The sequence below is a fragment of the Lolium perenne genome, chromosome 6 (genome assembly GCF_019359855.2).
Source record: "Lolium perenne isolate Kyuss_39 chromosome 6, Kyuss_2.0, whole genome shotgun sequence".
Taxonomy (NCBI): domain Eukaryota; kingdom Viridiplantae; phylum Streptophyta; class Magnoliopsida; order Poales; family Poaceae; genus Lolium; species Lolium perenne.
In genome coordinates this window covers 104,392,171-104,464,259 of record NC_067249.2, presented here as the reverse complement: position 1 = coordinate 104,464,259, position 72,089 = coordinate 104,392,171, and the positions used below count along the sequence as shown (strand labels likewise).

The following is a 72,089-nucleotide window of genomic DNA, read 5'->3' as shown; positions in this document are numbered from 1 at the left end:
GAGGTTTATACCTTGAGGAAGTAAGAAGTGGACTATAACTTGAGAAAGTGAGTAATATTTACTCAAAAGTACGGAAGCTCAAGTAAGCTAAGTATAATGAAGTTAGACGAAGAAAATACCATAGACCAAATACAACTCAAGAAAGCCAAAGACCGAAGGAAATTGACCATACCAGAACCACAGACTAATAGAATGATTCCTTTCATGGAACCTAAAGAAACCAAAATAGATATAGGTATCAACAATAAGCCATGATTGGATGGACTAAATGAGTCTAATCCATTCTTAGGGAAATAAACCATCACGAACATTCCCACAGTAAGTACCTTACTAAGTACCATTATTGCAGTTTTGGTAGTAATGAAAAACAAAGACCTATTCACCAATTAGGAGTGTGTTACTAAATTAGTCTTCAGTTAAGACTAGCAACACTAGAAGAAGTCCCAATCATTGAATCTTCAATAGGAATTGAAACAAGATTATGATATGGAAAGAAATCATGGAATTGCACTAAGGAGCCCTGGTTCAGAGACAGATATCAATGGATTCCAGGAAGAATCTGGACAAGGGGTATATACAATTATATCCAGTAAGATCACCACGGAGTTCGGGGAAATTTGTAGTCTGCACAAGTCAGATCCACACTCCAAAACGTGAGAGAGATCAAACTTCGAGGACGAAGTTTAGTTTAAGGGGTAGAGACTGTAATATCCCAGGTATTGGGGTTACAAAAATAGAGGAAACAAATGTGTGCATTGCATTCATGCATAGAAAATCCGGGGAATTTTCGCGCTTTAAAGTAAAACAGTCACAGTAACTGAAGTTTCACTTGACCTTGGTGGAATTGAAGTAGCTCATCAAGTCAAGCGCTATAAACCTCAATGTGACTTTGTTTAAAACCTTGTTTTGGGTAGAGATGATTTGATCTAAGGGGTTAGATCAAATGGAATTAATAATCAACACAACAACATTTTACACAATGATCAATTACTTGATCTTATAACAGATCATAATATGGTAATCATTGCCATAACATAAGAACATCTGCTCAATTACAAACCAAGTAACAATAAAATGGAGAAACCATTCTTGACTAATCTTTTCCATGCCTTAAACTAATCCTTGACCTTACCATGAACCTCATGGTATTCATTTTACTTCATTCTTAGAAACATGACATGGAGATCAACTCTAGAAATATATATTCTTCTCTATTCCAAATTATTAAGCATCAAACCCAGAGAGGTGAGAGTTCTATATTATTTATTAGAGAAGCAATAACAAACCTGGAGCAAAACCTTGGATATACATCCAAGTCTTCAAATCATCATCTTTAAGAGGAACACTAGGATATTATTCAAGACAATTCCTAGAGAGAGAACCTAATTATGTTTAACATAGACATTGATGATCACATCAATCTCTATAGAGCCTAACCTCAGGTTAGTATTAAAGTCCTTCCCAAATGAATGAGACCATTCATACTAATCCAAGCTTTACCTATTTAAGAATAAAGGACAACCTTTGAACTAAAGTATTAGGAGATTAACCATTTCATCTTGGAGTGGTGAGACAACCTAACATCACATGGAATAATACCATATCCATGAACTGATAAAGTAAGGAGGGGATTAATTCAACCCAGATAGCCAAGTGGAGTTTTAGACTAAATACCTATTGAGATCTTGTGAGTACACCATAAACCCTAGAATAACTATTCCTATGAAAGAGAGCTCAAGCTTTGGTGCTACACTCAAGTTAGTTGAGGCAACACTTGAAATTTGAGGGAGAGAACTATCCATATACCTAGATGAGTATATCAACATTTCTTAAGTAAAACCCTAAGTAATTATCTCAGACATTTTCCTGGGATATAAACTAATGAGGCAACCATAGACGTCCCATCCTAGAAAGTAAAATAGAAGTGCTATATCTTAATTGATCAAGACAATGCTTCATCATGGAAGTGAGAATTCCATTTAATGAGAGATCCTTTGGAAGCCAAACTTTGATCATTATAAATTGAGTGATGACCATAAACCCTAAGAACTTGAGGTAGAAATATTAAGAGCAAGTTGATCATGTCTAATCCATGATCATGCTCTTGAGGTATGTGAGGATAAGTAAGTCCTAATAGGATAAGTACATATTATCCAACACATAAAATCATAGGGGAACTACTAGAAAACCTAAACCATTTCCCATATGAAAATTAGGGAGACAACTGAATAGTAACAAACCTTTGTCTAGTCCAGCCCTAAATCAATCTAAATGATCTTGGATTGAAATAACCTATGAGTGGTGAGGAAAACCAAACTCTAGTCAACCTAACATGGTATCAACATCCACATAGAAGCTATGCCTATAGCTTAACCTTAACCTATGAATCATTTAGTGATCATAAGTAAATCCATGCTTATGTTTCCAATTGTAGAACATAAGAAAAACCTAGTGCTAAACCATATACTTAACCCATGTGTGGTGATCAACCACTTATCCCCATAAACCAAGAACTTAATAAATAAGTGTTCCCATAAAATCATAAATAAGAGATAAAATTCTCAAAGAAGAGATCAAATCCTTAGAAATACTTAGGTACATGAAATCATGTCAGAAGATCATTTCCTGGAATTATAAAATTTAGGACACATGAAATCACACTCTTGAAATCCTATTTCAAAATAGGAGATTAAGCACTAAGATCACAATCCATTAATTAATTCTTGTTAGATAAAGCGAAGCAAACATTTCATCTACTATTAACAAGTATTTCAAGTATTATCAATACTTGGAATTCAAAAGAAAGAGGATGGAAATTATAAATTATCAACATACCTATTTGAAATATTGTGTATTTTGAAACTATCATTATATTAAAAATCAAATAGTATGTCTCACGTAGAATTATTATCTAAGTGGTATTTGTCAGGTTAAAGAACTACAAATATCTGCAAACAGAATTAAATTCAAATCTGAATTCAAAATAGAAAATTAAAACAGAAAAAAATAAGAACAGAAAATGGAAAATAAGAAAAGAGGAGGGAGCCTACCTAGCTTACCTGAACGGCCACTGAGCCCAGTAGCAGCCCACCAACAAGGCCTAGCCCACCACCAGAACCAACCCGACCCAAATAACGTTTTGATGTAAATAAAAAGAAAGGAGAAGAAGCGAAGCCATTTCTTCTTCTTCCCTGGGAACAACACGGCGGAGGAGCACCTCGGCCACGTCCCGCGCCACCGCTTCGAACCATGTCGAGCTCGCGCGTCCACCTTGGAGTGCTCTGCAAGATCAAAGCATCCATCCTTATCCTCGTAGCGCCAAGATTCACGCTGGATCGAGCTCGCCATCATCAACACATCTGTGCCATCGTCGACGCCGTGACCGAGCTGTCGAGCTCGCCTCGTCCTATAAATAGGACGGAGTGGAGCACCGAGACGCCCCTAATCTTTGCCGTCATCTCTATCTCACTCTCGTTCTCTCTATCTCTCAATCTCTTCCGAACACCGCCACCACCTCTGTCGGAAGAAACTCCGGCTAGCTTCCGGTGTGAAGCACCCCGCCGTCCGTGAAGTACATGAGGAGGAGCGCGATGCCGCGGTGAGTGTCTAGGAGAAAGGAATCGAGAAGGAGAAAGCTCTATCGCCGCAATCAAGCCAATCCAGTCCGCCGGCCATCGCCGGAATTCGCAACCTCATCACCATCTCCGACTACCCCAAGCTTCACCGAGCTCACCAACCGCCTCAGGTCGATCTTGCGCATCTCAGGCACGTTTTTATGCGTCTTAGGATCAACCGTAGCGCAATCCCGCTACTCGGCCGGATTGAGCCGCCGCAGTTGAGCTCTCCGGAGCCATCTCCAGTGACCGGCGGGAAGCAACGCTACCACCATCGGTCTCAGAACGTTGTGGGGATTCGAAATCAAGTACTAGTTCGTCCGGGGAGGCCTTAAATCGGCGGCGCGGTCGTTTTCTGGCCGCCAGCGTCAAGCCGCCGGCGAGAGCGACGTGGCCAGTGGGTTCCCCACGAGGTCTTTGACCAGTCTTTGTCTATGTGGCCGCTGACATGGATTCGGGCCCATCTGTCATTGTCTGTGGTTAGAATTGAACCGGTACAAGTCGTATTCCTGTTTAAATTTCAAATTTCATTAATATCTGAAACTTTGCAAATTTATAGGAAATTCATCATAACTCAGAAAATTATAAATAAGATATCAAAATTCTTAGAAAAGAAAACTCTATCCAATAAAAATATAATATGAAATTTTTATTTTTAATAAAAATTTAATTGTTTTATACTTAATAATTAAGTCTTTTCTTTTAAATCTAAATTCAATTAAAATTCAATAATTAGTAAAACCTTCTAAAATAAATAAAAACCAGAAAGTAAATAAGGAAAACATTAAAATTAATTTTCCTTTACTATTAATTTATTAATCCTTATCAGGAGGATTTAAAACCCTAATTAATAATTACCCTAATTAGTAAATTATTTAAAAATAGTAAAAAGCCAAATTGAATATTATTTTATTTTGAAGTTATTAATAACTTCAACTTTATTCATGAAGTTATTAACTTGTGAACTAAATAGTAATGATGCAACACTAATTCCATATGGTAGAAAACTAGGAACTCATCATTTCATGTGTAATCCTAAAACCCTAATGCCATTTAGACCCTAGTTCCATTAGTACATGTGAACCCTAAATTGTCCTAAACCTAAAACCTTAGGTTAGAACATGTGATCATGGTACCTTCTTCCAAATCATAGCACCATAGTAGCAACTAAATACTTGTCTTGCACACATAAAATGTCGAAGACCTATTACTATTATATGGGTATCCCATGTGTTCATCTTCATCAGACCTAGATAATCAAGTAGGGTTAACCAAGTATAAACCCTAGATCCTATTACCAAAAACAATCCTCCTTAATTATCCATCCTTAACATCACACCATGGTGATGAACCCTAATAGTAACCATACCTATTATTTTGCACTACATATCCTTGTTCCACTAAACCCTACTAGTGTTGGATACTTATGAACCATCTTATTTAGGAACCAACTATTTTACTTAGGGAAATAAATAGCAAACCATATACACCCTCAATCCTAATTGTAATACTCCTTATTACTTAAGAAGTATGTTCTTCAAAAGTTATTCTTTTGAAGTAAATAGGGAGTAGCCATCAAACCTGCTTCATAGGATTTATAAACCCTAGCCAACCATTACCAATAAGATATACCACCTTGATAGCAACTATTGGTAATTAAGATATTTAGGCTTAATTCAACCATACAAGCCTAGTAGCTGATGAATCCAACGAGGTTGTGATCCATCTACTACTTACTCCAGAAAACAATTAGAACCATAGAAAATCATAGAACTCCACAACCCTAATTATCATACTTGTTCTTTATCAAAGAACATGTTCTTCAAAAGTTATTCTTTTGAAGTATATGATAGTTAATCACTAACCATGCCATATAGTGTTAAAACCAACCACTATTCATTACATGTTAGGAATATACCAAACGTTATTGTTATGTGCTATTAGTGTTATTATTATGATTTATTACAGCACCTGTTTATGATAACAAGCAACCAAATGTTAATAAGAACCTTGTTGGTTAATCACTCTAAAAGTGCAACACACCCTAAACCAATCATTACAACTCACTGATCCTAAATCATCGGGGTTAGGTGTAACACCCCAAATTTCAATAAAAAGAAAGTTAGAGAATTCCAGAAAACAAAATTTCAAACCAACAAAAACTTTTCTGTTTGCATATAGTACCATGCATAGGACTTGTGCATTTGAGTGATATGCCATGATGATTGTTATTACTTGTATTTGATATGCTCTAAAACCCTAGTGTGATCATATGAAGATCACCAACCAAATAAATCAAAAAGGAAGAAAATCCATAAAATGCAAAACCCTAAAAACCCTCACATATGCCCTATGGCATTTTTATAAATTTTGACCCTAGACCAATTTGGTCTTCACCATTAGTTGAATAATGTTATTAAACACTTATTACAACTTTTGGAATCAAAGTTTCACAATTCAAATGAATTTCAAACACAAATCCCACTCACATATGATAATGGTCAAAATTGACAATTATAGTCTGATCACCACTTTGAGCCCTTGCCATTCATTTTTCCCAAACCAATTCTTGCTAACTCTTTGCACCATTTCAAAGTCAACATCAAGGTGAACAACTTTGGTGAAGATCACCATGCCAAATTCATCTTTGATCATGAGCAATGCTCATCCAAAGTCTTAACTTTTTAACATATGGAACATTCTCCACTTAGCCATTTTGGCAAATTTTTGAATTCTAAAAATTCCACCACCACCTCAATTCACCTCTGGTCATTTACAACTAATATCAACACTCACATTTCAAATAGATGCACCATTCACCCAGATTTTTAAGTCCGAATGCCTATTATGTCATACATCGCAATCCCAGGAATATTGTTGTTGCGAGGCATAATAGTTAAGTATCACAGTCATCATTCATTACAAACCATAAGTCTTACAAATTGGAATCACATGATCCATATTACACGAATAGTTGATCTATTGATCAACGGACAAACACAAGTTCATAGTTCAACATAGCGGAAGCGTAAGATACAAGGACTCTCTAGTCCACAGGCCAACGCTTGATGTCGGAAGGCGCTTAGTTGTCGTAGGCATCCTGCTGGTCATCTCCTTGGTCATCTTTATACTCTGGCCATTTGAATAGTCAGGGACAAAGCCGTGAGTACGTTGAGTACTCGCAAACTAATACTAATGTAAGTACTAGACATTCTAGTATGGTTTGCTAAGCTCTAGTTTATTTGCATAAAGCTAGTTTTAGTTCACAAAGTTTGAGAAAAGCTTAATCAAGTGCTAACTAACTCAAGTGGGAACATTAGTGTCATTCCCACCATTCAAGTGGTGATTTCAATTCAATTCACCACAAGTCATTTCACCATCACCCTTTTCAACATCATTTTCAAAGATATGACATCGGAAACTGTATGGCCCTTCCAACCGTCCGTAACCGTGGACGCGGCTATTCGAATAGGTTTACACTCTGCAGAGGTTGCACACTTGTGCCACAACATTTGATTTCATCCGTCGGGATTTCCCCGAATCATCGTAACACAGTACGCGGATCATCAACCATAACCTTTCACTTACGAATCCTAGTAGGAGCACCTCTCCCCATGAGCTTGGCCTCCCAGTGAAGACCAACTGTCAACCTGGGAACTGCACAGGGCTTGGGCCGGACATTCACCTCATTTCGCATCATATCATATCATTTCGTTTGTGGTAGAGGCAGCTTTCGGCATAACCCCGATGACGCTTGTTTAGAGGGAACCCATACTAAGACGCATAAACTTCCAGTTAAGCCCTACCCATAATCAGGTATTGTGGGGGTACTTAATAATTGGAAAGGTATCGCATTCAAACCAACATCATTGTTTATCAAAAATCACCATCTTCTCTTGGTCATATTCACCTTCAAAAATCATTCAATGGAATGCATCTTCATTCCAAGGTTTCAAAAATCCTTCAAATTCACATTGTTCCCATCTAGAGTAGTCAAGTTTTAATTCATTAGCACTAGCTCTAATTCATGAGGGGTGCTAACTTGCTTTGCTTGGAGAAGACTAACTCACTACTTTAGTAATCAACTTGTACTTTGACCAAAGTTAACTATAAAAGTAACTCATTTAGAAAACAAGTAAAAAATTTGTAAAGTAAAAACTGGGGATGGGTTCATATAAGAAAAGATAAGGAACATGGTGCCTTGCCCCAAGGGGGCTTTTCACTTTGCAAGAATATTAGCTTGCATTGGTAATAGCTTGCCTTGGTAGTTCTCAAACTGTTCCTCCTCCTCCTCTTGGTAGCAACCTTCTTCTTCGGCGTACTCTTCGGTGCTACCGTCTAAATTTGAATACGAGTATAATTACTCACTAATTCAATGGCTATTCCATACATCACATATAACACACAAACTACTCTATGCACACAAATAAATTAACTAGGGTGCATGGGTTGTGGGGTTTAAATAGAATTCACTCCTTTGTATTTAATATGTAAATGATAGTTTCCATAGGTTCTTGAGAAATAATTTCCTCTCATTGAAATCTTCTTAAGATTTAATTTCTCAAACAATCATGGATGAACTCATATTGACCTAAGTCAAATGTTCATCCTCATCATTTGGGAAAATGATTTAAATGAGGTGGATCACCTCATACTATTTAGATAACCCTACATTTGATTTAAATCTCAAGTAATTCATATAAGATGGTTTGGGACCAGGGGTCCAAACATCCCATGAATCCATGTGAGACAAGTTTAAGTGAAGTATAAGACTTCACATAATTTGTTTTAATAGTTTTGGACAATATCAACTAGTTAAACTAGCCATAATATCCATTCATTAAACCATGGCATGATCATTCAAAGTGACCACACCATTTTATTGCATAAACAATTAGTGTAAGTCAAATGTGAGCTATTAGAGTTGGAATTAACTTAATATCTATTTTGGTTGATTTTTAAGAATTATTTGAATAGGGAAAAGTCCATGTCTTGTTATTTTCATCACATTAATTCTACAAAGAATCTGGCCATGAGGCCAGTGGCATTGGCTAGATAATTTCAGTAGCTTTCCAACCATATAAAGTTCACTAAATTTGTTTTAGCCAATTTGAAACTATTCAATTGCAAAGTTTGGGCAGTATTGAAAAAGTTTGGAAATGTTTAAAAAGGATTTGAATTAAACAGGCCGGCGGGAAAAGCTAACGGGCCAGAAGATTTAAAAACGGCCCAAGGCCAGCCCACCACGCATCTGTGCCCGCGTGGGCTGCCTGACCAGGGGGTCCCGCATGTCAGCGTGTTTTAAACGCCGAAGCGGTACGAGCGACGTGGCGCGTTGGATTAGAAGACGATCCAACGGCGCACAGTCGTCGTCTTCTCCGACGAGAAGCAGAGGGTCTGGCGGCGAGGGTAGGGGGTCGGAGAGCTTACGGCGGCTCCAGCGAGGGATGGCAGTGTGCGCGAGGTAGATGTGGACGACGGCGAAGCAGCTGGTAGTAGTGGCGGAGCTCGAGGTGGCCTGGATCAATGGCGATTGCTCCAGGGCTTCCGTGGCTCCGATCTTGCAATTGGCCTTGCTCCGGCGACGATCGAGGTGGCTAACGGTGCGAGGCGAAGTGGTGAAGGGTGGGGAGTGAGGTGGTGTGCTCAGTTGCTTCCAGGGAACTCTCTATTTATAGGATTGAGCAAGGGTTGCGGGGCAGGGTGGTGGTCGACATGCTCGCGGCGTCTCCGGCGAGCGGTCGAGCTAGGCGAGGGCGTGGCAACGTTCTCCTTGTCCAGGCGAAGCGAATGGTGGCGATAGCTTGGTCGGGTGGCTCCTGGATTGGTCACATTGCTTCCACGACGGCCGCGGCGTTTACGGGAACAGGTCGTCGTCTCCGGCGCCGGCGGTCACGGGTCTAGGTTCCGAGCGTGTCTGGCGCGGCTGAGGTGTCACGGCGGTGCTCAACCTGTCGAGGGAGGGACCAGGGCGTGCTCGAGGTTGTGGCGCGGCGCGTGTCCAGGGCGCGTCCGTGGCGCGCCACGCGCGACATGAGCGGCATACTGGCCGCCATGGGCGCGAGCTGGTCTGGCTAGTGTCGAGCTCCTCCTCGACCGTGGCTTGTGCTAGGTGATCCAGTAGAGTGAGGTGGAGAGCAATGGCATGGTGGCCAGGGTTGGGAAGCAAGGGGAAGAGAGGGGGTGCGGCATGGATGGCATGGGCCGGCATGGTGTCTGCATGCATGCTATGCCTCTCCTCCTAGGGTTTCTATGCTGGTGTTAGTGAGAGAGGGAACCAAGGGACCAAATGGTGTAGGTTGGGGTAGGTTAGTTAGAGTAGAATCACTATTTGCAATAGTGTGCAAATAGTGCCATATTTGGAAAATGTGAAAAATGTCTAAATTTGAATTAATTCAAATGGTGCATCTATTTGAAATGTGAGTGTTGATATTAGTTGTAAATGACCAGAGGTGAATTGAGGTGGTGGTCGAATTTTTAGAATTCAAAAATTTGCCAAAATGGCTAAGTGGAGAATGTTCCATATGTTAAAAAGTTAAGACTTTGGATGAGCATTGCTCATGATCAAAGATGAATTTGGCATGGTGATCTTCACCAAAGTTGTTCACCTTGATGTTGACTTTGAAATGGTGCAAAGAGTTAGCAAGAATTGGTTTGGGAAAAATGAATGGCAAGGGCTCAAAGTGGTGATCAGACTATAATTGTCAATTTTGACCATTATCATATGTGAGTGGGATTTGTGTTTGAAATTCATTTGAATTGTGAAACTTTGATTCCAAAAGTTGTAATAAGTGTTTAATAACATTATTCAACTAATGGTGAAGACCAAATTGGTCTAGGGTCAAAATTTATAAAAATGCCATAGGGCATATGTGAGGGTTTTTAGGGTTTTGCATTTTATGGATTTTCTTCCTTTTTGATTTATTTGGTTGGTGATCTTCATATGATCACACTAGGGTTTTAGAGCATATCAAATACAAGTAATAACAATCATCATGGCATATCACTCAAATGCACAAGTCCTATGCATGGTACTATATGCAAACAGAAAAGTTTTTGTTGGTTTGAAATTTTGTTTTCTGGAATTCTCTAACTTTCTTTTTATTGAAATTTGGGGTGTTACATTAGGTCACGCTTAGAGCGATTGCATCTCATAATTATGCATTATTGCATCATTGCCAATCTTTTAAACATCGTCCTTACCGGACGATGATGCTATTTCAGAATTTGGAGTTATTGCGTATCGAAGACCTTGCCTGCATAATCTTGCAGTCAAGAAAGGCAAGTTCATCACTTGCTCATGTCATTTGAATATCTTTATCAAATTACTTGCAAAGTACTATGATTATCACTATTGCATAAAAACCAAAACCACTACTTTCATAACTATGAATATGACTATGTGGTGGGCAATGGAACCATGGATTGTGTTGATATGGTGGAGGTTCCATTGCAAGGGTTTATATCCATCTAGGATTAAACAAAAAATGTCACCAGTGATTCTTGTGCCATAATACCCGTGTTAACCATAAGATCCGGAGTGGGACGGAGTAGTCAAAAGTGTTTCCACCTCTCGTTCATCAACGGATGCGCTTTACCGTAGACACTTGTATCTGTCAGGGCAAGCGGTAGGCTGGGGAAGCCTTAAGTCCCCACGGCATAGTCTGTAGACACTTGTCGCTCGAAGAGCAAGCGGTTGGCTGGGGAAGCCTTAAGTCCCCACGGTATTGCGGTCTATGATGGGTTGCAGCTACCAGCGAAGGAGTTTGGTTCGATCCCAGACTGTCGTCGTGGTCGGGGTCCACCCGTGAGTGGGAATAATGGGACCGGCGAGGACCCAGGGTCGGGGCATGCAACAAAGGGTGGGTGTTCGAGGTAGCGGAGGAACATGATTGGCTAGACCTTATACCGGGCCTCACACCATAGGAAGTGTGGACGGGAAGATCACCCGGTTGGCACCAAGGTTAAGATCTCTTATGGGTAAAGCAACACACCTCTGTAGAGTGTAAAGAACCGTGACCTGTCACTCCCTGTTCTGGGATATGGAACTGCGAACGCGGCCGGAAAGGAGCTCCATGAAGTTCTAGTAAACCAGTGAAGGCTGACGGACATAGTTCTTCTGAATAAAAGCAACCTTTCGAAGAAATGGTTATGAAAACCTGCATTGGTATTAGACTTTTTGGTCTAATGCCGTAGCTAGTGCATTAAACACCTCTTTCCTATAATGAACTTGTTGAGTATGCTCGTACTCATCCCACTCTTAAATCCCCTGCTTAGATATGGAGGCATCAAAGGAGGATCTACAGTGCAACTCGAAGGCCGAGGAGTCAACAACTACTTCAAGAGACAGGACCCTGTCAGAGGAGTCAGATACCACATCCAACAAGGAGAAAACCTAGTTTAGCCATAGAATGGAACTAGCTTCCTAAACCTAGCTCCTACTTAGCTAGAATCTATTCATAGCCTCTATAGCTAGTCAAATACTCTACAAATAGAGTTCGTGATAGGATTAGACTACGAATCGTTCTTCTGGAATTTATTTGCAGATTTACCTCATTGTAAAGTAGGAGGCTGTGATGATCTTATGTAACAGAGTCAAAGTTGTAATTCTATAGACATGCCTTGGACCCGCATATGTTTCTGTTGTACCACTCTGAGCGATATAATATTAGTGGAACGGTGTTTCATTGGTGTTATATCAGACTTGCATACTACACCATGCAGTGGTATGCCGGGTCACCACAGAGACTGAAGGAGATATGCCCTAGAGGCAATAATAAAGTGGTTATTATATATATTTATGTTTATGATAAATGTTTATATACCATGCTATAATTGTATTAACCGAAACATTGATACATGTGTGATATGTAAACAACAGAGAGTCCCTAGTATGCCTCTTAACTAGCTTGTTGATTAATAGATGATTAGTTTCATAATCATGAACATTGGATGTTATTAATAACAAGGTTATATCATTATATGAATCATGTAATGGACACACCCAATTAAGCGTAGCATAAGATCACGTCATTAAGTTATTTGCTATAAGCTTTCGATACATAGTTACCTAGTCCTTATGACCATGAGATCATGTAAATCACTTATACCAGAAAGGTACTTTGATTACATCAAACGCCACTTCGTAAATGGGTGGTTATAAAGGTGGGATTAAGTATCCGGAAAGTATGAGTTGAGGCATATGGATCAACAGTGGGATTTGTCCATCCCAATGACGGGTAGATATACTCTGGGCCCTCTCGGTGGAATGTCGTCTAATGTCTTGCAAGCATATGAATAAGTTCATAAGAGACCACATACCACGGTACGAGTAAAGAGTACTTGTCAGGAGACGAGGTTGAACAAGGTATGAAGTGATACCGATGATCAAACCTCGGACAAGTAAAATATCGCGTGACAAAGGGAATTGGTATCGTATGTGAATGGTTCATTCGATCACTAAAGTCATTGTTGAATATGTGGGAGCCATTATGGATCTCCAGATCCCGCTATTGGTTATTGGTCGGAGTGAGTACTCAACCATGTCCGCATAGTTCGCGAACCGTATGGTGACACACTTAAAGTTGGATGTTGAAATGGTAGAACTCGAATATGGAATGGAGTTCGAATATTTGTTCGGAGTCCCGGATGAGATCCCGGACATCACGAGGAGTTCCAGAATGGTCCGGAGAATAAGATTCATATATAGGAAGTCATTTTATAAGATTTAAAATGATCCGAAAGGTTCTATGGAAGGTTCTAGAAGGTTCTAGAAAAGTCCGGAAGAAACCACTAAGGAAGGCGGAGTCCCGGAGGGACTCCACCTCCCATGGCCGGCCAACCCTAGGAGGGTGGAGTCCACCTTGGTCTCCACCAAGGGGGCCGGCCACCCCCCCACATGGAAAGGGGGAATCCCACCCCAAGTGGGATTCCCACCTTGGGTAGGTTTCCCTATCACATGGAAGGTTTTGGGTTCGGGTCTTATTCGAAGACTTGTAGTCCAACACTTGGGGGTTCCACCTATATAATGAGGGGCCAAGGGGAGGGGGCCGGCCACCCCAAGACTACAGCCTGGCCGCACCCCCTAGTGGCCGGCCACCCCCTCCCAAACCCTAGCCGCCCCCTCTCTCCTCCAACACTCCCGCACGCTTAGCGAAGCTCCGCCGGGATTCTCCACCGCCACCGACACCACGCCGTCGTGCTGCCGGATTCAAGAGGAGCTACTACTTCCGCTGCCCGCTGGAACGGGGAGGTGGACGTCGTCTTCATCAACAACCGAACGTGTGACCGAGTACGGAGGTGCTGCCCGTTCGTGGCGCCGTGATCAAGATCTTCTACGCGCTTTTGCAAGCGGCAAGTGAACGTCTACCGCAGCAACAAGAGCCTCATCTTGTAGGCTTTGGAATCTCTTCAAGGGTGAGACTCGATAATCCCCTCGTTGCTACCGTCTTCTAGATTGCATCTTGGCTTGGATTGCGTGTTCGCGGTAGAAAATTTTTTGTTTTCTATGCAACGTTTCCCTACAGGGAGTAGGTGTTTGGACATGTTGTCGTCAGCGACTTCAACATTCATATGCAGATATTGTTGCCAGCTTGATGCCCCAGGGCAGGATGCCGCTCCCCGTCGATATGGCGCGGGTGATACACGCTAACTGGGTGGCGTGCGATCGCTGGAGGGATGTGCACCTGCCTGATGGCAGCTGGCGGCTCAGCTACCACTGGGTGCATGTCCCGTCGGTGCCTCGTCGCAAAGCGGAGAGGACATCCGAGATCTGGCGCAAGCAGCTTTATCTACCGACGGACCTCCGCGACGATCCAGCCTTCGTCGTGGGCTCAAATCAATGGCACACCTGGCGCCATACCGAGGAGGATCCGAGGAGAAAGGAGGCCTTCATCGCTGACTGAGACTTCCCATTCGCGCACCCGCCACCGCCTCTTCGTCGAACACGGCACCCGCCGGCGCCTCCACAAGACGACGACGAGGATGAGGACGACGACAACGACGCGTTGGTCTACCACAACGAGGAGGCCAAGGACGACAACGACGACTTCATCGCATACATCTTCCACAACTGCCAGGCGGCCATGGCAGAGGGCCGGAAGTTCAACTTCCCGCCGACCATGACCGGCGAGGAGATCGAGAGGCTCGGCGTCCTCGTCTTGCAGGTGGATCGACCGGTGCAGCCACCGCTGCCCCGGTACGCCACCAACATCGTGCCGCCTGGCCTCACGAAAGAAGAGGCCCTACAACAAGCGCTGCGGAACTCGGCCCCGCTGCCACCGTTGCCTCCACCTCCGTCGTTCAACCCGTGGGCTCCTCCCCTTCCACCTCCACCATCGGCGGCACCGGCGTATGTTCCGCCAGTTGCCAACTGGCGTGGCAGATACCGGACTTCGTCGTGCTTGACGACGACAACGAGGAGTAGGCTAGGGCTTTTAGTTTTTATATTTTATATTTTCTTATTATCACTATGTAAATTATGTTTAATGTTGAAATAATGCGAACCCAAAAAAAAATTGCGTCCTACCCCTGGGGCAGCCCGGCATAAACAAACGTGCGGCCAATTTCGACTATTTCAGCGGACATAAACAGACGCGGCTGGATATTTTAGACGTTCGAATTTTGCATCACCCGTTGGAGCTCACCGCATCTGCATTCCCACGAGAAGGCTCAGCTAGTTGTATAGAACCTTGCAGGCACACCGGGCTCCCGGTAATTCCAGTGAGGCCACCGGCCACGAAAAAATCTCGCCGGAGCACTTCCGCTTCCGGGCGGCAGCGCCGTAGCCATGTGCCCCTAGAGTTCCCGAGATCCCGACCTTTCCCAGACGCCTCTGGTGGGAGATCATCAGATCAGCGGGGGGCGCCGCGGGATCCGGACGTCGGGAGCACGGATCGGCGCTTAATTATGCGCGGCAGCAGGCAAGCCTTTTTTAGTACCATACCGCTTGAGGGAAAGAAAACGCAGCAGCTTAAATACCGATTCACGGACGTTCCTGTCACCATGTGGCATGCATGGTGAGCAACTAAAAATTGATATATAATCAAGCATTGATGATTCGCATGCATGTCCACAGAGTTAACTAGATCTCTGCGTAGAGTTAACTTGATCTCTACACGTGACATGCTGCTTCAACACTCCGACATGGAGTGCTTGCTATTTTTATCGTTCGATCCTCATTTAAATTTGGACGTGGCTAGCCAGCATCCGGTGCTGGTTAGTCCGGCCCAGCATCCGAGTGCTGGTTGGTCCGGCCCAGCACTCGAGTGCTGTTTGGTCCGGGCCAGCATCCGATTTCTTTCCCTCTTCTCACCAGTCGTTTAACACAAAGCCAGACAAAACAGGAAGGACAGACAGGACAGCTAGTCAAAAAAGATGTCAAAAAGGGAAGGAGGACCAATGCTATATCTGTGCCAGCCTCCAATGGTTGTACAGACAAAAACCACCATACAAACCGACCAGATCTCCTTCTTTTGCTGTCCAAGAACTCATCTCTTGCTCCTCCTGCCTTTCTCCTTCTTCCTCCTCCAGATCTCCTTCTTCCTCCTCCAGATATCCTACAGAGAACTACCATGGATCCAAAATAGCTCAGTGCAACTACACAACAGCTAAAAACACCTTCTTTCCCCCACCCAGCAGAAGGTAATCCCTATTCTCCTTGACTATTTTTTCAGCAGCATGAACTTGGTTGGTCTGAACCATCCAGATCTGTACCAACCCCTCTCCTCTTCCCCCCTTCCCCCAGATCTGTGTGGTTTCTCTTCTGTACAAAAAGGCCTAACTTTTCATCAGGATGAACAGCTACAGATACATGCTTAACAGAAAATCAACATACAGATTTGGTTTATTTTTTGTACAGATCTGTGTTTTTCTCTTCTGTACAAAAAGGCCTAACTTTTCCATCAGCACATATGTGTCTTGCAACAGAAAATCAACATACAAAAACTTTGTTCCTTTTTCCTGCCCTACAAAATCTGTGTGGTTCTGTTCTATACAGTAAGATCTATGCTTTCATGAAATTCTGTAGAAAATATGGCTTGGAGAACAAAATCAACATAGTTGGTTTCTGTTCTACCCAACAAACTATGGTTTTTTCATGAGCACTTGCAGGTGAAACCTAGTTTTCTTTTTCCATTATATGTCTAGGCTGATTTCAAACTACAAATGCAACATTCCGGGATAATTTGAACCCCAAACTAGGTTTGAATTTAAAAATAGATGAACTGTGGCACAAGTAATGTGAGAGAGAAAAGCATACCTGTGGCACAGATATAACCATAGTTTTCATTTGCATAGTAACATCATAGTAAAAGAACAAAAAAAGAAGACATCATAGTAGATAGTACGGTTTGCAGGAAAAAGAACGACAAAAGGTTTGGAAAAACACCAGATCTTTGGTCAGGGAAAATATAAAACTGCAAACTAGTAGTGGCGATTCGGAACCAACAGTCCACATAAAAGCAACTATATGTGTTCTTGTTTTATACGAAACATAAAAGGCGTAGCGATTCAGCCGCAGAATGCTTTCCCTTTTCTGGCATTGATATGCTGATGCCTCTTTTGTACTACTTGAGCATTTTGATTAAAACCTGCATAGTTACAAAATGAATTTGTCAGTTTAGAAATTAAACAAATTAAAAAGGCAACTTAAACGATGAAATCAGTATATTTTAGGTAGTTCCTGGTTTTTGTATATAAGCTGCTTTCTTATATGAAAACATGATTAGGGCCAACCTAATATGAGAAAACCAAACATGCTAGGTTTGAAATAGTTGTTCATTTAGTTGACTTGGTACAAACTTATTATGGATCAGTGCAACAATAACAAAAAAGTAACGAGCTTTTTCATGTTAACAGATGTCAGGATTCGATCTGAATGCAAGTCCAACAGTGGTTGATGACATTGACATGGATCCTCCTTTTTGCACTCAAGCTCCACCAGCGGAGATGGTTGAAGAATCTCCAGACCCGATAGGCAGCGAGCAGGAAGTTGGTGGTGGTTCAAATGACCACAGCGGTAGAGGCCCGCATAACAATACAGATTCATGCAATGTTGGGAACAACAGCATCCCGACTACTACAATGCCTACAGAATCTACCACTTATCCAGAGTTTGAAGATGGTGAAGATGACATAGCTGGCATGCATGAAGTACTTTCCACCCCAACAGAACCATTCATTGGTACGTGGTTTGATACTGTCGAAGCAGCAAGAGTACATTATAATGCTTATGCAGCGAAATTGGGTTTCTCAGTTAAGTCTCACACATCCCAAAGGAACAGACATACAGGCACACTGGAAAAGCAGCAGTTTGTATGCAACAAATTCCGCAAACCTAAAACAGATGAAGAGTTGCAGAGAGAAAGGATGAACATTATTTAAGAAGTGAGCCCAGTTCAGATGGATGAAGAAAATTTAGAAGGACATGATGAAGATGACGAAGCTAGAGCATCAAAAAGAAGTTCTAGTAGATTAGCGGTTAAGCGCAAGAGAGAAACTATCAAGCAGACAAGTTGTCGTGCTAGAATATTTGTGAAGCTAATAAACAACAAGTGGGAGGTGACCTATTTTATTGCAGAGCATAACCACGCCATGGTTGACAAGCCATCCCTCACAAAATACTTGAGATCACACAGGGGTATTCCACCAGATGAGAGAGAGTTCCTAAGATGTCTACACAATTGCAATTTGCAAACAGGTTTGACCATAAACCAAACCATTTTTCTTTCCCATTGTTTTTTCATGTTTCTAAAAGTGGTCAGCATTTTGGAAGAATTATTTTGCAGTAGTAGAAATGCACCTTAAGTGTTCCAACAAAACTTAACCAGTAGACAGAACAAGTTATGGGTTGTTTTTCCTATACAACTTAAGCTTGTTCTTGAAAGCAAAGTTAGGGTAAAATGCAACTCAAACATGCTCAAGATGGATTAACTTAGTCGTGGAGTGGAAGTCAACAAAGTTTGTATTTCACATTAAGTTGTATAATGATTTCCATTTAGTTGTTTGACCAGCATGGCTAAGTTGGTTGCTTAATGCATATTAGTTGCTTCTCTGTTAACATCATCATTAAGTTGGTTTTCAAAAACATGGTTAAGTTGGTTACTGAAACCAGTAGATAAAAACAAGTTATGTGTTGTTTTCTTAGGCAACTTAAGCTTGTTCATGAAGCAACTAGGAGCCAACTTAGTTTTTTTCTGGCCTAAATTGTGTTCCTTAGCCAACCAACTTGGATTAGCAAACACACTTAAGTTGCACTACCGAATAAACAAACTTGGATTAACAAAAAATTGGGTTTGGTTTATATGAGTTTTGCTAGTTAAAGCATGCTGATGGAGCAAAAAAGGTAGGTATGGTAGATAAAAAATGTAGCAAGTAAGCCTGCACTGGGATACTACCTTGGATAAAATATGAGTTTGCAAAAACATACCTTACTAGTGGTTGCAAAATGTCTGCCTTCCATTTTATGAATCTATTTTTGAAAAAAGTGACCTGAAAAAATAAGAGTGTAGAATTAGTTGCATGGCAGATGTAGAAATAGTATGTATTGCCTAAAACACAAAAGTAGATTTTCTATTGCTATTAAGAAAGGTTTGTTACATGTATCATAGGTTAACTGACATTTTGCTTTATTTTTCATTTGCAAAAAAAAATGGCAGGGCGCATGATGGAGATTATGTCTGAATTTTATGGTGAAGATGTTTTTGTCCCATATGGCCCTAAAACGATATCAAACTTGAGGTCAGAATTCAGAAGTGAGAACAAGGAATATGACATAAGTGAGACACTTGACTATTTCAAGGACTTGAAGCAGAAAGACCCAGATTTCTTCTATGATTTCTCGTTGGAGGATGAGAGCAGAGTTGAACACATATTCTGGGTCGACAGTGTTGCGAGGAAAGCTTATGAAGAATCCTATCATGATTGCGTGTCTTTTGACACAACCTTCTTGACAAATCGCTTCAGCATGCCTTTTGCCCCCTTCGTCGGCATAAACAGACATGGACAGTCATTCATGCTGGGTTGTGGTTTGATTCGAGATGAGAAACAAGAAAGTTTTGAGTGGCTTTTCCGCACTTTCCTTAAAGCAATGCATGGCAGGCAACCGTCGAACATAATCACAGATCAGGACTGGGCTATGAGGTCTGCGATACAAGCTATTTTCCCAGAAACCTGGCATCGAAACTATCGCTGGCATATAATGAAGAAAGCTAATGAGAAACTTGGTTCTTTCTTAGGAAGGCGTCCAGGTTTGGCTGAAGAATTCAACTCATGTGTTGATGAGAGTTGGACTGTAGAAGAGTTTGAAGCCCTTTGGCAAGAAATGGTTCTGAAGTGGGAATTGGCAGGAAATGAAACATTTGCTTGGTTAAAGAAAAATGCCCACACATGGGTTCCATGTTACTTCAAAGATCGCTTCTTCCCCTTCTTGCAGTCAACTCAGAGAAGTGAGGGCTTCAACGCTGTGCTGAAGCGGTATATTCATCCTCACAACTCAATTAAGCATTTTGTGAAGCAATATGAGAAAATTCAGCGGAAAATTTTAAGATTTGAGGGGAACAATGACTACAGGACAGAACAGCTTGAGGTAGTGCCACAAACAACTTTCCCGATTGAGAAGCATGCGCTTTCAGTTTATACAAGGGATATCTACCACAGATTCAAAGTTGAGTTTGAACTCATTGGTAGGTACAATGTGCAGGTTCTTGCACCAAACATGTACTACTTGGTTCCTAACAGTGAGAGGTGCTACCCATACGGGGAAATAAGCTACATGGTAAATGCAAGTGGTGAAAATAGCTACAACTGTGACTGCTGCAAGTTTCAGCGCGACGGTTTGCTTTGCTGTCACGTCTTAAAGGTGTTCACACACATAGGCATTGATAGGATACCAGAGAGGTACATCACAAGGAGGTGGACTCAACTTGCAGTTGAAAGTGTCACAATGCCTACTGGTCCTGCGTTGGATGAGTTGATGCCGGAACAGTCGCGACAGAAGTTGCGTTATGCAAATTTATGTACATCATTTGTACAGGTTGCTAAACTGGGCAGTGAAACTGAACAAGCAGAAGCTATTGCTCGCAGACACATTAGGGAGATGAAGGCTGAGTTTGTGCAATTGAAGAAAGTACGGAGGAAAAGGGCTAAAAGAAATACATCTACAAATGCAGCACATCCAACAGTACCTACTTCTGCGCATCAGCATACAACAGATCCTAATGCCCCGCAACATACACCTAGAGCTAATGCACATCAGCATACAGCTAGTCGTAATGCCCCGCAACCTACACCTAGACCTAATGCACATCAGCAAACAACATATCGTAGTGGACCGCAACCTACATCAAGTTCTAATGCTCAGCAGGATACATCGGTTCTTCATGCCCAGCAGCAAGCAGCAGCTCCCAATGTGAAGCACGCAGGACCTTCGGCTCCTACTGCTCGTAAAGCAAGTTCTAATGTGCAGCAGGAGACATTGGTTCCTCCTGTCCATCAGCAACTAGCAGCTTCTAATGCGAAGCGTGCAGCACCTTCAACTCCCACTACTCGTCAAGCAAGAAATGCATCGTCTTTGCCAAAAACTAGTACCAGTAAACGAGCAAAAGCTACTGGTAGGAACTGGTTTGACACTTCAGCTCCTACAGGACAGCAGACACAACCAACGGGAACCAGCCAGCAAATCCCTGTGGAACAAACTTATGCATCGCCTCAAGGTGTCCATGTGGGTCCTTCCCCGAGTACAAAGTTCTCAGGTAAACAGACATAACATACGTCCTCTTTGCCGCAATCTGCTGCCCCCTTGCACCTCAACATCAAGGTAGTGCGAACAAGCAAGCGTCAGTGCAAGGGACATCTTCGGAACAACCATCTGGTGGTGTGGTTGCGCCCAGAGATGAACCTTTCGTTATTCTCAATCCTCCCAGATCTAGTACTAAAGGGCACAAGAAAAGTCTAATACCATCAGGTATTGAGTTGCAGCCAAAAAAAATGAGTTTGTGCGGTGTTGTGGTCAGCCTGGTCATAACACTACGACGTGTACTGCTGCGTTGGGCAATAAGGGCAGACAACCATGAAAGCCATGGAAGGCATGAAAAGCCAGGGAAAGAAGATCTAGAGAAATGAAGTCATGATGTGTAGTCATCAATATATTGTAATTTTCTTTTTATTTTATATCAGTATGAACATAATTTTGTTGCTGCAGCAAATTACATGGATGTCTGGGGGGAAACGGAAAAAGCTGTACTAGATGCAGTGCTAGATTTAATCCAGCAACTATACCTCATTTCTTCTTCATTATAATTGCTTTCCATTTCACAGTATTCTTGACAGATGTAACCCATGTATGTGTCATCTTCTTCCTTATGATTGGGATATGAGAGGCTGAGTAGTTTGGTAACTTCCTGCCATTCCAGTGTTCTGCATTGCAAGGTGCAGATGCCACACTCTGTGCTGCAGTGGGTGTAAGAACCAAGTTAGGCTTGAATGGGGAAACAACTTGGACAATTGGGGTAATCAACTAAACATGAATGGAGGAAACAACTTGCACATGTTTGAAAAACCAAGTTAGTTTGAATGGATAAACAAATTACCCAAAAAACTATACATGTGTTAAAAAAGCAAGTTATTTTGAGTGTAGAAACAAAATTAGATTGAATGTAGGAACAAAGTTAGTACATTTGTAGGAAACAAAAAAAGTCAGTACATCTGTACAACTTACTACATATTTGAAATAAACAAGGTCAAGTACACATAAATTTTTCTTCTAAACTCACTTGGTCCCTTGCTTTGGTGGCTTTATGTCTTCGGGACCTTCAAACCTACTGAGCTTAACTGGCGAATTTGCATAATACTGGTCCCACAATGTGTGAAGCGCTGAAATAATGTCCTCGACATTTTGAGCTAATTTTTTATCAGACAAAGATCTAATGGAATCGAGCACCTCAAATCTCCTATCTCTAATATTGATGACGAATAACCAATACTGGTTCACTGGTTCATCTGCCTCAGGTGCCAAGTCTTCAATTACTGGCAACATCACCTACATTTTATTTTATAGAGAAAATAAAATTAGTGATCTTATCTATATTTGAAAACCACAAATTTAATGTAAATTAAAAGGTGCAAAACTTAATGATGGTGCTGAAAAAATAGCTCAAGTAGAATAATAATAGACAATTAAGGCATGTTTTCAGTAACAAACTTAAGTTGTCTTCAGTAACCAATTTAACCATGTTTTCAAACCAACTTGACCATGTTTGAAAACCAACTAACATGCATTAAGTAACCAACTTATACCAACTTAAATGGGAAATACAAACTTTGTTGATTTCCACTACCCGACTTAGATGTGTTGAACGCCGTAACTTAATGCAAATCAGTGTGCAAACTAAAAAGGGATGATAGTGCTGGAATTTTTTAAAAAAAAAAATTTAAGTGTGGAAAAATAGAAAAGCATTAAGTTTGATTAAAAAAATCAACCAACTAAACTATGTTAATACAACTTGAGCATGTTTGCTAATCCAAGTTTGTTGATTCAGTGATTCAACTTGAACATGTTTGCTATTCAAGTTTGTTGTTTCAGTAATGCAACTTAGGCATGTCTGCTAATCCAAGTTGGTTGTCTAAGGAACACAAGTTATGCCAGAAAAACTCGCAGTGATCTTATCTATGTTTTATAGAGAAAATAAAATTAGTGATCTTATCTATATTTGAAAACCACAAATTTAATGTAAAATTACAAGGTGCAAAACTTAATGATGGTGCTGAAAAAATAGCTCAAGTAGTAGAATAATAGACAATTAAGGCATGTTTTCAGTAACCAACTTAAGTTGTTTTCAGTAACCAATTTAACCATGTTTTCAAACCAACTTGGCCATGTTTGAAAACCAACTAAAATGCATTAAAGTGCCCAACTTACACCAACTTAAATGGGAAAGTTGGTTAACTTAGAGAACCAGCTTTATAAAAAAAGAAGTATAATCACTTACAGAATCTTTCCTGTCCAGGTGGGAAGTAGCCTTGTTGAAGTGTTTTTTCAACTCCTTCTCATTCCTTTTCAAATCTTTGAGTAGATGCTGCATATAGTGAAAAAAGCATGTAATTATGAAAATACACATGACGCGGGGAGGAAAGGCCATAAAAAAATATGGTACAACAGGTATAGTAGACTAAAAAGGAAAAATAATGGATTCATACCGTAACCCTCAAAGGCATAACAATCTTCTTCACATTCTTGTCTTTTCTCAACATGATGGACTCGATTCCAAGTTCCATTACAGTATTGCTCACTACACCACAAGGCATCATTGAGTTGGCAAGCTCTTTCAGTGATACGAAAAACCTTTCATAGTTGACAATTATTGGAGAATTGTCAATTTCCTTGCCCCTCGTAGATCTCCGCCCATGGGCAATCACTGCATTGTACAACTCTTTAACCTCTGCTGAGCATGTGAACAGGCTTTTATCTTCATACGTGATGTATGGTGATAACTGACAAATAGCCTGCCTAATTAGTCTGCGTCGCTTCTCTTCTGGCCTCTCAGCTGCTGTTGTGCTTCCCTCTACTTGAGAACTGGATGCAATGTTGTTTACTGTACCCACAGGAGTCTTGAACCCACTGCTAGTAAGGACAATGATGTTGTCAGTAGTTCGTTGCTCCTCACTGTACTTCTTCTCCTTTTCAACCTTATCAACAACTTCACAAGCTTCTTTCCAGGCTTCTTCATCCCACTCATCTACTTCGCTGCCAAAACGTTCTGCATCCAAGTCAACTGGTGTTATAACACATGAGGATGGAGGGTTTGAGTCAAATTTTGCAGGGCTATCAAAACCAAGATCAAAACTCGGAGCATCTGGTGCTCTGGCCAACATAGCACGTTTCCTTGTGACCTCATCCAGATTTTGAATCTTTGGTTCAGGAGGTGGACAGCTTTCACGTGTAGGACATGTAGCTTCTCTGTTTGCTGGAATCCCCTGCGGAAGTGGTGCATGTTTCTATGGTGCTTCAATTACTTTAGTTGTCAACACTCGAGAATGAGGCATGACTTGCGGGATTTGCTGATGTTCAGTTCCTCTTGTAGATGCGGGCTGAAGATGTTTTGCTTGTGGCACTGCACAAAAAAGAGAATGGGGGAAAAAATTAGAACCAACTAAGGCATGGTGCTAGCGACTAAGACATGGTGGTAGCAACTTTGTTGGTTTCAGTAACAAACTTAACAATAATTTTTGAAAAACCAACTAAATGATGATGCTGAAGAATAGCTTTGCTAGCAATTGAAGACAACTAAGGCATGCTACTAGAGAAAGTAACTAATATGATTTTAGTAACCAATTTAGCCATGCTGGTTGGATGATAATAAATGGAAATCATTATACAAAGTTAAATGAGAATACAACTTTGGTGACTTCCACTACCCAACTTAGCTATATTGAACGCCGTAACTTAATGCAAATCAGTGTTCAACTAAAAAAGGATGATAATGCTTGAATTGTCTTAAATAAAATTAAGTGAAAAAATAAAAAGCATTAAGTTTGATTAATGAAACCAACTAGATGTCCAACAAAGCACCCTATAAAAAACAACTATGCAACTTATTTTTGCAACTTATTTTTGCTTTGGGAAAACCCAAAAACCAAGGCAGTACATTTTAAAAAGGAAAAAATCGAACCATGGGTGAGTTATGTGTTGAGGCAAGTGAAGCATTGTTGTGTTGCAAAGAAAAAAATAGGAAAAAGTATGCTAGTAGAGTTATGTGTTACTGATAAAACTTACTTGGCGGCACTGCACAGTGAGGCGCGACTTGGGGATTTTGGTGATGTCTGATAACAACTAAAGATGCAGGTTGCTGCTGATTTGGTTTTGGTGGGATTACAGTAGGAATTTTAAGCTTGGCAGCGCCACGTGCTTCAACATTTGCCTGAACCCTGTAATTAGGACCTACAGTGACATGGTTGTTTTGCATTGGCAAATTGGTTGTTCCTTCTGGGATATTTGAGCTCACTTTTGCTAATGCTGGTTCGGTTTGTAATGTGACTGGGATTGTCGACTTCGCAGTATCATTATCTGATAACCTGCTTCTCTTTTGGTTCTGAAATGGACGTTCACGATGTACCACCTGCTTTTGTTTGAAGCTCTTTTGTTTCTGGTCTTCACCTTGTATACTCAATCTATGCATATTAAAACACTCTGCAGTGAGCTTCTGTATTGCCTCGTCACTGCCAAAGGTAGTAAGTGGTTGGTCGCTTTCCAGAGATGAGTGCTTATGCTTCTGTATCACACTCATGAACACTGCCTTTGCATGCAAACGGGAATCATTGTCGACAATTACAGGGGGTTCTATGTAAGGAAGGTCAATTCCACTTCTTATCTCTGAGCCAACCAACTCTCGTAGTTCAGACAATGGACTCCAATCTGAATCATTTGGTGCATCATCTTTGTCATGCTCCTGATCTGTGTGCAACTGTACTAACTGTTCTTCCACAGCCTTCCTTCTTGTTCTCTGAATCAAACCCTGAACTAACACATCATCGGAACTTGTTTCATTGCCAGAAGAAGTCTTCCTGAGATTGCTAGATGGTCCATCGTTTGATTTCTGAGGAGTTAGCAAAGCAGATCTTCTTGGAAGCGGTTGCAAGTTGTCAGCTTGGTGTTTAGCTTGTTCATCTTCCCCTGTTCCTCTAGTTTTCTGTTTGTCATTTCTCTCATTTGCATCATCTTCGACACCCCTGTTGTTATCATCTACATTGTCGCAAGGCCTCTTCCTGAGGTTGCTAGATGGACCATCATGGGATTTCTTAGGTGTTAGCCTAGCAGATCTTCTTGGAGGCGGTTGAAAGTTGGATGCTGGGTCTTCGTGTTGTTCATCTTCCCTAGTACCTCCAGTCATATGGTTGTCATTTCTGCCATCTGGGTCATCTTCATCTCCTATGTTGTCATCGTCTTCATCTTCCCTGGTGTCATCATCTTCATCGTCTTCGCCATCACTATCTTCTTCAGATTCATGTTCTCCATTATTATCATCATCACCTTCGTCATCACCATCAACCTCATCATGAACAACTGCATCTTTCCGTTGCCTCTTCCTTCTACCTTCCTGTTCGTCATCCATTAAATTCGCAAACGATTTGACAAAGGTGCCAAGTCTGTTTGATATGTCTGTGCACAGCTCCCCCACAATTACAGCGATTTTTCGTTTCTTCTGCATATATAAGGCAACTTAGTAAAAATGCACATGGACAAATTTGGTTTACTATGTAACCAGAATAGTACACAACTTAGGTGCAGTGGTAAAACAATTTATACGAGTTTGAAAAACTATATTTTAGACCATGAATGCAACTTAATGATAGCTCATTTACAAACTTAACAAATGTGTGTATGCAACTTAACAAACAGTTGGTATGCAACTTAAACATAGCTGATTTACAAAACTTAACCAGTGTGTGTATGCAGCTTAACAACAGTTGGTATGCAACTTAATATAATTGTATATACCAATTTAATGATAGCTCATGAATGCAACTTAATGATAGCTCATTTACAAACTTAACAAATGTGTGTATGCAGCTTAACAAACAGTTGGTATGCAACTTAAACATAGCTGATTTACAAAACTTAACCAGTGTGTGTATGCAGCTTAACAACAGTTGGTATGCAACTTAATATAATTGTATATACCAATTTATTATGTGCAAAGATACAACTAAGCTTATATGTGGAACCACCAATACCGCCGACAAAAAAAAATGATGCAACTTAAGGGACATGGTAGGCAACTTCACAAACCAAATGATGCGCTACTTCACAAAAATAAAATCTGGTAGCCAAAGTGAGTACTAACGGTAGGTAACTTGGACATCAGAACATGCAAGTTCACTCGAGGCCATTCAATTATGTTCTGGTTAGGCACAATGCATGCAACTTAAAATATATTGGGTATGCAACTTTGTATACCTCGCTTGAGAATTTCCGTGGCAACTTTGAAGATACAAAATCTTCCGTCCTTGTCATTCCAATGAAAAGAGAATCTCTTAAAGTTGCACCAACTGTTTCTTTCAACTTTTCATGCAAACACGCAATGAAAAAAAAGACAAAAAATCCGTGTTAGTCAAAAAAACAGTATATGACAAGTTCACTGGTTCACTGGTTGAAAACACTTACTCTCAACTTTCCAAACTCGCCATTGCCTTTAGATTCCTTGTGCATAACATTTTGTATGAGCCTATCGTTCCATGCTGCAGCCCGAATGGGGCACTCTTCATCAGTTGCGACAGGCTCATCAACAACCAATGAATCAAGGTAAAGGATCTGCAAAAACAGAGGAAAACATGATTTGGTTCAGGAAAAAGGGAGAATAGTTCGTATCGTGAAAACAATATAGCATGGATCACAAAAAAATGATTTGGTTTTTCAAGTTTACCACTAGGTGATGTAGGCAACAACACACGGATTTCTTCTTCACTCCCATCTTCTTTGCTTCAGCAATGATTTGATCAATTGCAAACTGCGCAAAGTTTAACCGGCGGAACTGATTGAGGTCAAATAAACTAGTGTAACATCTGGGACTTATAGTTGGACTCGTTGTAGGGCTAATGAAGCAGCTAATTACTCCAGCAAAATATGCACGGAGGAACTTCATATCTACTACTCCCCCCATGTCTGAAATCATCTTGCACCAATCAACAAAATCTGGTGCTGAGCCACTTTCTATTCCATACTCTTCGTTCATGAACTTAATTGGATCAGTTTCCATTTCATAACAAACAGGCATTCCTTCATTCCGGATCCCAAAAATCCTGGTGTAGCTGTCAGCAGTCACTGGAATGCTCCCCCTACCAGGAATGGCAAGCTCGCTTCTTATGGGATCGAAGCATGAAAGCACCCACATACTCAGGTCAACGGGCATTTCTTTAGCAACAACCTTTAACATTCCTCCCCAGCCCCATTCTTCAATGAGATCCTTTTGAGCTCGCACAAGAATCTTGTTAAGTTTAAACAAACTTGCAGGGGAAGCACGATTCCTTCCAAGCTGAACATAAAAAAAGGAAATTTTAGTTGAACCAAAAAAACCATTGAATTAGGGACCAAAAAATATATGTACAGATTAAACGGAAACCTCCATATAAAAAAAACAAAACAAACCTTAAAGCGCCGGGCAGCTGCAGCCTTCGGTGCTGCATTTCTGGTTGGATTGACAATAGAGTTCCTGGCTTCGAAAGCAATTGGTGGAGCAGCTGCTGCTACTGCTGCTGAGCTACTTGTTTCTCGGACAACTCCAGAAACTTGTGGTAACCGCAATCAGGACCGCCTATCATTATCCTTATTCATAATTTCAGATTTTTTTGACACTGTCGAACAAAGAAATTGCATTAAACAACTAAACCTATGCAACTATAATCAAACTATACAACAAAAACAGCATCCAACTTAAATGTGGAGCTACACACAAATCAAAAACTAAAAACTGAGAAGTCTTGAGTTGTGATGTTAAGTTGCATAGACTAATTGTTAACTTGCATATCAACTATTGTTAAGTTGTATATTCATTAGAATTAAGCTCATCCATTGTCAAAACAATTGAAAAATAGGTGTAACAGACATAATTGCCTATTTTTGGGCGGCATAGATGATTTCTCCACATCAACTATCCAAGTAGTAGTATTTTAGCTAGCACATTTATGGTGAGGACGCGCATTGTGAATTGTCAATAACTTGGTACCATTATTTTCTAGTATCGTTTCTGACTTATTTTCGATAAAAACAACTTAATTAAATCGTTAGACAACTTAATTAAACAACTTAATGGTGCTCAGAAACTTAGTGGTGCCATAGGATGTGCAGTTGTTGCCGATAGCATGCCTGGAACAAATAGGAACAAGTGTGCCAGCAATGATCAATACAAAATGTCATTCCAAAATGCAAAATGCAATTCGATAGTAAGCAATGATCAATGCAGTTGTTGGTGGAGCAAGGCAATTAGTTGGATTAATTAAGCAAACTTATTGGTGCTCAGAAACCAACTTAAGCCAGATAATTTTGCCGATATTGTACTAGCAGTTAATTAGCAAATAAAAGGAGCGAAAGGCAAAAGAGATACAATAAGCTGGACTAAGAACATTTGATTTAACGGCAAGGAACATCGATTAGGACGAACAGAGTTTTGGCGTCGTCGCATAAGAGAACGGTCACGAGATGATGACAAAAACCGCTCTCTGCGGCTCGAGTACGTGCTCGATGAGTAGCCCACGAAGCGGAAGAACCGCGCGAGTTTTGGGTCGAAAAAAACAACGGTAGCAAGAGGAAACGATGAACATGGCGTCATCGTGGAACAAAATGGTCATGGAACGCTGATACGCCGCGCTCTGCTCGATGCGTAGGTCGGAAGCGAAGAAGCGGAAGAACTGCATGAGTTTTGGGTCAAAATCAGCAACGACAGCAAGATGAATAGATGTTCAGAAACCAACTTAAGCCAGATTTAAGTAACCAAAATTAGCCATGTTCAGAAGCCAACTTAAGCCAGATTTAAAAGCCAACTTAGTTACATTCGCAAAACTAACTAAACTATAAGATGAACACATAATATAACCCTACAAATTATAGGTTGAAAAAGCCAACATAGTTAGATTCAGTAAAACAACTTAAACGTGTTCATGACCCACCTAAGCTAGAAGATGAAGAAAAATGTAAAATCTAGCGGGTGATGTAGACGAGTTCAGGATTAATGGAGGAAAATTCATTACCTGGATCTTTGGATTCAATGTTCAGTCATGTTGTTAGCCACGACTCGATCATTAGACTAAAATGTGAAAAGACGAAATACAATACGAGATAAGTTCGAGCTGTTTTAGTATACAAATTAAGCTGCATTTGGTGTAGGCTTTAGCAAACATGCCACTCTCGTACAGAGAGTGCAGCTCTACAGATATGCTGTGCAAATCAAAGTAGTACCCGCCCCCAGCTTCGACAGAGTAGACAGCAATAAACAACCTATAAAAACCAGGGACTACCACACATATATATCTGGTAGCAGTTACTAGGATTTTTGCAGCACTGCATCAAACACTATTAGCACATAAACAGTAATTCGAGCAACAAAAATAGAACCCCAACTATGTAACCAAATTACTACAACCAGCACATAAAATCACACACAGCAGCTTCCCAGGAAAAATCCCCACGAAAAATAGTTCATACTTGGCTCGAATTGCTCCACAACAACATACATAACGAACTAATTTGCAGGGGATTTGACAAACAGAAACTAAATTGGATGAACAGCAAGCAAAATTTGCAGGGATTTTCGCTAGAAACTACCTCAAATCGCCGAAAACTTGGTGACCGCGCACCCCGCCGACGACCGCACCTAGATCCCCGCCTCGTTGATCACCACCGCCGCGCTCACCGCCGCGGATCTCGACGCCCGGCTACCGGAGTGGCCACGCTTCGCGTCGACAAGTGGAACGGCTAGACCTCCCCCGCCGAAATCGGCGTCAAACCCCGACGGGAAAGCCTCACTCCCCGACGCAGAGCTTGCCGCACTAACGTGTGGCTCACACTGCGCCAACGAGCAAAACCTTCCCTACGGCGAGAAATTCCTCCTCGTAGCGTCCGAGATCGCCGGCCCCCGCCAGCTGCGAGATCGCCGCGCTCCGCCACCGGAAATCGCAGCCAGCAGAAACCCTAGCGCGAGAGGAATCGTGGGATCGCGACGGAGAGAAGAGGACGGAAGCGAAATGGGAGGCGAACTCTTCGGCGAGGAGACGGTGTCTCCGAATCGACAAGGAAGACGACAAAAAAATTTGGGGAACGGTACGGGTCCAGGTGGGAAACGGTCCGGATCCAGGTGCTTTTCGGTAGCCATACCCGCGTGCAATCCGTCCGTCCAGCGCGAATCCAACGGTTCAGAAACGAGTGCTCAGTTTGACAGTGAGCATCCAAGCACTTTTTAGCAATTTGGTTTAAATTTTTTGCAACAGACAACGAAGATATTTTAGGCAAGTGCTAGCGAGCAGACACATCGCTTCCCCCACCGTTAGATTGAATCTCTCCCGGTCGTCCGATATAACAGAACTTGCTCGCCACCGACTCCCCAACATCTAGTAGCAAAAAGCTTTGCATCAAAACAGGCTTGTGAACCATTTCCCTCCGCAGCTACCAGAATCGTCATGTGGTCTTGCAATTGCAAGTTGTTCATGACCCATACTTTTTAATACGACGAAACAACATTGAATTTGGTATGATTACTCCAACGACGGCGGAAAGTGTCATTTGCTCCAGAGCACCAGTGCTCTTGCCGTTAAAAAACATTTAAAATCATGGTTTAAAAGTTTCAAAAAAATATGAAAATAATTCGGCACATATTTAGTGTTGTATCCCACAAGCATGTAAAATCGTGACTCTAAATTTGTTGTATTATGGGCTACACAAAAATGACAAATCTGATAAAATTTTGAGATTTCAAACATACTTCTACAAATCTACATTTTTGTTATTTTTGTACAGCTCAGGATACAAAATATTTGAAAGTGATATTTTACACGTTTGTGGGATAATTTATGAGCTACATCCGAATGTTTTTTTCAATTTTTTTTGAAACTCACAAATATGATTTTGAATTTTTTAAACTAACCAGGAGCAGTGGAGCTCGGGAGCAAGAAATCTTCGGCTTCTATATTTTCTTTGGCTTAACCATGGGAGATTTTGGCTCATTCACCGCCGGCCTACTGGGCTACCGCTACTAGTGACATAGTTTTAAACAAGGAAGCTTGTGTGGGAGCAACAGATTCCTACCCGAACCCTTATAATAACCTTTTTATTACTTTAGCGTCGAAAATCGTCCGTACCCTATAAGATTGTAAGATGCACCATAGTCACAACAACCTCCACCCTCTCCGTTGTGGTTTATACCCAGGTTTCGCGAACAAACCGACGCTCGCCCCTTTTCCCCTCGGAAACCTTGGCGCTCTGAAATTTCTTCTCGCGTGCCATCAATTTTGGCTGCCACCTGCGACTGCGCGTCGCCGGAAGGTCATTCACCGCATGCCACACCAATTCCGCTATTGTTGTGCTAGAGCGGTAGCCGCTACCCCTTCCAGTGATTTGTTGGAAGGTAGCCCAAATCAACCGTATCTTCCTCGCCGATTGTCGGTTCTCCGCGGACTCAAGTTGTGAATTTATTACGATTTTATTTTTCTCGGCAATATGTTCATTGTTCTTGTCCTCATATCGATTTTGACCTTGGATTTATGCGCTAATTTGTAGATGAGTTCATTACTGAGCCCAAGCGCGCAGATTTTTCTCGATGACTCGACTCAAAATGGAGGAGTTGATCATCAATGATGGTGTCGAGCAACTGATAGTAGGGATAGAAGGAATACAAAGCGGCGAGGATCGACAGCCGGGCATATGTGCATCCCACGCTCGGCCATCGGCTGCTCATGCGTGATTATTTTACTGAGGTATCAATCTACCCGCCTCATCTATTTCATCGGTGATATCAAATGCTTAGAGATTTTGGTTTGAAGACTATGGAAACTTGCGAGACCAATTGCCGCTTTTACTCGTTGGAGGAACGTTGTCGGCTGATAGGATTTAGCCTGTATGAGGCGATATCAAATAAATGCTTAGAGATTTTTGTTTGAAGACTGTGAAAACTTGTGAGGCCAATTGCCGCTTTTACTCGTTGGAAAAACGCTGTCGGCTGATAGGATTTAGCCTGCATGAAAAGACGGCAACTATGTGAATGGCGGACTACACCGATAAGTACCTTTGCATTTGCAAAAAGATACTCGAAAATGAGAATCTCCATCTCATATGGCGCCCGGACCATATCGCAGCCATCCGTTCACGTGTGGAGATTCCCGCTGAGGTCCCACAAACTGAGCTCGTTGACTGCCTTTTCCAGCTAATACATCTGGCTCAAGTCTCGACGCTCGTATGCATACCTGACAAATAGCCAGGTGACGTTCAGGCCCCCCCATCCCAAAGGACAGCCGCCCGGCTGGCTACTCGTCCTCCCCTAGCATCCTCGTCCTCGCCTATCTTCCTCTCCTAGCTTCCTCGTCATGTGCAGCCCGACCTCCCCATCCAGTTCCATTTTGAATCTTAACTGCTTCCTTATCCTTCTCCTTCCTCAAGATCTGCCCCGTCTGCTCACGATATCCGTCACCGATCCACTCCCTTTCAGATCTGATGGGAGAAATGATGGTGGATAGAGGCCCGGATAGTTTCATCGGCATGCTTCTCAGGTAAATAACCAATCTTGCCCATGCCCTACGCCCTCACCGATGTGGTCTTGCCTTTATTCAGATTTCTTCATCTCGATGCAGCATGTCAGTACCAATCCAAGAATCGACTTGGAACTGGGATCCCACCGCTATCCCCTCTTCAGATGAAGACGGAAGCCCAAGCAGTACTCTTTCTAGATCTAGCTCAGATACAATAGCCACGGAAGAGGATTCACTTCGTGGCAGTTTTCCTAAAGATGCAGATTACAACACCGAATTCAGCTGCGAGCTTGGGCGTAAAGGGACATGTGTGGGACCAGATTCGCAAGGTGCCGGGTTTCAGCGAAACATCACCCCTGAGTCACCAACGTAGGCTCACAGCGTTCTGCCTCCGTTGCCTCGTCTGTGGAAGAAGAGGTTAGATCCACATGGAGCTTCTCATTGTTGGTACTTTGTACAATATACTTTTCACATTCGGAATTGTCCATGATATTCACCATCATTTAGATGTAAGTAGAAATGCTTCGAATTAGCTCTTACCAAAATTTATATGGCCGCGACGGTCTAATATGGCTACTGAATTTGTGGATTGTCCATATCATTAGTATTAATGTTTTTTTTTGTTTTATGCCATGGCGTCATGTTTTTTTGTTTTAGGCACGGTTCTGCGCCGAATTGAAACCATGGATATCACTTAAGCTGTAAAAGTGTTCTCTTGAAGTCTTTATTATGTTGGAGAAAAAATATAACACTCCTAGGATGCCAAAGTTAATCTCCTTATGACTGAACTATAAAATAGCATAATAAACCTATGCTTCTTTTTGCATTACGCGCTGATTAACTAATTGGTGTGGAGAAATGCATATTTTCTGCAATTAATATTCATTCCATTTCTTGTAGCATTCTAAGTCTCTAACGACTTATATTAGCCAATTGCGGCTCCAGTTTCACCATTTGTACTGGACCTATATCAACTCAATGGGAAGCTATATCAGCTCAATGTGAAGCTATATCAGGTCGAGAACTAGTCTATGACCAACATCACCTATTGTATATTTGAAGAAAGGGAATAAACTAAATAATCCACGCATGGTTGTAATGATGTTATATGAAGCATTTTGTTTGGGCTCCTGACTTGCGTCAAACTGATCTACGGATACCCAACCAACATTAGATATTCCTTTCAATCGCTAGAATGGATACATGCAGAATTTGTGTATCTGGTTCAGGAGGTTGTTGTGGACATATGAAAGTATTAATTTTAAAACTTGCAAGTCTGACTGTCAATCGGTGACAGTCAAAAACGAGGCCAGTAGTTTGTTCTTCAAGAGACTCTATTAGTCAAAAGTTGTTTCTACGCATTTTATTTTTTGTCATATCTAATTTGGCACCTATTTTACACGTCAATGCCGATTATGTCACTCCAGTTTACACCTTTGCTCTTACACATATTAAGTGCATGTTTATGGAGCTGCACGGAGAGATGCTACTGAGTTTAGGTCATATCCATCCTGAATAATTGATTATTGTTCAGGTTCCGACGGGGAGAAATACCAGATTCTAGGGAAGCAAGCTCAGAAAGGAAAAGCACACTAGAGCTTGCTATGAATAGGCAGAAGGGCAGAAGTTCTGATGCTATAATAGCACCAGAGATTGTGATGGAGTTCGATTCATTACAGGAGGCATATGACTTTTACAATATTTACTCATGGGAGATTGGTTTCGGCATAAGATACGGGCAGTCAAAGAAGAATGTTGCAAAGAGCAAAACTGTGCAGGAAATAACTTGCGGCTGTGAGGTAATTCAATCAAAGTCTAACTTTCAGTCAATACAACAAAATAAATTCTATCTTTTTTAAAGTGTGTTTTACTGGCATGTGAGAAAATGAGTCTGACAAGTTCAATTATCTCTACCGGGGGAAGCCTAAGCATGTGAACACAAAATCAGCATGTTGCGGCTGTCTAGCCATGATCCGTCTGCACCGAACTACTGATAATGGATGGTACATTCATGAGTTCAGAAAAGATCACAATCATGGTTTGGCAATGAACCGTGGGGAAAAGATGCAATGGCCCTCTCATAAAAACATTGACCCGCGCATAAAGGCCCTTGTTAAGAACCTCAGGGACAATAATATCGGCCTAACTAAGGCGTTCATTGTAATTGGGAGCTTTTTTGGAGCAATGGAGAATGTCCCGTTCAACAAGCGGTCTCTAAGGACGCTTTGTGCAAACATCAGCAGGGACCATTCAGAGGACGATGTGAAGAAAACATTTGACTTATTTTCAGAATTGAAGATGAAAGACCCAAACTTTCGTGATAGCTGCTTAGCAGACAAGGATGGGAATATTAGAGCACTCATGTGGACAAATGGAAAGAGTCGTATGCAGTACAAACAGTTTGGTGACGCTATAACTTTCGACACAACTTACCGAACAAACCTGTATGACATGCCGTTTGGTCTCTTTGTCGGTGTTAACAACAATTTCCAGAGTATAATCCTAGGTGGTGTCCTTCTAACCAATGAGAGAACAGAGACTTTTGAGTGGGTGTTCAAAGAATTTGTATCCCTAATGGGAGGTAAAGCACCAGTTACCATTCTGACAGGTATGGCCGATATAAAACAAACCACAGCATCACAGCCAGTGGTTGTTCTAACTTTTAATGTGTTTTATATCAATGATAGCCACTGAACTGAATATAACAAATGATATGCTATTTGAATTCCAGATCAGTGTCGGGCAATGGAGCTTGCTATTGCTGTTGTTCTCCCTGGGACAACCCACAGATGGTGCAAATGGCACGTATTGCGCAAAGCTAAGGAACACATGGGATTGTTGTATTCGAAAGCGTCCGGTTTTCGTGACGAGTTCCACAAGATTTTAGAGTACATGATCACAGTGGAGGAGTTCGAGGCAGCATGGGCTATTCTCATTGCAAAGTACGGCTTCCAAGATCACCCTTTCTTAACCCAGATTTATGAGGTGAGAGAAATGTGGGCGAAGCCTTACTTTGCAGGAAATTTTTGCGCTAGGATGACCAGCACCTAACGTTCAGAGAGCGCAAACCACATGCTCAAGGGTTTTGTACCGCCAGGTTTATCAATGAATATGTTTATCAGGCACTACGAGAAGCTGCAATTTGACAGGGATGCGGAGGAGAACTTCCAGGAAATGCGCTGCCGCGTGGTAAGTTCATTTTTACCAATGTTGGCTGGTACTAAAATATCTTCAATTTTATTTCATGTGTTTACAAAATGGACACTCAATTTTAGCGTGACATCCTTCATCTAATTTCTTATATTTCAGGGTGGCGTAGTCCTGAACAGCGGGTTTCCGATTGAGATGCATGCGAGTAAGATATACACTCCAAACATGTTTGATTTGTTCAAGGTTGAGCTATTCCAGTCCGGGTCATATATTGTGAAAGAGGTCACTGATGGTCATAGGTTTATAGTGAAACACATCTTCGCTGAGAAGAGGGAGAAGTGGTCCCGGACAGAGTTTGAGGTTATATTTGATTCCCAGAGAGAGACTTTTAAATGTGAATGTGATAGGTACAATCACATGGGAATGCTTTGTTGTCACGCACTCCAGGTAATGGCTGCATTTCACTATTTCACATTCATAGTAGATACCTTGGTAACTTTTTTTTGTCTAGATTATGTGTATTCTAAATTGCATAGTTCGACCAGTTATATGCTAGAGGTTACCCACTCTATACATATCAGACTTTTTCGACAAATGATATATTGTCATAAGGCATGGCTAGTTTGATCATGCTCCAATATTGTTCTATCATATCCTGGGTACTGTATTTATATTTACGATCGAATGAAATATGGGAGCAAATCACCGATAAGACAAGCAAAATAATTTCTTATTGAATACCTATGTTGTCAAGTGCATGTCATGTATGTTAGGTCATGAAGAGATCCTCATGCATGACATCAAGTTTTATGTTTGGCAGGTCATGATCAGTCTCAGTATAACCCAAATCCCAGAAAGTCACATTATGAAGAGATGGACCAGAGATGCCTACCGAGACATGCCCGATCATCTCAAGATGTATCAAAAAGACAACCCTTCTATGAAATCCAGGACCTTCCTCCATTCCGCTCTTTACAGGACTGCAATTGACATGGTTCATATGGGGGACACTAATCGAGAGTCATATGAGGTAGCAATGACCCATATGTTAAACGCCATGCCTATCCTGGCCAAAATAAGCAAGATCAAAGATGGACCCGGGCTGGAAGAGAGAGTCCATGCAGCGGATGGACTGAGTTCAGATCAAGGAGACATAAACATCTGCAACAGTCTACGACCAGACATGGTTGCTCCTCCTAGAAGAAATTATTTAGATCGCCCAACAACAGCAAGAACCAAACCTGGTCGGCAGGTTAGTGTGCCTAGGACAAAATTCTGCACCATATGCCATAATAGGGGTCATAGGGCGCCAGGTTGCCCAGCGAACTTTGACAATGCAAAAAAGCCCCGCCGTGAGGCGCATTGCTCCAATTGTGGTCTTGCTGGGCACAAAAACAACAATTGTTTCACTATAAACCAATAGCAGATGAGTTATCGATGTGAGAGAAACATTCTTCCGACTTTTTGGAAACCAATGGTCAATTGTGCCTAGTCATATCGTAGGGAAATGCTATTGGCTTCTTAAGTGGGGCATTTTTGTCGAACAGGCTAAAAAATGTATGATGGGCATTAACAACATCTCGTGGCCAATTGTTCTGTATTCCGTTCCAAAACCTTATAGCTGAATTGCAAACCTTTTTTTGTGGGGAATGTTATCATGCCTTTCAATGGGAGGTGCTAGGATGTGGAGAATAAGTTTTGTTTCGATGCTGATCACCACTTCTTTTTGCCAATTGGTCTCAACTATGGATACCATGTGTAACCCTATCGGTTAGCCAAAGAACCGTACGAGGATGAGTATTTGGTTGGTGTTGACGTGCCACTGCCCTTATGAATTGTATTTGTTTGATCTTATGTGCTACATTCTCCAATCTCTTATCGGTTTGACGCTTGAATGGAAATTTGTGAGAACACAATTTGGATATCGTTGCACTTCATGTCCTAATTAAGCCTGGTCTCTCCACAACATCAAATGGACTTTTTGGACCATTTATGCATACTATGTGTAATTCTATTTTATCTTATTTGTTATGTTCTTGGATGGTAACAATTGGATGCAATGGGTTACGTCCTTGGATCTTTTTAAATCCACCACAAGGATATCATTGTGCTTCTTCTGCCAAGTACACATGGTTATCTCCACAACATGTAAAGCTTTTTTGGGGACCAATTATGGAGATCATGTGTAACCCTATCAAATCTCTTCGCAATTAGCCAAAGAACGTTGCGAATACCCAAGAGGATATTTATATGGACACATGGATATACCAAAACATCTAAAGAACAGTCCGGACCAATTATGGATACTATGTGTAAGTGTAACTCTATCGGCTATCTTCACGGTTTTCCAAAGATCCATATAAATACTTGTTAGATCGGTTGAACCCACCATAGTATTTGTTGGATCTTATGTGTTATATTGCGGTGACCCAGCATACCACTGCATGTTGTAGTATACAAGTCGTTGATATGATCTTTGTGAAGGGACTTCTTCACAAATTGCCATATCCCTCAGAGTGGTACAACAGAAACATTGCAGGTCATAACACTCCATACTTTATTACAAACATTGTCTTAACAAGTTGGTATTCTCACAGGTCCTATGAGAACACCCTAAGATACTACATAAGTACAATTACAACTCATAACAACTCTAAAGAGAGCTCAACAACTTATTTAAGTAAGTTCTACGCTGCTCGGCTCTATGATGCTAGGGTATGTCACTACTCCTCCACCTCCGTGTCATCTGGTCCGTAGACTATCCCATAGTCTACTCCTTCCACTCCGCCGGTAAGATCAGGTTCCTCGTAGACCAGCTCGTAACTTCCTTCTGGTGCTCCATCATTGATGGCCTCCACTTCCGGATCACAGTCTAGCAAGGGTGTCGAAAGAAAGTGAGTACAGGTGTACTCAGCAAGTTCTAAAAGAGTAAAAAGGTGTTTGATGCACTAGCTACGACCATTGATCAGGAAATCGCAGGTCAATGCATGTTTTGAAATCATTTCTTCAAAAGGTTGCTTTTATTATGAAAACTATGCCTGTCAGTCTTCACAGGTTGACCAGAACTTCGTGGAGTTCCTTTCCTGCCGCGTTCGCAGTTCCCTTCCCGGAACAGGGAGTGACAGCCACAATTTGATACACTCTGCAGAGGTGCGTTACTTTTCCCATAAGAGATTCCACCCCTTTTGCCATCCGCAGGGACTTGCCCCCGTTCACACTTCCTTTGGTGTGAGGCCAGGTATGAAAATCCAAGCCCACACCGCCTTCTCCGTGACTGCAAACCCACCCTTTTGTCCAACCGTACACCCCCAGTAGACTTCTCCCGATAATACGGCTTTACTCACGGTGTACTCCGGACAATCCTTCATAGATCGTAGAGCTTATCATCACTAATGGATGGGGATTTAAAAGGATATCCCAACCTATTGCGGCGGTGCCTCCAACACCCCACCGGCTCTACAGATCCGTTGGCGTGCAGAAGGGAAAAGATACGGCTGGCTTCCCCAGAGCCATTATAGATCTCATGGTCAACGTGGTTTGTATGGCGCTAGAATCACTGGACGGCATTGGTAATTAATCCTAGGGTGATATAACCCATGCAATGGAACCTCCACCATATCAACACATACCATGGTTCCATTGCCAGCCACATAGTCATATTCATAGTTGGAACGATGCAGGAATGATAAGTATATAGCTTTGCATTAAAGTAGTAGAAAATAATCAAGTTGACATGAGCAAGGGTGAACTTTCCTGTGGACTGCGAGATAGTGCAGTTCAATGCAGTTGATGGAACCTGGACCTCGGGTTTTGTAAGAAGCATCATTGTCCGGTAAGGACAATGTTATAAAATCCAAATAATGCAATCATGGATGTATTATTTTATGTTGAATCCCTTTACCCCGCTGAGTCATAGCAATTTGGGTTTGAGTTAAGATTTATGTCTTTGACAGTAACTTGCAATAGATTTAAAAGGGTAAACCATTTTAATTCACATAAAGTACAATAATTCAAAGTAAAACTATTTGACTTGGTGGTTCATCATTCATTCCAAAACTGAATTAAAATAATAGAGTTGTCTCTATATTTTTGGAATAAATAGGGAATAGAGTATTTTTCTTTGAAAAATACCTTTCTCAATAGAAATGACTTGGAATAGTAGAATTTCATTTTGAAATGTTTGAAAATAAGTATTTGAACTTATTTGAGATTTTTCCTTGAATTTTAATTACAAGGAAATAATAGTTTAAAATTCCAAGTGATTATTTAAATTCTGCAAATTCATAATTTTGAATTTGTTTCTTAAATTCCATTTCATATTTTATTCTGGTTAGGATTTATTTTTCATTCACTAATCCAATTTTTTAATGGATTTTTAGAGTTGTATTTTATTTACTAAAAATTGGTGAAATTCTGTCTTTTTCTAAAAATAAAAAGACAGAAATACCCCTGGCCCCTATTGGGCCAGCCCACTTAACTAAGGCCCAGGGACAGCCCACTAAGGCATGTCCCCTAATGGGTCGGTGGCGCCGAAGCGGCCCACCTCGCTCCTCACTCGTCTCTCACACTCGCTCGTTCCTAACCCTAACTCTCTCGCGTCTCCCGTGGCGATGGCGTCACCGCCATGGCCGCCGCCACTCTCCGGCCATCTCCATGCTCCCCTGCCCTAGCCACTTACCAAATCGGGACCGCCGCGTGCAGATCTATCGATCTGTCCGCGTGGTTTCCCCCATCTCTTCCTATCCTGGCGAATCGCCCCTCTCTGGATCTCGTGGAGAATCGCCTCTGGCGATTGACGATCTCCGGCGAGTCCTCGTCCTCGCCGACTGTCAACACCCGGATTTTTAAGTCCGAATGCCCATTATGTCATACATCGCAATCCCAGGAATATTGTTGTTGCGAGGCATAATAGTTAAGTATCACAGTCATCATTCATTACAAACCATAAGTCTTACATATTTGGAATCACATGATCCATATTACACGAATAGTTGATCTATTGATCAACGAACAAACACCAGTTCATAGTTCAACATAGCGGAAGCGTAAGATACAAGGACTCTCTAGTCCACAGGCCAACGCTTGACGTCGGAAGGCGCTTAGTTGTCGTAGGCGTCCTGCTGGTCATCTCCTTGGTCATCTTCATACTCTGGCCATTTGAATAGCCAGGGACAAAGCCGTGAGTACGTTGAGTACTCGCAAACTAATACTAAAGTAAGTGCTAGACATTCTAGTATGGTTTGCTAAGCTCTAGTTTATTTGCATAAAGCTAGTTTTAGTTCACAAAGTTTGAGAAAAGCTTATTCAAGTGCTAACTAACTCAAGTGGGAACATTAGTGTCATTCCCACCATTCAAGTGGTGATTTCAATTCAATTCACCACAAGTCATTTCACCATCATCTTTCAACATCATTTTCAAAGATATGACATCGGAAACTGTATGGCCTTTCCAACCGTCCGTATCCGTGGACGCGGCTATTCGAATAGGTTTACACTCTGCAGAGGTTGCACACTTGTGCCACAACATTTGATTTCATCCGTCGGGATTACCCCGAATCATCGTAACACAGTACGCGGATCATCAACCATAACCTTTCACTTACAAATCCTAGTATGAGCACCTCTCCCCATGAGCTTGGCCTCCCAGTTGAAGACCAATCACAACCTGGGAACTGCACAGGGCTTGGCCGTACAATTCACCTCAATTTCACATCATTTCTCCACAACGGAGGCAGCCTCAAGCGTAACCCCTATGACGTGTGTTCAGAGGGAACCCATACTAAGACGCATAAACTTCCAGTTAAGCCCTACCCATAATCAGGTATTGTGGGGGTACTTAATAATTGGAAAGGTATCGCATTCAACCCAACATCATTGTTTATAAAAAAAATCACCATCTTCTCTTGTTCATATTCACCTTCAAAAATCATTCAATGGAATGCATCATCATTCCAAGGTTTCAAATTCATTTCAAATTCACATTGTTCCCATCTAGAGTAGTCAAGTTTTATTTCATTAGCACTAGCTCTAAATCATGAGGGGTGCTACCTTTCTTTGCTTGGAAGAGACTAACTCATTACTCTAGTAACCAACTTGTACTTTGACCAAAGTTAACTATAAAAGTAACTCATTTAGAAAACAAGTAAAAACTTGTAATGTAAAAACTTGGGATAGGCTCATGTAAGAAAAGGTAAGAATCATGGTGCCTTGCCCGAAGGGGCTTTGCACTTTGCAAGAATATTAGCTTGCCTTGGTAGTTCTCAAACTGTTCCTCCTCTTCCTCTTGGTAGCAACCTTCTTCTTCGGCGTACTCTCCGGTGCTACCGTCTAAATTTGAATACGAGTATAATTACTCACTAATTCAATGGCTATTCCATACATCACATATAAACACACAAACTATTCTATGCACACAAAATAATCTACTTAGGTGCATGGGTGGTGTTGTTTGAAAAGAATTCACATCTTTGTATTTCATATGTAAATGATAGTTTCCATAGGGTTCTTGAGAAATAATTTCCTCTCATTGAAATCTTCTTAAGATTTAATTTCTCAAACAATCATGTATGAACTCATATTGACCTGGGTCAAATGTTCATCATCATCATTTCTGAAAATGATTTAAATGAGGTAGATCACCTCATACTATTTAAATAACACTATATTTGATTTAAATCTCAAGTAATTCATGTAAGAGAGTTTGGGAACAGGGGTCCAAACATCCCATGAACTCATGTGAGACAAGTTTAAGTGAAGTATAAGACTTCACATAATTTACTTTAATAGTTTTGGACAATATCAACTAGTTAAACTAGCCATAATATCCATTTATTGAACTATGGCATGATCATACAAAGTGACCACACCATTTTATTGCAGAAACAATTAGTGTAAGTCAAATGTGAGCTATTAGAGTTGGAACTAACTTAATATCTATTTTGGTTGATTTTTAAGAATTATTTGAATAGGGAAAAATCCCTGTCTTGTTATTTGTATCACATTTATTCTACAAAGAATCTGGCCATGAGACCAGTGGCATTGGCTAGATAATTTCTCTATCTTTCCAACCATATAAAGTTCATCAAATTTGGTTTAGGCAATTTGATTCTATTGAATTTCAAAGTGACAGCAGTATTGAAATTCATTTGTAAAATTTAAACGGGATTTGAATTTAACGGGCCGGCGGGAAAGCTAGTTGGGCTAAATGATTTGAAAACGGCCCAAACCAACCCAGTCCAGCCCAACCACGGTCCACAGACGCGCGGCGCGCTGACAGGGTGGGGTTCGCGCGTCAGTGACTCAGCGTCACCGAAGCGGTACGTTTTAAGTTGGATCGTTGGATTAGAATGAGATCAAACGGCTGTGGTTCATCGTCCCGCCGGCGAGAGGGGAGTTCACCGGCGGCTCAGGTAGGGGGTCGGAGAGCTCACCGTGGCTCCAGCTAGGGTTGGCAATGTGCGCGGTGAAGGTGTGGACGACAGCGAGTCGACTGGTAGCGGTGGCTCGTCCTGGGGTGGCTCCAATCGACGGCGGCGTCCACCAGGTACTGGCGGCTCCGGTCTCCAAATTGGAGCAGCTCCGGCGATGATCGAGTGAGTGGAGTGGTGGTGGCGAAGCAGTGAGAGGTGGGGAGTGAGATGGTGTGGTTGGTTTGGTCCAGGGAACTCCCTATTTATAGAATCGCGTGAGGGTTGCGGGGCAGTGAGGTGGTCGACATGGGCGCGGCGTCTCCGGCGGCTGGTCGAGCTAGGCGAGGCTATGGCGATGCTCTACGGGTCCAGGCGGTGCTACTGGCAGCGACAGCATGGTCGGGGAGCGTCGGAATCGTGCGCGTTGCTTCCGCGTCTGTCGCGCCCGCGGCGGAGCAGGGTTTCCTTCTCCGGCGGCGGTGGGCGCGGGTCGTGGTCTGGCGGTTTTCTGGCGGCGTCCAGGTGTCGAGTGCGTGCTCAAGGCGTTGCAAGCAGGGCCAGGGAGTGAGCGAGGTGGTGGTGCGGCGCGTGTACTGGGCGTGTCCGCGCGCATGCATGTGCGACGTGAGCGGCGTCCAGGGCGTGTGCTGGCGCGCGTCGTCCGGCGTGTGGTCGCCGTTCCTTCGACCATGGCGGTGCTAGGGCATGCTAGGAGATGCGTTGGCGCATGGTGGCGAGGTGGTCCTGGCAGAGAAGCAAGGGGAGAGAGGGGAGGTCGACGAGCTCGGGGACATGGCCGGCATGGCCATGCCCTAGCTTGCTCTCTCTCTTCCTTAGCCTCACTATGCTTCACTTATGGTTTAAGGGGACCAGGGAACATAATGTGATAGGTTAGGGTAGATTAGGTGAGGTAGATTCACTATTTGCAATAGTTGCAAATAGTGCCCGAATTTGGAAAATGCAAAAATAACCAAATTTGAAATAATTCAAATGGTGAAAGTTTTTGAAATGTGAGTGTTGATATAAGTTGTAAATGACCAGAGAGGTTTTGAGGTGGTGGTGGAAAAATTAGAATTCAAGAATTGGCCAAAATGGCTAAGTGTAGAATGTTACATATGTGAAAAAGTTGGAACTTTGGATGAGCCTTGCTCATGATCCAAGATGAATTTGGCATGATGATCTTCACCAAATTTGTTCACCTTGATGTTGACTTTGAAATGGTGCAAAGAGTTAGCAAGAGTTGGTTTGGGAGAATTGAATGGCAAGGGCTCAAAGTGGTGATCAGACTAGAATTGTCAAAATTGACCATTATCATATGTGAGCTAGATTTGTGTTTGAATTCCATTTGAATTGTGAATCTTTGATTCCAAAAGTTGTAGTAAGTGTTTACTAACATTACTCAACTAATGGTGAAGACCAAATAGGTCTAGGGTCAAAATTTATCAAAATGCCATAGGGCATATGTGAGGGTTTTTAGGGTTTTCCATTTAATGGATTTTCTCCCTCTTTGATTTATTTGGTTGGTGATCTTCATATGATCACACTAGGGTTTTAGAGCATATCAAATACAAGTAATAACAATCATCATGGCATATCACTCAAATGCACAAGTCCTATGCATGGTACTATATGCAAAAAGAAAAGTTTTTGTTTGTTTGAAATTTTGCTTTCTGGAATTCTCTAACTTTCTTTTTATTGAAATTTGGGGTGTTACACCGACGACGTGTGCGCCCCTGAGATTGACCTGGCACAGGTGCTGCTCGCAGTACTCGTGCCATTGTCTCAGGTGATCTGCTGCGGTGGTGTGTTCGTTTTCGCCGGCGTAACGTCGGCGCCTACCCTGGCTTTGCAGCTGCTATGGCCGCGCGAGCACTGCCTCGCCATGCCCTAGCTTCTGCCACCAGGCGTGTGTAAGTTCTTCACCTCCTCCTTCTCTCCTTCATGTCTGTGCGCCTCCCTTGCTACTGTACTTCTTCCTCCTCATGTTCTGTGGCTCTCTGGTGATCCTGTGATCACCCAGAGCTCTGCCATGGCTGCTTAATCTGCCTATACTTTCATTTTCTGCAAGCCCATGGCCAAAGCACCCATTTTTGGTACTGGCCAGGGTTGCCTTGCTTGCTGTACATGCTTTGCTTGCTTATCTGTTGCTCCTAGCCTGCTCTAATCTTGCTATGCTCTGCTGTGCTTGCTTAAGAGCTTGCTATGCCATGTTGTATTTGCTTATGGCTTGCTTGTGCTTACTGGCATGTCGTACTTGCTTGTCTAGGTGTACTGTGGTGCATCAGTGACACTTGTGTGTGCCAGTGGTGTTTGTGAAATGCTTCTGTGCTCCCTGTGCAAGCTAATGATCCATTGGATCATTCATTGCTTGTTGGCTAGCTTATCTGAGTGGCTTGACTTGATTCAATTGATCCATTTGATCAATTAAATGTCAGTGATGGCTTACTGATTAATTCTGTGACTAAGTGATTCATTTTCTTTGTTGATGCTGATGCTCAAGCATCACTATGCTGCTGCTTACTTGTGCTGTTGGTCATTCAAGCTTACTGGACTTGATCCAGTTGCTATTATGCAGTGATTAAACTGTGTTGCCTTATATTATGCTACTGTTAGTACTAAGCATGGATCTGTGATAAATTCATGCTTGTATTAATTAAGTTATGATGAACTGCTTATGCAGTAATGATTTAAATGACTTGCTTGCAAATGAATCTGCTATTCATGATTGTTTAGCAAGCAAATGAATCTGAATCCATTCCTGGATAATGATGTGCTATAGTTGGCTTTCTTTTAATTGGTGCTAAGTGTGATGTGACCTCAGTAGCCTTGCTACTGATTGGTTGCTCACCTATTTAATTGGATCTTGTGGCTACTCAACCTTTGCTTGCATATTTGGGGATCATACTAGATATGAATGCCAATACGCTTGCCTGATGAAATCTAGGGTTTACTGATGGTTACTAGCTTAGGGTTTACTGTGTAGTCTGTATTAGCTGCTATTCATTGCAACACATCTACTGGTGCTATCTGTGCATATGATCTTGCTAGTGTGTGCATCTGTGCATGATTACTAGCTTCAGTGTACAAGATCTGTATCTAGATGATTTCCATTTTTAGTGGCTTTTAGACTGGTAGTAATCCTTGGTGAAAACCAAGTGATGGTCTACCCACTTGAACATCTGCTCAATCCCATGATTATGTCATGCATATTGTATGGATCAGATCCATTGGATCTGTCCAGGAACTTGGTATACCTTGTTCCAGCTCCTAGTATGAGATGTTTTGTTGTTGCAGACTTGGGGTTTTGTGCACAGCCCTTCACCTCCAGGTTCTGGTTGATCTTCTCAGGTCACCATGATTCCTGGTGGCTAAGTGGTTGTGTGTTGGTGCTATTCTTGAGTATGAACTGGATGAACTTGTGTTGGCTCTAGCTTCACCCTTACCTGGTGAATTATCCTATCTGTCGACTGTCAAGGTTCTAGGGTTTGTGTTCTATTTATATGCTCCCTTACTTCTACTCTGGCCATGACACACAAGGCCTGGTTACTTTGTGACTCACCCCTTGCATTGCCTTGCTGTTGCTTGGTTAGCAACAGCCTTCATATGCTGAAACTTGAGCCCCTGTGGCTGCTCAGTTTTGGTCTGCCTGGTCTTATCTTGTGCTGTCCAGGAATTTGGACAAGCACAAGTGTGCGATGATAGCTTTCACTGTCCAAACTGAATTTCTGTGATTTGTGCTAACTGTCCAAACTGAAATTTTCTAACACTTACATTCTGGTCTAGTACTTGCTATTTGTTTTGCAGGTTTGAATTATGGCCAGAAGATCATCCTCAAGCCACTTAGTCTAGGTTTTAGTTTGGAACAAACTTGTAATTTTCCTCTTTTTATTTCTGTTCATATTTCTCAATTCTTGCATCAAGAATATTGTAAAGACATTGTAAGTTGTGTTGTATATCAATAAAGCTCAAGTTTTGTTTATGAGCTTTTGTATTATGTAATGTTTATATTCCTGATTAAATATTGTATTTGATATTCAGTTTGAAATTCAAAGTCATTTGAATTTATAAGTTGTGTTTGAATTATGAATTCATTATTTATGTTGTGTGATGCTTATTGTTAAATGTGTTGACACTTGTCAAATGTAATAATTCCCTCAAAGCAATAAGATACAAAAGAGATCATGTCGAAATTGCCCTAACTCACATTGCATAACCCTAAGTGCAAAATGAGAGAGAACCTCGATCCCTCTTAGGTTTAGTTGCAATAAGGCGCGAAAATTTCCCCCGTTCTGCGATGAAATGCACATCCCATTTCTAAATCTACCCTTCGTTTTTCCTATGTTCTGGGTTATTACAGCCTCTCCCCCTTAACAGAAACTTCGTCCCGAAGTTAAGATTGGTACCTGAACATCTCGGGGTAGGACTTCCTGAGTTCTTCTTCCGTCTCCCAAGTTGCTTCTCGCTCAGGATGATGTTGCCATTGAACTTTGCAGTATTTGATTGCTCTGTTTCTTAACTTCTTCCATTGTACTTCTAAGATCTTTTCCGGTTTTTCCACATAAGTTAGGTCAGATTGCAATTCTATTTCTTCATATGTGATAGGATCATCTGGTGCTTTCAAACACTTTCTGAGTTGTGATACATGAAACACATTATGAACTTGACTTAGTTGCGCTGGTAATTCCAACTCAAAAGCTGTTCCTCGATTCTGACTGAGTATCTTAAATGGTCCTATATATTGAGGACTTAACTTTCCTTTCACTCCGAACCTCTTGAGTCCTTTCATTGGGCTAACCTTTAAATATACCATGTCTCCCACTTTCGGTTCCCAGTCTCTTCTTTTTAAGTCGGCGTAACTCTTCTGACGACTCTGAGCTATTTTGAGTCTATCCCGGATCACCTCGATGACTTCTTGTCTCTCCTTGATGTAGTCCGGTGTAAACTCCTTGTTTTCTCCGGTTTCAAACCAACAAATTGGTGATCGACACTTCCTTCCGTACAATGCTTCGTACGGTGCCATCTGGATGCTACTCTGATAACTATTGTTATATGAAAATTCCGCTAAAGTTAAATGGTCCTCCCATGAGCCTCCAAAGTTCAGAGCACAGGCTCTAAGCATGTCCTCAAGTATCTGATTGGTTCTTTCGGTTTGTCCTCCGGTTTGTGGATGATATGATGTACTGAAATCCAACTTGGATCCCAAAGCTTCTTGGAGTTGTTTCCAAAACGCTGATGTGAAAATTGAACCTCTATCTGAGACTATTTTCTTGGGTACTCCATGCTTACTCACAATCTCCTTTACATATATGTCCACAAGCTTTTCTGCAGTATCCTTTGTATTTACGGCTATGAAATGAGCACTCTTGGTAAGCCTGTGCACTATTACCCATATCATATCCTTCCTCTTACTAGTTATTGGTAGACCAGTAACAAAATCCATTCCGATTTCATCCCATTTCCACTCTGGTATCTCTAGTGGTTTGAGTAATCCCGCAGGACTCTGATGTTCTGCCTTCACTCGTTGACATGTATGGCATTCCGAGACATATTGTGCTATTTCTCTTTTCATGTTGTTCCACCAGAACATCTCTTTCAAATCCATATACATCTTAGTACTTCCCGGATGTATTGAATAAGGGGTTTCATGTGCTTCCTTTAATATGATTGACTTCACTTCGGGATCATCCGGTACACATATCCTTTTCTGGAAGTATAATGAATCAAAATCCCCTAGATGGAATTCCGATGGTCTTCCCTCTCCAATCCTCTTGATTTCTTCTTGGATGAACAAATCATCCGCTTGTTTTCGGATAATCTCATACTTCAAGTCTGAGTACATCTCATCCATAATCCTCATGGTTGCTATACTTCCCTTAACATCACCTTGAATAAACAAAATCTAGGCATCCTCTAGCTCTTTCCGAAGTTCCTTTGGAATCTCCCATTCCGTAGGTTGATTCTCCGTACTCTTCCTGCTTAAAGCATCTGCTACTACATTAGCCTTGCCTGGTGTATAGTTGATTGTAAGGTCATAATCCTTAATCAACTCTAACCATCTCTTCTGTCTCATGTTTAATTCCTTCTGAGTGAAGAAATATTTCAAACTTTTATGATCGGTGTATAACTCACACTTGGATCCATATAAAAATTGTCTCCAACTCTTCAAAGCATACACAACTGCCGCTAACTCTAAATCATGTATTGGGTAGTTGTGTTCATGTGGTTTCAACTGCCTTGATCCATAAGCTATTACCTTCCGATCTTGCATAAGAACACATCCAAGTCCATTCTTGGAAGCATCACAATACACCGTGTAATCCTTTCCTGGTTCAGGAACTGCTAACACCGGTGCTGTGGTTAACTTATCTTTGAGTGTTTGGAAGCTGGCTTCACACTCATCTGTCCACTCAAATGGAGTATTTTTCTTGAGTAACTTGGTCATGGGTCCTGCAATCTTCGAGAATCCTTCTATGAATCTCCGATAATAGTCTGCCATACCAAGAAATCCTCGTATTTCCTTAGCATTTTTAGGTGATTTCCATTCCAATACGGACTGAACCTTGCTTGGATTCACCGCTATGCCTTCTTTGGTTATAACATGTCCAAGAAATTCAACACTATCTAACCAAAATTTGCACTTGCTGAACTTTGCATACAGCTGATGTTCTCTCAAAATTTGCAGAACTATCTTCAAATGCTTGGCATGTTCTTCTTTATCTTTGGAATAGATTAGAATATCATCTATGAACACTATCACAAACTTGTTCAAGTACTTCATGAATATCTTGTTCATCAAATTCATGAAAATTGCTGGTGCATTTGTTAGTCCAAATGGTACAACCAAGTATTCATGGTGTCCATACCTTGATACAAACGTTGTTTTTGGTACATCCTCCTTCTTGATCTTGATTTGATGGTATCCTGACCTTAAATCTATCTTCGAGAAGACTCCAGCTCATTGAACTTGATCAAAAAGGTCTTGGATTCTAGGTAAAGGATACTTGTTCTTGATAGTTACATTGTTCAAATTTCTGTAATCTCCACACATTCTCTTTCCTCCATCTCTTTTATCCACAAAAATAACTGGTGTACCCCATGGTGACACACTTTCTTGAATGAATCCCTTCTGTTCTAACTCATCAATCTAAGCTTTTAGTTCCACTAATTCCTTTGGCCCCATCTTATATGGTGGTTGAGCTATTGGTGCTGTGCCTGGAATCAGATCGATTGTGAATTCTATCTCTCTATCGGGTGGCATCCCCGGTAGTTCCTTAGGAAATACATCTTGAAACTCATTCACTACAGGAATATCTTCAATTCTCACCTCCTTCAGACTATTGAGTTTCAATCCTATCTCCAACTCACTGTATTTGTCTCCTTGGAAAACTATTTGGCCTCCTATGGAGTTGCGAAGTGACACTGTTTTGTCTCCACAGTTAATCACCGCTCCATTCTCTGTCAACCAATCCATTCCTAGGATGACATATATGTCCTTCATGGGTATGATGAATAGGTCCACGAAATACACACAGTCACATATGGTTAAGACTTGTGCTTCTTTCACGTGGGTTACTAAGATCGTTCCCCCCGCGGATAGAACAGTTATAGGAGTTTCTAACTCAGAACATCTAAGCCCAAATTTTTCCACAAACTCCAATGCAAGAAATGATGTGGTTGCTCCAGTATCAAATAATACTTTGCCAGGATGAGTAAGAATGCTTAGCGTACCTAAGACTGTTTGATCTGACTCTTCCGCTTGTTCCAAAGATGTGCAATTCAGCTTTCCATAAGGCTTTCCCTTCTTCTTGTTGTTGTTGTTGTAGTTGCGGTTGTTGTTGTTGTTGTTGTTGCGGTTGTTGTTGTTGTTGTTGTTTCCACCTCGTCCTCCTGAGTTCTGTCCGCTCCAAGACGCCTTGTTTGGACAATCCGGCTTGATGTGTCCATCCTTTCCACAACCATAACAAATGATCCTGGGTTTCTGACAATCCTTCTGCAGATGACCCCTTAGGCCACAATTGTTGCAGACGATCTGGTTGATTGGATTCTGACTCTGACCTCCCCGGTTGTATTGATTACCAATAGTAGGTCGGTATCGGGGTTCGAAACTCCGATCAGGTATTGGTTTACTAATTGGGTACTTCCTTGGCTCAATACGAGCCCTCTTCCTCCTGTCCTCCTGGACTTGCCGGTAATCATCCTCGAAAGTGATTGCCGAGTCAATCAGTTCCTGGAATTCGGCAGTCCGTGCCAACCTCAGTTGCATCTTCATGTATGGATTCATGCCTTTCATGAACCGCTTCTTCCTCTTCTCCTCCGTATCAACATCCTCAGGTGCATACCTGGATAGCCTGTTGAAATCCCGAACATACTGCATAATGGGTGCAGTATTCTATCGTAGTTCGTCAAACTCCCTCTTCTTCAGCTCCACCACGCTGTCCGGAACATCGGCATCCCGGAACTTCTTCTTGAACTCCTCCCAGGTGAACACCTTATCTGGAGGGTGTACTGCTACAAGGTTCTCCCACCATGACGCTGCTGGTCCTGACAACAGATAAGTAGTATATCTAATCTTCTCCTCATCGTTGCAACCAACGGTCTTTAGCTTCCGTTCCGTATCCATAAGCCAATCTTCAGCGTCCATTGGTTCTGGAGCTGATGTAAAAGGTAGTGGTCTTGCATTTTGGAAGTCTGATAAGGTTACTCCCTTGCCTTCATTACCCCTATCGTTGATGACGTGGGTAAAGAAGTCTTGCATGTTCTTGCTTTGACTTTCCTGATAACGCCTCCTATCTTCCTCCATTGCTCTCATATATTGTTGGAAGTCTGGGTGCATCATTGGGTGTGGTGGTGGTGGTGCATTCTCTGCTCTAGCTGCTGCATCTGCCTCCTCTTTTTCTCTTGCCTCCCGCTCTCTGCGAGCCTCTTCGGTTTCTACTAACGCCATTTCCCCCTAGTCATGTAACAAAGAGCGATTACTCATAATTACACCATGCAAATGCTTTCTGAGCTCAACTCAATGCCCAGAACTAGTCACACAATGAAATCAAGAAGCAAATCCAAAACAAACATTTATTATGCATATACTTTGTATAATACATAACACACACACAAACTTATATTACATGTGGTGTATATAAACCACTTATTTGGCTCAAACCCCAAGCCAACGGGAATTTAAGATACGTTCTATTACAATACTACCTAGATTACTTTATTCTTCCTTGGAGCTCTACTCCTCGTCATCATAACTCGCCTCCGCGTACATCCCTGGGGTCCATCCGCCACAGCGGTTTGTCTTCCGAACACCGTCCGGAATGAAGGTCCTTCCAGTAGGTATGTAGTCTGAATCGGACGAAGTGCCGAGACAGAGATCTATCATGCCAAAGTAGCTGGATAAAGACTCATATGTATCCCCAGTGGGATACAGCTCACCTTCTTCTGCCATCCATGGAGGGTTCCTACTCACTTGACCTCTCATCTTCTTCTTCTTCTTTTTCTTGGTTCCAGAACTCTCACCTACGACGTACTGGGATGTTTTGGGTAATCCCATCTCCAGATCTAAAGAAATGGAGTTGGTGTCTTTCTCTTCCTGCCCAAAGCTTTGGTTAACGTTCTGGTTAACCGCGCCTCCTTCATCCTCTGAATCACAAGTGATGGGTTCTCCTTCATCTCCAAATGGTTCCCCGAAGCGCCAACCAGTCGAATTCTCGATTGGTGACTCCGAGCAGTCTAGGTTCCTGGAATCATCTCCCCCATATCCAGACTCATATGATGCTGACACATGTGGATAGTGTGGGACAAAGTTGGGTGTGAGTGGATCTTTATGGGTCAACTGGTCACTCAAATCTACATAGCTGTCCAGGCTAAAGAAAGGTGTAGTATGTTGGGGTTGTGCCCTTAGATCACGCATCCGAGTTTGGACTTTATCAGGGTCCGTGAACTCAGCTAGCATGTGGTCAATCTCACTCCTCATCTTCATGTTTAAAAGGTACATCGTGGTCAGTAAAGACTTACAGCTATCCATGTGTTGTGCTGCAGCTTCAGGACTTCTGTGTGCTAACACCAGATGATTCAGAGTGGGATCCTCATCTTCCTCGGCATGAGGTATATGAGAAAACTCTGAACATAGCAGTTCTACTGACTTGTGCTGCCTTATCTCAAGGATTGCCTTGAATAGGCCCATGTGGTAGGATGTGGTGATAGTTTTGGCTTCTCCGTATGGCATTACACGACTCATCAGCAGTTTTGTCGGTAGTTAGACCGATACTCTGCACTTGGCTAGGATTTCCCCATCATAGTAGGTATACTTGATAACAGGTATCCGTGGGTCACAATGAAGTTCCTTCAGCATCCCACACAGGAGAGCTGTGATTGGTCCATCATAATCACCGAGCCATCCCTCAACCTTCCTCAAAGTCCTCTTAGGAAAAGTGTTCGCCATTATGGCTATATACAAAAGCAGAATATTAGTAGTGATAATGCATCATAATAGCTATAATAAAGAATTATCGCACTAAAACAAATGGTTTTGCTATTCTCATGTGAATAATCACCATATTTCTAGAGAATCCTTTACTATTTCTACTAGACTCCTACAGGTTTCTTCCCTATACTAGGTTTTTCCAACCTAAGGTCGCAACATTTGCTCTGATACCAGCTGCGGTGACCCAGCATACCACTGCATGTTGTAGTATACAAGTCGTTGATATGATCTTTGTGAAGGGACTTCTTCACAAATTGCCATATCCCTCAGAGTGGTACAACAGAAACATGGCAGGTGACATAGGCATCCCAAATGGGCCTGCCGAAGATAGTACCCGGGGTTTACTGAAGGCTCACTACCCGAAGAATAAGAAGATTCGGAAGCCCAAGATATTATTAAGGAAAGCTAGAGTTGTAATAGGAAGTGTTATTTGTAATCTTGCGGGATGAGTTAGAAACCTTCCCGGACTCTGTAACTTGTACAACACGAATCCCTCGGCTCCGCCTCCTATATAAGGGGGAGTCGAGGGACAAAGAAAGCATCGAATCATTGTTTCTCAAACCCTAGTTTCATAATCGTCGAGTACTTTTCGGCTGAAACCTTCGAGATCTACTTGCCCTCTACTTCCAACTAAACCCTAGTCTACAACCCGTAGGCATTGACAAATTAATACCTTGTCAATTGGCGCCGTCTGTGGGGATTAGAGGCGTCAAGGATCTGATCTCGATGGCACGTTCAAAATCGTCGACTTCATCAACCGCAAGCAACGCAATGGATCGAGGTAAACAGATCGCTACTGGTCCTGTTGATTTTGTTGAGGAGGCGAGGATTCCTCTCCCTCAACTGGCATCTCCGAAACAATTAAACTATGTGACGTGCTCGTTCAAGCAGCCACATCAAGAGTTGGTACTTGTTCCTCATCATCACTGCGATTAAAAATCGACAGCATAAAAAGCAAGATAAGACAAAAATCTTCGAGTACAGATATAAGGGGAAATAAAAGTGACTTACGAGCTGATGAGGGATTCAAGATATGGATCATAAGTTGCCTTCTGACGTGAAGGACCAACTTCTTCGGCTTTGGAGGTGCCGGAATCGTCGACATCATTCCTCTTCTTTTTGTTCCTTGGAGAAACAGCAGGAGGAGGGGATTGCGCTGACGCAGTGCCTTCGGAGGCAGCATCCTTCTCAGAAGATCCCGCAGATTTTAGAGAATCCACGGGTTCATTCACAAAGGAGGGGGCCTCTTGGTTGTCATCAGTGACAACGGCCCTTTCTTCGACTTCTCCACCTTCAGGAAGAGGAGGAAGCGAGACAAGATTTGGATGGTTCTGTAAAAAAAAACAGGGGAAGATATCAGAAAAGGAGTTACAAAAAGGGATTTCTATTTTCGTGCCCTCGGGTCCTTAGTTGTGCTCAGTTTTCCCCAGCTCCTTAGTTTTTCCTCAGTTTTACCCAAGCGTTTGTCTGAAACCATCACACGTGATGTAACGCCCGGTTGCCCGACGGTTGACCGTTATCTTCTGACTAGTGGGGCCACGTAGAGCCTGCAAAGACACGTTAGACCATCCATCTTTGTTTGACCGTAAGCATCGCTGTATCCCTGACCAAAACGCGAACGAGTGGGGCTTCGCTATATCAAATGACAAGTGGGGCCATGGCGCTGATACAAGGGGCAATACACGGGTAGGATTAGATTTTTAAACGGAGCTCTACAGCGATGGCACGGAGGAGGTGGCCTGCGGAGTGCCGAGATGAGATCGACGTCCACAAAGAACTGCATGAGGCGAGACCAGACGCATTAGATAGATATGAACTAGACGCGTTTAACCATGCAAAGAAGAGAAGAAATGGTCAACGACATCGACGACTACCTCAAAACTTTGACTGACCATGTCCGACACGAACGCGAGCAATGTAGAGAAAACTAGTGTCTCTCCTTTCTGGCGTGTATAGATGGGTGCTAGAAGAGTGTGGTGGCGAAGGGAAAGACCTCGCGGTGGTCTGTGGCGTCCAACATAGCGGGGCGGCGTGGCCGTGCCCACATCGGCGTGGATGCATGTTCGGCATTGGCATCAGCATGTACGTTCGGCATTGGCCTCGGTGGTATCTCCGGTGTGTCGTTGATCGAATGAGGGGACGGGATTGAGGGTGCATATCCCGACGGTGACCTAGCACCGGCGTCGAGCATAGCCGTTCGGACCAGGCCGATATCGGCATCGGCAAAGTTTGGAGGCTGTGGTGCTCGAATCAAGGAGGGATTTGTTTCTTGTACGCCAAAAGTGATTTGAAACAAGTTTCGTGTTGAAGGTTAGGTAACGAAAGTTTGTAAGTAAGCCCAAAATTATACTAGCGCCATGGTGAGGTTCTTTTTGATAGAGCTATACGGTTGGGCAAACTTTTTTGACACTTTTTAGATAGGGTTCCTTGTTGTTACACGTATGGCATCATGTATGGCAAATTTGGGATCATTTGGAGATGTTCGAAAAAATCACTTTGCTTAAACGCATGCCGTTTCGTCTCACTCGAAACCAGCTTTTCTAACAAGGTGATTTATTCTACCTCCTCTAAATGACCTCAAATTTCATACAGCTGATCTTCTATACATAGATAGATAGATTGTTTCGTTTTTATATTTTTTGAACTTTTTATTTCCCTTTATAATATCCAATTGATTTTCAGGTCAAAACCTCGAAAAACAGCATCATGTATGGCATCATTTTCGCCATAAATTTCAAATTTTGTGAAACTTTCCCTTTTAGATATTCCTTGTTGTTATAGATATGGCATAATGTATGCCAAATTTGGTTAGGTCTCACTGAAACCAGCTTTTGTAACAAGTTAGGTTTTTTCGACCTTCTCAAAAGGGATTTTTTTCTACCTTCTCTAAATGACCTCAAAATCATACAGACGATCTTCTATACAAAGATAGGTAGATTGTTTCGTTTTTACAATTTTTGAACTTTTATTTCCCTTTATAATACCCATTTGTTTTCAGATCAAAACCTCGAAAGTTAACATAACTAGATGGTGAACCCTTCCAAACTTCAAATACAGAGATAGATAGATTGGTTCGTTTATCATTTTTACCGTGAATAGTAATGGCTACAAGAAATCGGTGATGGTCTATCATTTTTTGCGTGAAAAGTAATGGCTACAACAAATCGGTGATGGTTTATCATTTGGGATTTTCGTGAAAATTAATGGCTACAACAAATCGGTGACGGTTTATCATTTTTTGCGTGAAAATTTATGGCTACAACAAATCGGTGATGGTTTATCATTTTTTGCGTGAAAAGTAATGCCTAAAAGAGTTTATAATTTTTAGCGCGTGAAAATAAATACGTAAAACCGCCATTTAGCAAACTTAGAGAGTGGAAGGTAACCGCCGACAGAGAGAGGGAGGGGGTTATCCCGCCCGTTAGATCATACGATCAACGGTCGGCGGGCACGATCCGCGTGACATGGGCTAGACCAATCAGGGCAATGTTGCACGTGTGAGAGAATTTGTGGAGGGAGAGGGCAAAACTGAGTAGTATCAAGAAACCAAGGGCACCTATGTAATAAACAGACTAAGGGATTCAAATATGAGATTTAAAAAATGAAAAATGCGTGTTTTGTAGAATAAAACCCATCTTGGCCTATCTCAAACTATTTGCAATACAAATATACATGAGTGTGAGAATTGTGGCCTCATTTAGACAAAGTATGTTTTGGGGAAAGCTATTTTGGGAAGGGCTTATTGTGGAAAACCATGCACCTTCATAGCTACTAGGTGATTTGAGAAGGCCTTTGAGAAGTGGCAATTTGTGGTAAAACTTGATTTATCTATGACTTATCTATGTTTTGAGAACTGGAAATTTGTGGTAAAGACTCCATGAGTATGTGCCACTATTTTTCGGAATTTTTTGCACATTAAATGACTCATTTAACTAGTTAATCCCATTTGTTGACCTGTCTGCTGACCAGCTACTTGAGGGTAAAATCGAGCATATTGCACTAGCCAAGATTAGCACTCAAGGGGAAAACTGAGCACACAAAAAATGCTAGTATAATGCTCGAGGTTATAACTGAGTATATCTAAATTTTCAGGGTTAGACTCGAGGACGCGTGTTGCGGTGCAGAAATGAAAGACGTGCAATATTTGACGCGTAGACGCCGGTCGCGGTGCAGAAGTCGAAGACGTGCAATCGTGGACGCGTGGCGCATTGCGTAAGTCCAAGACGTGCGTACGTGCAGCGGTGGACGCGTAGGACGCGGGTCGCATTAACCACCACTAGCCTTTATAGACGCCTCCTCCCACTATCTCTCGTCACTCTCACTCGCCTACGCAACGCCGCCTCTCTCACGTCCCATCATCTTCTCCAAAGCAAAAAACCCTCTCCCTCTCCCTCTCCTCTGCCGGCGAGATGGACAAGGAGAATGCCAATCCCATCGTCCACGGCGCCGTCGGCTCCAAGCGCGAAGCCTCCCTCTTCGACGCCGTCCCCTCAACGGACGTCGCCGCCGTCCCCTCAACGGACGTCGCCGCCGCCTCCGCCGGTGCATCGGAGGCTGCTGCCGCCGGTCGCGGTCAGATCCCACCGGGATGGGACCCCTACGAGCCGGTGCCGTACGTCCCGCCCCCGAACCGCTACGACACCTCCATAGAGGACCCATGGAACGAGGTAATAACTACGGTTTGCTTCCTTTTTTGTTCCCCATTCCTTTTTGAACCCTATTTGTGCTGGTGTAGATGGATCTGTGGATGGATGAGTATTGGGCTAATATTTGCGCCAATTTTATTCCATTTTGCTTTGATCCCTCCTTGATTTCGTTCAAGATTTGGGTTTCGGCCGTTCGGTTAATTTATGCAAGTAATAATGGGATCTCAATCAGTTAATTTATGCAAGTAATCATAGGATCTCAATCAGTTATTTTATGCACGAATCAAAAGATATCAACCGTTTAATTTTGCAAATAATCTGGAATGTGTTCAAGTTCAGATCTGGAATCTGTTTCTTTGCCTATGATGAATCGGTGGGCACAGATTTTTACAGGGAGGGTTCAGCGAACCATTTCTGTGTACAAATGACTTTGTTATCATGCACGTTTGCAACTCATTCACTAATAAATTCCCGTTTGATATGGATCAGCTGTCTGGCAGCGACGTCGGCAGCGACGACGAGCACCATGACGTCAAGACTCGCCAGGTGCTGCGGAGGCTGCAGGTCGGCCAAGATGTCTCCTACCTCGACGTCGCCAAGGGTGTCTACAGTGCCCCTTCGCACTAGGAGCCTCGCCCTCACCGACTTCAACTGCGTCCTCACGCATGCCGAGAACATCGGCCACACCAACCCCAAGGTCGGCGCGTCGGTGAACCCCAACTCCTTCCGCGCCAAGCACTTGGCGCTCGGCATGCACCTCCGCAGCATCCAGTGGTGGAGATCTCCGGCGGGCGCATGCCTCCGCTCAAGCCCAAGGCTCCCAAGGGGAGCAACAAGTGGAGGCAGAGGCAGATGGGGTAGGCGGAGTCCTGGACGTGTGCTGCTGCTGCCTCCTCCATTTTGTTGTTGGGATCCCTTTGTTGTTAGTTAGGGATCCCTCGTTGTTATGTTGTTAGTATGATGGTGCTGCATCGCTGTGAAGAACCTCGAACCCTACTATGTTTGGCTGCTGAATGCAGCTTATTATCTATATTATCTATCCCTATTCTACTATATGACCTTGTGAATTTATCGTACATTCCCTGTAGATTTGCTTCTAGATTTAACTACATACATATGGACCAGATGGAGTACTAGATTGGGCTCCCTACTAGATTTGCTGCCATATTGGGAAAACAACCAGGGCCAAAAGGCACAAATAATAATTGAAGAAAGACAGAAATGCAAGCTTCTCTAGATTTGATACTAATTATGTGAAAAAAGGCAGAGAGAAGGAGGCAGAAAAGGTACTCTTAAAAGGGAAATGCCAATGGCCGAGAGAGACAAAACCCAGCTCCTGCTCACGTGCAACCAAACGCAATCTCGTCCTGTCTCACGCGGTCCCTTTCTACCAGCCCCACGCGACGCGGGCCCACACGACGCGGCCCCACACGTCAGAACGGAGCGGTCAACTTAACGGGAATCCTGCCGTCTGAGCTGCCTTCTGCGGGTTTCAAACAAGGACTTGGGGAAAAGTGAGGAAAAACTAAGGGGCTGGGGAAAACTGAGTACAACTAAGGAACCGAGGGCACGAAAATAGAAATCCCTTACAAAAAAGATAGCAAAGCAATAACAAATCAATCGACAAAGGTTACCTTGGGAAGTGGATTGGCGGCACTGAATGGTTTTACACGGCAAGAAGAAGGGACAGGATCTTTTTTGCTGAGAGACGAGATTTTTCGGACAAGCTTTTCTAAGTCCTTGACCTCTAAATCCGCTGACAACCGATCTGCGTCCTTGTCGCCAGCATATTTCCAGAGAGGGTATTTGCGAGCCTGAAGCGGCTGCACTCTAGTCCTAAGAAAATATGCCGTGATTTGGATACCTGACAACTCTTTGCCGCGAGTATTTTGCAACTCATGGATGCGAGTCATCAAGGCCTCTGTCGACATCTTTTCTTCTTCGGTAGCCTCTGCGTCCCAGGAGCGGCGGCGAAGAATTTTTTCAGCGCCATCGAAAGGAGGGATGTTGTCTTCAGCACATCCATGGTTCTCCTCCTGAATGTACAACCACTTCTTGCGCCACCCTTGAACGGAGTCAGGAATTTTGACGTCGAAGTAATCGACGGTGGGGCGAACAGAAATAACAACGCCGCCTATATTATAGGCGATGTTGGGAGAGCCATTACGGCGACAAAAGAAAATGCGCTTCCATAGCACCCAGTTAGGCTGGACGCCAAGGAAGGCCTCGCAGAGGGTGATGAAAATGGAGATATGAAGGATGGAATTGGGCGTGAGGTGGTGAAGTTGCAGACCGTAAATAAAGAGCAGTCCGCGGAGAAAAGGATGAATGGGGGCGGAAAGACCGCGGATGAGGTGGTCGACAAAACTTACCCGATACCCCATTGGAGGGGTTGTGTAGCTTTCCTCGCTAGGGAAGCTCAGCACGTTGGGCTTCTTGCTGATCCCCAGCTTCTTCAGCAAATTGATGTCCTGGGTGGAAATCTTGGACCTTTCCCACTCCGCGGTTCCCAGATCCACGGCGGCCATTGATGATTCCGGCGTGCTGTGCCTGGTCAAACGACGCGGTGGCATCAACAATGGCGCAGGAATGCAGCTTCGAGAAGATGAGCTTAGGGGATTGAGGAGCGCAGGAGGAGGTTTTGCAGAGGAGAGCAGAGGTGCGGCGTGAGCGGAAGTGCTCGAGGAGGAAGAAGGAGATCTTATATAGAGGTGCGGCGAAACGGCGGACCGTTGGATGGAAAAAATGCATGGCAGATGATAACCACGTGGAAGTGGGGGTAAAAAAGTGTTTTAACATGGGAGGAGTTACGGTACGTGCGCCAGAAAAAGCGGAGGACGTGTGTCCCCCACTTGCACGACGTGTCAAGATAGTGGATCAATTGGGCCCGCAATGCAGTGGGAGGAGACTTCTCGCGATTTTTAACTCGCAATCGTGGCTATCGTCAGCAATAATGTCACCTTGGCAGAAGAAAAAATTCGCCTTAACAGTTTCATAAAAGGCGACATGGAAAAGTAATGCTGAGCCTTTGATCAAATACAAGTTTTTGATCAAATGCTCGGGGGCTACTTTGGAAAAAAGAAAAAGAAAGACAAAATAGAAATGGCGTGAGCCTATGATCAAATACAAATATTTGTTCATAGCCTCGGGGGCTAGTCCCATCGGGAGCGCTGTTCGCGCACCCGAGAAATTATAAAACTTCGGGAGATAAAAGAAAATATAGCGGCATAAGGCGTGGAGCCTACAACCAAGTACAAGTCCTTGGCTGTAGCCTCGGGGGCTACTCCCATCGGGAACGCTGTTCGCGTGCCCGATGAAATCATAAAAAAAAAGAGAAGAAGAAAGAAAGAAAGAGGAAAAGAAAGATAGCAGAGCAAAAGAGTATATTTCGAGTTATAAATAACTCTAAACATACTCCCAACGGGAGAGCAATATAAGTCATCTTTGACTCGATAAAATGTGCCATTCTAACAGCCGAATAAGCACTCGACAATATATTCTCAGAACGCCAAAGTTGCGATCAATTTCTGAATGCCGCAAATTTGCGAAGGTAAGACCCCAGATCCGTTCTGTGAGGCGTGGCATCGACAAAGACTGCGTCACATTTTTATCCGTATCAACAGATACGAAGAAAAATCCTAACGGACGCGTTAGGTACCCGATAAATTTTACTGGGACTCGACAGAATGGTAAGACCTTAAGCGGCACCTGTCGAAGTTTGCACCAGTATCCCGAGATCATGTCCAGGGACGTGATCTTGAAGTAGGTTTTTGCGGATTGCCACTAGAGCAGTTAACTAGTACCTGATCCGTCAGATGAACTAGCCCAAATTACCATTATCCCTGTACAATATAGAATTTTATGTGAAGAAATATAGAAAAGTTGAAGCTGTCGAATAAAAATAAACAGTGGAGATTTTCCCTGACTCTACGATTCAAGCAAAATCTCGGGGGCTACTGACATAGGCATCCCAAATGGGCCTGCCGAAGATAGTACCCGGGGTTTACTGAAGGCCCACTACCCGAAGAATAAGAAGATTCGGAAGCCCAAGATATTATTAAGGAAAGCTAGAGTTGTAATAGGAAGTGTTATTTGTAATCTTGCGGGATGAGTTAGAATCCTTCCCGGACTCTATAACTTCTACAACACGAATCCCTCGGCTCCGCCTCCTATATAAGGGGGAGTCGAGGGACAAAGAAAGCATCGAATCATTGTTTCTCAAACCCTAGTTTCATAATCGTCGAGTACTTTTCGGCTGAAACCTTCGAGATCTACTTGCCCTCTACTTCCAACTAAACCCTAGTCTACAACCCGTAGGCATTGACAAATTAATACCTTGTCAGCAGGTCATAACACTCCATACTTTATTACAAACATTGTCTTAACAAGTTGGTATTCTCACAGGTCCTATGAGAACACCCTAAGATACTACTTAAGTACGATTACAACTCATAACAACTCTAAAGAGAGCTCAACAACTTATTTAAGTAAGTTCTACGCTGCTCGGCTCTATGATGCTAGGGTATGTCACTACTCCTCCACCTCCGTGTCATCTGGTCCATAGACTATCCCATAGTCTACTCCTTCCACTCCGCCGGTAAGATCAGGTTCCTCGTAGACCAGCTCGTAACTTCCTTCTGGTGCTCCATCGTTGATGGCCTCCACTTCCGGATCACAGTCTAGCAAGGGTGTCGAAAGAAAGTGAGTACAGGGGTACTCAGCAAGTTCTAAAAGAGTAAAAAGGTGTTTGATGCACTAGCTACGACCATTGATCAGGAAATCGCAGGTCAATGCATGTTTTGAAATCATTTCTTCAAAAGGTTGCTTTTATTATGAAAACTATGCCCGCGGTCTTCACAAAGTTGACCAGAACTTCATGGAGTTCCTTTCCTCGCTGTCATAGCTTCCCTTCCCGGAACAGGGAGTGACAGCCACAATTTGATACACTCTGCAGAGGTGCGTTACTTTTCGCATAAGAGATTCCACCCCTTTTGCCATCCGCAGGGACTTGCCCCCGTTCACACTTCCTTTGGTGTGAGGCCAGGTATGAAAATCCAAGCCCACACCGCCTTCTCCGCGACTGCAAACCCACCCTTTTGTCCAACCGTACACCCATAGTAGACTTCTCCCGATAATACAGCTTTACTCACGGTGTACTCCGGACAATCCTTCATAGATCGTAGAGCTTATCATCACTAATGGATGGGGATTTAAAAGGATATCCCAACCTATTGCGAAGGTGCCTCCAACACCCCACCGGCTCTACAGATCCATTGGCGTGCAGAAGGGAAAAGATTGAAGGAGATATGCCCTAGAGGCAATAATAAAGTGGTTATTATTTATATCTTTATGTTTATGATAAATGTTTATATATCATGCTAGAATTGTATTAACCGAAACATTAGTACATGTGTGATATGTAGACAAACAAGAAGTCCCTAGTATGCCTCTTAAACTAGCTTGTTGATTAATGGATGATTAGTTTCATAATCATGAACATTGGATGTTATTAATAACAAGGTTATGTCATTGTGTGAATGATGTAATGGACACACCCAATTAAGCGTAGCATAAGATCTCGTCATTAAGTTATTTGCTATAAGCTTTCGATACATAGTTACCTAGTCCTTATGACCATGAGATCATGTAAATCACTTATACCGGAAAGGTACTTTGATTACACCAAACACCACTGCGTAAATGGGTGGCTATAAAGGTGGGATTAAGTATCCGGAAAGTATGAGTTGAGGCATATGGATCAACAGTGGGATTTGTCCATCCCGATGACGGATAGATATACTCTGGGGCCCTCTCATGGAATGTCGTCTAATGTCTTGCAAGCATATGAATGAGTTCATAAGAGACCACATACCACGGTATTGAGTAAAGAGTACTTGTCGAGACGAGGTTGAACAAGGTATAGAGTGATACCGAAGATCAAACCTCGGACAAGTAAAATATCGCGAGACAAAGGGAATTGGTAATATATGTGTATGGTTCATTCGATCACTAAAGTCATCGTTGAATATGTGGGAGCCATTATGGATCTCCAGATCCCGCTATTGGTTATTGGTCGGAGTGAGTACTCAACCATGTCCGCATAGTTCTCGAACCGTAGGGTGACACACTTAAAGTTGGATGTTGAAATGGTAGTTCTTGAATTATGGAATGAAGTTCGAATATTTGTTCTTAGTCCCTGATGAGATCCGGGACATCACGAGGAGTTCCTAATGGTCCGGAGAATAAGATTCATATATAGGATGTCATTTTATGTGAAATAAAATGTCGCGGAAGGTTCTATGGAAGGTTCTAGAAGGTTCTAGAAAAGTCCGGAAGAAACCACCAAGGAAGGTGGAGTCCACAAGGGACTCCACCTCCATGGCCGGCCAGCTCCTAGTGGGGGTGGAGTCCCAAGTGGACTCCACCATAGGGGGCCGCCACCCCCCCACATGGGAGGTGGGAATCCCACCTTTGGGTGGGAGTCCTAGTTGGGCTAGGTTTGCCCCTCCTATGGAAGGTTTTGGTTTCGGTCTTATTCGAAGACTTGGACACCAACACTTGGGATCCACCTATATAATGAGGGGCCAAGGGAGGGGGCCGGCCACCCCAAGACCATAGCTTGGCCGCCCTTGAGTGGCCGGCCACCCCCTCCCAAACCCTAGCTTTGCTCCTCCACTTCATATTGTCCGGTTTGCTTAGCGAAGCTCCGCCGGACTTCTACACCGCCACCGACACCACGCCGTCGTGCTGTCGGATTCAAGAGGAGCTACTACTTCCGCTGCCCGCTGGAACGGGAGGTGGACGTCGTCTTCATCAACAACCGAACGTGTGACCGAGCACGGAGGTGCTGCCCGTTCGTGGCGCCGGAACCGATCGTGATCAAGATCTTCTACGCGCTTTGCAAGCGGCAAGTGATCGTCTACCGCAGCAACAAGAGCCTCATCTTGTAGGCTTTGGAATCTCTTCAAGGGTGAGACTCGATACCCCCTCGTTGCTACCGTCTTCTAGATTGCATCTTGGCTTGGATTGCGTGTTCGCGGTAGGAAAATTTTTGTTTTCTATGCAACGTTATCCTACAAAGGGTATCGTGAGCCGTGTCTATGCATAGATGGTTGCACGAGTAGAACACAATGGTTTGTGGGCGTTGATGCTCTTGTTATCTTTAGTTTGAGTACTTTGCATCTTTATGGCATAGTGGGATGAAGCGGCTCGGACTAACTTTACATGACCGCGTTCATGAGACTTGTTCCTCGTTCGACATGCAACTTGTATTGCATAAGAGGCTTTGCGGGTGTCTCATTTCTCCTACTATAGTAAAGATTCAATTTACTCTTCTATTGAAAACATTAGTATCAACGTTGTGGTTCATGTTCGTAGGTAGATTAGATCTCTCTCGAAAACCCTAAACCACGTAAAATATGCAAACCAAATTAGAGACGTCTAACTTGTTTTTGCAGGGTTTGGTGATGTGATATGGCCATGATATGATGATAAATATGTATGAGATGATCATTATTGTATTGTGGCAACCGGCAGGAGCCTTATGGTTGTCTTTAAATTTCATGTTGAGTAGTATTTCAAAGTAGTTGTAATAGTTGCTACATGGAGGACAAACATGAAGACGGTGCCATTGACCTTGGTGCTACGCCGACGATGATGGAGATCATGCCCGAAGATGATGGAGATCATATCCGTGCTTTGGAGATGAAGATCAAAGGCACAAGAACAAAAGGGCCATATCATATCACATATGAACCGCATGTGATGTTAATCCTTTTTATGCATCTTATTTTGCTTAGATCGCGACGGTAGCATTATAAGATGATCCCTCACTAAAATCTCAAGATAATAAAGTGTTCATCCTTAGTAGCACCGTTATTAAGTCTTATCGTTTCAAGCATCTCGTGATGATCGGGTGTGATAGATTCGATAAGTACATACAACGGGTGCAAGACAGCTTTGCACATGCGGATACTAAGGTGGCCTTGACGAGCCTAGCATGTACAGACATGGTCTCGAACACGTGATACCGAAAGGTAGAGCATGAATCATATGGTTGATATGATGAACACTATGAGTGTTCGCCATTGAAATCACACCTTTTCTCGTGATGATCGGGTTTAGGTGCGGTGGATTTGGTTCGTGTGATCACTAAGACAATGCGAGGGATATTGTTTTGAGTGGGAGTTCACCTAGGGTTTTAATTATGTTGAATTAAAATTTGAACTCAATTTGTCATAAACTTAGTCTAAACTATTGCAAATATATGTTGTAGAGATGGCGTCCTCAATCAATTTTAATCAGTTCCTAGAGAAAGAGAAACTTAAGAGCAACGGTAGCAACTTCACCGACCGGTTCCGCCATGTGAGGATCTTCCTCTCGCGGAAATCTGCAATTTGTGCTTGATGCACCGCTAGGTGACCCTCCTGCAGAAGATGAATCCGATGAAGTAAAAGCTGTTTACGCAACTCGGAAAACTCGGTACTCTCAAGTTCAGTGTGCCATCCCGTGCGCCTGGAATCCGATCTTCAAAAACGTTTTGAGCACCATGATCCTCATGAGTTGATGAATGAGCTGAAAGCTATATTCGAGACTCATGCGGCAGTGGAATGCTATGAAGCATCGAAACATTTCTTCAGCTGTATGATGGAAGAAGGCAGCTCCGTTAGTGAGCACATGCTCGCCATGACCGGGCATGCGAAGAAACTCTGACTTGGGAATAGTGATTCCTAACAGATCGGGATTAATCGTGTCCTTCAATCATCGCCACCAAGTTACAAGAACTTTGTGATGAACTACAATATGCGTAACATGAACAAGGAGTTACCTGAACTCTTTGGCATGCTAAAAGCTGCCGAGATTGAGATCAAGAAAGAGCACCAAGTGTTGATGGTCAACAAGACCACCAGCTTTCAAGAAACAGGGCAAGTCTAAGGGAAAATTCAAGAAGGGTGGCAAGAAAGCTGCCACGCCTCCTATGAAACCTAAGAACGGCCCTAAGCCCGATGCCGAGTGCTATTATCGCAAGGAGAAGGGACACCGGAAGCGTAATTGCTCCAAGTATCCGGCTGATCTAAAGAGCGGCCTTGTCAAGAAGAAGAAAGAAGGTATATCTCGATATACATGTTATAGATGTTTATCTCACTAGTTCTCGTTCTAGTACCTGGTATTTGATACTGGTTCGGTTGCTCATATTTGTAACTCGAAACAGAACTAAAGAATAAACGACAATCGCTGAAAGATGAAGTGACGATGCGCGTTGAAACGGATCCAAGGTCAATGTGATCGCAATGACACTTCCTCTACATCTACCTTCGGGATTAGTTTTAAGCCTAAATAATTGTTATTATGTACCTGCGTTGAGCATGAACATTATATCTGGATCTTGTTTAATGCAAGACGGTTATTCATTCAAGTCTGAGAATAATGGTTGTTCTATTTTTATGAATAATATCTTTTATGGTCGAGCACCACAAAAGAATGGCTTATTTCTCGTTAGATCTCGATAGTAGTGATACACATATACATAACATTGATGCTAAGCGAATTAAACTAAATGATAATTCTACTTATATGTGGCACTGCTGCCTTGGTCATATTGGAGTGAAACGCATGAAGAAACTCCATACCGATGGATTACTTGAATCACTTGACTTTGAGTCACTTGATAGATGCGAAGCATGTCTAATGGGAAAAATGACAAAGACTCCATTCTCTCAGAGGATGGAGCGAGCCATCGACTTATTGGAAATCATACATACCGATGTATGTGGACCAATGAGCGTAGCATCGCGCGGTGGTTATCGTTATGTTCTAACCTTCACAGATGATCTGAGTAGATATGGGTATATCTATTTCATGAAACATAAATCCGAAACTTTCGAGAAGTTTAAGGAATTTCAAAGTGAAGTAGAAAATCAACGTAACAAGAAGATCAAATTTCTACGATCTGATCGTGGAGGTGAATATCTGAGTTATGAGTTTGGCATGCATTTAAAGAAATGCGGAATACTTTCACAATTGACACCGCCGGGAACACCTCAACGAAACGGTGTGTCCGAACGTCGTAATCGAACTCTCTTAGATATGGTTCGTAGTATGATGTCTCTTACTGATTTGCCGTTATCATTTTGGAGTTATGCATTAGAGACAAATTTCGCATTCACTTTAAATAGAGCACCATCAAAATCCGTAGAAACGACACCGTATGAATTATGGTTTAATAAGAAACCTAAGCTGTCGTTCCTGAAAGTTTGGGGTTGCGAAGCCTATGTAAAGAAGTTACAACCGGACAAGCTAGAACCCAAAGCGGAGAAATGCGTCTTCATAGGTTATCCTAAGGAAACTATAGGATACACTTTCTATCACAGATCCGAAGGCAAAATCTTTGTTGCTAAGAACGGAACCTTTCTTGAGAAAGAATTTCTCACTAAAGAAGTGATCGGAAGAAAAGTAGAACTCGATGAGATTGATGAATCTATACTGCTGGATCGCAGTAGCGCAAGACGGAAGTTGTACCTGTACCGCCTACACCGTCAACAGAGGAAGCTAATGATAATGATCATGAAACATCGAACGAGGAAACCATCGAACCTCGCAGATCGACAAGGAACGTGCCACTCCCGATTGGTATGATCCTTGTCTAAATGTCATGATTGTGGATAACAATGATGAGGACCCTGCGACGTATGAAGAAGCGATGATGAGCCCGTATTCCAACAAATGGCAAGAAGCCATGAAATCCGAAATGGGATCCATGTATGATAACAAAGTATGGACTTTGGTAGACTTACCCGATAGCCGAAAGGTCTGTCGAAAATAAATGGATCTTCAAGAGAAAAACAGATGCCGATGGTAATATTACTGTCTATAAAGCTCGACTTGTCGCAAAGGGTGTCCGACAATTTCAAGGAGTTGACTACGATGAGACTTTCTCACCCGTAGCGAAGCTGAAATCTGTGAGGATTTTGTTAGCAATAGCTGCATTTTTCGATTATGAGATTTGGCGTATGGATGTCAAAACGGCGTTCCTTAATGGAGACATTGAGGAAGAGTTGTATATGGTACAACCCAAAGGTTTTGTCGATCCTAAAAATGCCGACAAAGTATGCAAACTTCAGCGTTCAATCTATGGACCGAAGCAAGCATCGAGAAGTTGGAACCGACGCTTTGATAAGGTGATCAAAGACTTCGGGTTTATACAAAGGTCATGGAGAGGCCTCGTATTTACAAGAAAGTGAGTGGGAGCTCTCGTAGCATTCCCGATATTATATGTAGATGACATATTATTGATCGGGAATGATATAGAACTATTAAGCGGTTGTTAAGGGTTATTTGAATAATAGTTTTTCAATGAAAGACCTTGGTGAAGCATCGTATATATTAGGCATCAAGATTTATAGAGATAGATCAAGACGTCTAATAGGGCTATCACAGAGTACATATCTGGACAAGATTCTAAAGAAGTTTAGAATGGACGAAAGTAAGAAAGGGTTCTTACCTATGTTACTGTGCAAGGTATTGAGTAAAACTCAAGGACCGGCTACGGCAGAAGAAAGAGAAAGGATGTGTAACATCCCCTATGCCTCGGCAAGAGGATCTATCATGTATGCCATGCTATGTACTAGACCGGATATAGCACATGCCGTTAGTTTGACTAGCAGATATCAAAGTGATCCAGAATGGAACATCGGGATGGCGGTCAAGAATATCCCGAAGTACTTGAAAAGAACTAAGGATATGTTTCTTTGTTATGGAGGTGACCAAGAGCTCGTTGTAAACGGTTACACCGATGCAAGTTGGAACACCGATCCCGATGACTCTAAGTCACAATCTGGGTACGTGTTTATATTGAATGGTGCTGCAGTAAGTCGGGCAAGCTCGAAGCAAAGGCACGGTGGCGAAGTCTTCAACAGAATCGTAGTACATAGCGTTTCAGAGGCTTCATCGAAGCGGTATGGATGAAGAGGTTCATTGTAGAGCTCGGTGTGGTTCCGAGTGCATTGGACCCATTAATCATTTACCGTGATAACATGGGTGCCATCGCCAATGCACAAGAGCCAAGGTCACACAAGAGGCTGAAGCATATCAAGCTGCGTTACCACTCGATTCGCGAGTACATCGAAGATGGAGAAGTAAAGATTTGCAAAGTACACACCGATCTGAATGTAGCAGATCCGTTGACTAAAGCTCTCCCTAGGGCAAAGCATGACCAACACCGAATGCCATGGGTGTTAGGTATATTACAATGTAATCTAGATTATTGACTCTAGTGCAAGTGGGAGACTCAAGGAGATATGCCCTAGAGGCAATAATAAAGTGGTTATTATTTATATCTTTATGTTTATGATAAATGTTTATATATCATGCTAGAATTGTATTAACCGAAACATTAGTACATGTGTGATATGTAGACAAACAAGAAGTCCCTAGTATGCCTCTTAAACTAGCTTGTTGATTAATGGATGATTAGTTTCATAATCATGAACATTGGATGTTATTAATAACAAGGTTATGTCATTGTGTGAATGATGTAATGGACACACCCAATTAAGCGTAGCATAAG

At 42.5% G+C, this 72,089-nt stretch overlaps 2 protein-coding genes across 2 annotated transcripts; both read left to right on the top strand.

Moving 5' to 3' along the window:
- The first annotated feature begins 33,570 nt into the window (after positions 1-33,570).
- LOC127307468 (protein FAR1-RELATED SEQUENCE 5) lies at positions 33,571-38,564 on the top strand. The gene is made up of 7 exons (XM_051338195.1): positions 33,571-33,857; positions 33,939-34,253; positions 35,371-35,635; positions 35,760-36,444; positions 36,568-37,025; positions 37,146-37,433; positions 37,807-38,564. The coding sequence occupies exons 3-5, from the start codon at positions 35,441-35,443 to the stop codon at positions 36,885-36,887; spliced, it is 1,200 nt and encodes a 399-aa protein (XP_051194155.1). The 5' UTR covers positions 33,571-33,857; positions 33,939-34,253; positions 35,371-35,440; the 3' UTR covers positions 36,888-37,025; positions 37,146-37,433; positions 37,807-38,564.
- On the top strand, positions 36,909-37,513 carry LOC139832471 (uncharacterized). The gene is made up of 3 exons (XM_071822241.1): positions 36,909-37,025; positions 37,146-37,393; positions 37,498-37,513. Exons 1-3 carry the CDS (start codon positions 36,909-36,911, stop codon positions 37,511-37,513), a joined length of 381 nt encoding a protein of 126 aa, XP_071678342.1.
- Positions 38,565-72,089: the final 33,525 nt, after the last annotated feature.

Coding starts and splice junctions, on each gene's coding strand:
- LOC127307468 (XM_051338195.1), top strand. CDS start 35,441: ATGAATAGGCAGAAGGGCAGAAGTTCTGATGCTATAATAGCACCAGAG. Junction 35,636..35,759: donor AAATAACTTGCGGCTGTGAG/GTAATTCAATCA, acceptor TACCGGGGGAAG/CCTAAGCATGTGAACACAAA. Junction 36,445..36,567: donor ACCAGTTACCATTCTGACAG/GTATGGCCGATA, acceptor TTTGAATTCCAG/ATCAGTGTCGGGCAATGGAG.
- LOC139832471 (XM_071822241.1), top strand. CDS start 36,909: ATGCTCAAGGGTTTTGTACCGCCAGGTTTATCAATGAATATGTTTATC. Junction 37,026..37,145: donor AGGAAATGCGCTGCCGCGTG/GTAAGTTCATTT, acceptor CTTATATTTCAG/GGTGGCGTAGTCCTGAACAG.